Raw genomic sequence first — 72,089 nt, forward strand, 5'->3', positions numbered from 1 at the left:
TTGTAATGATTGTCATCTATATGGCCATACTACACAAGTGTACATATCTCATTTTAATGAAAGAAGGATAGATGGACATTGTTACTACTATAACAAGTATAGGCATAAGGTAGAAGAGTTTTTATCAAGAGAAAAATCTAACTACTCTCCCAAGTCAATGAATCAAATTGGAAGGAACAAGTTCACCACACCAATTTTCTCTTTGTGTGAGAATGGTGGTCATCCTACAAAAGATTGTGAATAAGAAGAATAACACTAGACCTTGGAAGGTACTAGAGTGACATGCTTCAAGTGTCACAATATATTGGCATCTCATGAGATATTTTATACATAGAGAAGACCAAACAATTAGTCACTTGGTGGAAAAAGAAAGAATAAAATTATTGACACAGAGAAAGTCAAGAAGGACTTTGCCAAGTTCTGGGCTATGAATAGAGAGCAAAAAGAGAAAGTCAAGCATACAGAGGTTGAAGTATCATTGGTAAGTGGTGAGGCCTCAAAGATAAACTAAGCTAAGCCTTTTTTTAAGGGGTTATATAAGATAAGGTAAATCTTACACCGGTCCCCTAGACTAAATTAGTAAGTCGTGAGATATGATGCCAAAGACCACTAAGTGATTGGGCACACTAGTGAATGCATACCACTTGTAGATCATAGGTAGAAAGTTGAAAAGTGATAATTTATCAATGGATTGTAAGCATTAAATAGCTTAATTCAAGTGGTAGGTTAATATTTTTCTTATCATTGCAACCCTAAAATCACAATTCTAGGATATATATTGATTTACCACAAGTCATTTATCAATTTGCATGATTAAAATATCTTGAGCTTATAAAATTATAAAACCCTTGTCTTCCAAGTGATTAGTGTCAATATTTGAGTATTGTGTTGATAAAATAGTGAAGTACAAATAGTGGATCATTACACAAGAGATAGTGGCAAATTGAGTGAAGTACCACCATTCAAAGGAATAGATCAAATGGTTGAAGAAGTAAAAAAAGTCAACAGGAGAAGCACCAAACATCTTGAATATGAGGGCATACTATTTAAGGGAAAAGATATAGAAGTGAAAGGAGAACTACCATCACTATACACTAACATTCTACTTACTGAGGATGTAAGTGAGTATCTAGATGTAGAGATACAATAATTGGGTGACAAGATGATTCATGAGTTGTATGAAATCTTTTAGGCAAAAGGGGTTTTAAGAGAACACAAGTACTTGGAGAAGTATTTGTATTGAGTAGGATTCATGACCATTACATGTAGTTAGATAAATCATATAAAATCACTAAGGTAATAATACAAAAGATAACTAGATTCAATGCTATGGGAGTGAATCTAACCTCAAATACTATAATGGAAAAGATGACTACAAGCCTCACAAGTAGATAACACGATGAAAGGTCATTCACAATTACTGACATCATGAATCATGAAGTAAGATTCATGATTATGGTAATAGGTTATAGAATATATCATTCAAGAAGGGAAAACAATATCTCCAATGGAGCAACATACAGAGCCCATCAAATTATACACATATAAGCTACACTTAATATTAGTGGATGGATTCATGAAAAAATGATGGAGAATTTGGGAAGATCAAAATATACTACAATAATCAAATTATTAAGCTTGGTTCAATTCTAGTATACATATTCCTCTACTTTAGAGGAGATTTCCAAATGTTTTTAACCTTGAAATGGTCAAAGGAGAAATTAATAATTGTACAAATTAGTAGAATATAAGGAAATGTGAGGGAAGGGTAATGCTACTCTATGGGAGTATTTTACAAGCTTTTAGCAAGAAATGCATAAGAAGGAAAGGATTCCTACCAATTTGGTGGAGAAATACAAAAGTGACATATGCTTTATCAAAAATATAGATAAGGACATTGTCCAAGAAGTACAACCAAGGACTCACTGGTTGACACTATTTTAGTAATAAGTGAGTGAAGAAGTGGCTAGGACACACATTAAGTGGTTACTAACTATACCAAGAAGTCTTAATCTACCAAGGTTTGGCACCTATGTTGAGATATGAAATAGAATTCTCAAGCAAAAGAAGGTAGAGGAAAGTATTCAAAAGAAAATAACATGAAGTCAAGAAACAAGGTAATCCAAAGTAATAGAGGTTGAAGAGTGAATGATGAAGAAATAGAAGCTGAACTCATAGGTGGATCCCCACCAAAGATGGGAGAAAAATAATCCTCATTGGAATCATGGGAGAAAAGGATCATCGGAGATGAAGACTCGTACTAAGGTAAAGAAAATAGCAAAGAAAGGTAAGAGGAAGTCAAAATCACTCTCATTAGATGGAATTCTAGATGATATAAGAAAGATCAATAATTATACTATACTTAAAAATAGTTTCTCTAAGTTTAATAAAGAGAAAAAGGACAAGATTATAAAACCAATGTTGACAAGTAAGAGAACAACTAATAAAAGACCATCAAAGATTATAAGCTTTCTACCTGGATAACTAGGCAACATAATATATGAGAAATGGAGTATAGCTCTATAAAGATTTGAAAAACTATACTATGATACTCTACCCAAAATAAGACATAAGATAGACAAAAATGACAAAAGAACACTAATAGAAGTATACAAGCACAAGTTTAGTATGCAAGAAAGTATAACCTATATACTAACAAGTCAACTAAATATATGTTTATGAAGTGTAGTCAAACACTAGAAGGGTGTAGCCAATTAGATATATGAGTTCCTCATAAAGAACAAAAAAGAAATCAACAAGAGACTACATGAACCAAAAGGAAAAAGTATAACTAAAGAGTCCAATAAGGATAAAAGAAAGGGAGAAGAAACTAGTAGAGTAGGAAAATTTGAAGTCACAAAAATACTTGAAAGAGAACAAGTGCCAAAGGAAGTGGACATTACATAGAAATGAGAAGCAATTACTAAGGAGAAGTCTCTTAAGCCAAAAGAGAAGCAAAGTGCACCAAAGATTCAAACTCTAGATTCTAAACAAGGAAGTGGCATACCACCAATCACACATGCCACAATGCCAGTGCTTGATTTTTCAAGGAGGTCAGTAAGTGAAGAGAAAGTTAAGTCACATGTTTGCATGACTCAACTAGAGATAGAAGAGATAATCAGTTAGGTTATGCAAGAGGTTGAGTTCTCTCCTGAAAATGCTCAAGAACTAGAAAAGGAGAAGACACCTAAGCCAACACAAGTCTTGTTCAAGGAAGGGGCACCAATAAAGGAAACAACTCTCAAGAAGGAGAAAACATTGGAACAAAAGGAGTCACTAGCTAAAGAAAAGTCTAACTTAGTAGTAAATAAAGTGCATTTTGAAGCTGCAGAGACACCTATGTGAGAAGTGATACCATCACACTCTAAGGTGTCTGAAAGAAAAATGATTGGATAAAAAAATAAGAGGAGTACAAGAATTAAGTCAAGGATTGAAGGAGGTGAACTCAACAAGTAGAAAAGATGAAAGGATCTATGATTATCATCATTGTTGTCATCAACCAATTATGAAGATGAAGGAGAACTCTTCAAATTAGATACAAAAATAGAAGCAAAGAAGGAATCTCTTGACAAAATCATTGTAGAAATGAAACCTAGAGTAAATAAAATAAGTATCAAAGAACTTAAGGAATAATCAAAGATTCTAAAGAAATGAGACAAACTAAAAGTAATAAGTAAATGATAACAAATGGATAATACATTAGTCAAGACTAGAGATACAATTGTTGAGCCAACTTTTGAGGTCATCTATGATCCCAACGTGGATCTAATTAGTTAGATTACTCATTTAGTTGACAATATAGAAGAACAACTCCGAGATATTGAAAATATAGTAGTGAAGAAAGTTGAAGAAAAGAAAATTGAGCAGCTCATAAACCTTATCAAGCTTGGAAAGGTGATACTAAAAGAGGTAAAGGATGAAATGGTTAAGGCACTAGATGCTATAATATATGCACTAAAAAAGGTGTTTGATCCAAGTTCATTCACAAGTGACTTAGAGAAAATTATCCAGCAAGCTTAACAAGAGCTTCAACAGATGAAAAGGATATTCAATGCAATAAAAGATTTAACAAGAGATTATATAGAAAAGACTCAAGAAACCCTTCATATAATTCAAAGGGTAAAGGTAGAACAAGAAACATGAACTATAAGGATTTTGGAACTTCAAAGTATACTATCACCCTTGGTAGGTATTATCCAGGTGCAGATGAACTAATTTCCAAAACACTAGTTAGTACATTGGAAGGAATTGAAGATCACATGGTTAATATCAAGAGTGAGACCGTTGCTCTCACCAATATAAAGGCATCACAAGAAACACATATTGATAGTGTATAAGGTCAATAGAAGGACATATTTGATAGAATATAATGCTTTGTCATTGATGACAAAAAGGGGGCGAATGAAAAAGAATAAATATGAACAAAGAAAAGGGAGAGAATAAAGAGAAGATGACAATAAGGAAGGAATAAAAAGATGAATAATATAACTAAAGGAGAAAATGAGAGAGAAAACAAAGAACCAAGGAGAACTAAAAACATAGGAAGAGCATAAGAGAAAGGTTAGACATGAAGAGGTAGAATAGAAGGAAAGAGACAACGCAAAAGAGATTGTATTGAGGGAGAGTTTTAATGTTTTTTTACTAGGTCCACACTAGTGTAAGAGTTTTCTACCAATATAATAAAAAAGATTAAGGATAATAAAGGAGAAATAGAGTGAAGCCAAATGTCCTGACATAACAATGCAAATATGGTTAAAGTTTTTTCCATCAATGGCAAAGGGGGCATGTTGACTAATAAATGGTGATGTGAGCATTATCTTCAATTGGAAACTGGCTGATGAAGATGGAGAAGTTGCAAGAAATTACTAGTAGAAGAGTACATAGGTTAGCATATGTAAGGTGACCTAATCATAAGTCATGATAGGAAAATAGGTGAAGTGTGTAATGAATCAATGATTAAGCAAGATGGTCATTGATGATGTAACAAAATAAAAGGACAATTAGAAAGAGTAATATAGAAGGCATGTAGGTTAAAACAATTGAAGGATGTAATGACAAAGGTTACTTATATACTCATAAAAAGATAGGTAGGGCTACATGAATATGCACCTATGTTGTAGAGTGTATAAATACACTCAAACTTCATCTTTGTAGATGTTGTCCAAGTTATACGTGTTTAGGGAAAAAATGGAAGCACTTTAATGGTATGTAGGCCTCTACTTTTCACTCTAAAGCATTAAATATGATATATGTGTGGGGATAAAGGGAATTTCCAAGTATGATTCCTTTTTGGATCTAAATTAGATGAGAAATACCCAAATAAAGGAAGGGATGTCAATAATCAATTCAAACCATGGAAAGTAATGGAATACAAGGAAATAAAATTTGTCCCATGTGCAATAATGTGGATGCAAAATTGAACTAATTGACTAAATAAGGTAGATCTAGATATGAAGTGTATATAATCAGCCCAATTAGGATACCAAACTATGTTAAAAGTATGAAATGAAATAAAAGATAAAGGATTCACCTTGGAATGTGTAGAGGAAAATGACTTTTTGCTTCAATTAGTTTTGATCTAGAATGAATTATGAAATTTCATTTGCGTAATTCTTAATAAAATAAAAAATGCAAAAAAAACCTAGGAATAGATTTTCTACCAAGGTGAAAGGAAAAATTTGACTTGGTGGTAATTGTTCTAGATTGGTTCCCATGATGTCACTGTGTTCCCAAGGAATTGTAACTAGGTTGACCCAGATTTTTTGAAAAGCTTTTGGAGAGTTATTTCTATATTTGTAGTCACATTTTCACAATCTTATTTATGTGCACATAAAACATAGGTTTTTGTTGGTCAAGCCCTAGATTGAGGAATCAAACTTGAAATTGAAATGTAAATGTATGTAAAGAAAACAAGATAAATGTAAGCACACTTGGCTTCCAAAAATCCTTGTCAGTAAGGATCTTGTTGTGTTGTATGTTGTAGATATTGAATTTGTTATGAAGGATGTAGAATATCTCCAGAATTGCAATGGATCTAGCATAGGAAAATCATGGATCCATGGATGTAAATGTGCATTAATGAAGAATATGATGGATTCCATATAATGTAGATATCCTCCCTTGATTTCCAACAACAATGTTAGATTTTGAAGAGGAAATTCTCACAAAGGATCCTTAAAGACTTGGAGACTTGAAGAAAAATTGTTTGCTTGAATGATTTAATTCCTTGAGCTATAGAATTCCATGAGTTCTTGATGATTTTTGTTCATGCATGATGTGAAAATGAAGCCCAAGCCTCCCTTTATACTAGTTTTTGGGCAAGAAAATAATACAAACTGATTGGGTAGTAGAGAGTTAATATTTGGAACTCCAAGACATTTTGGGCCTTGAGCTCCTCAATTACTAGGGAAGAGGTAAACCTGGGTCAACCTCTTATGGACTAGCTTGACCTATGGAAGAGAAGGACCTCCAAAAGTTCAAAGGAAATCCAGATGGATTCAAGAAAGAGAGGAAGAATATAAGAGAAAGAGGGCATCAAGCACACAACTATCCATAGTCAAAGAAGACACTATGAAATGGGTTCTAAAAGGTCTTAAAAGGAAAGTGCATCCATTTTAAGATGGTACATTTATCCTCTACTTTAGTTTCCTCAAACTCACAACCTAATGTAGATCAAAAGGAAAGTTGATCTTATCATGACTTAGGAAACAAAGAAATCATAAAGCAAGAAATAATGCATAGATTTGAGGATAACCTAAAAATCATACTAAGCCATCAAGGCTAAAGTACTCTAAGAGACTTAAGTCTTCATCGTATACAAAAATTGCAATAAAAGAGATGCCACTGATAAGAAAGGGAGAGATATAAGGGGGGTGTGATCAATTTTCCCAAGAAATTTTGTGTTCCTTATTGTGAACCACATCAAAGGGGGTAGGATAAAATGGTCTAACAAGTTTGTGTTCCCGATAGTCTATCCCACAAAGAAAACAAAGGGGGAGGATTGAATGGTCTAGCAGGTTTGTATTCCTAATAGTCAATCCCATAAATTTTGCACCTTGCAATAGTTTATACCCCCATCATATAGTACCCCCATATCACAAGAATGGTTTGAGCATGCACTAGGATAGGTCAAATGGTCTAGCAAGTGTGTGTACCATGCTAGTAAACCAACCCAAGACCTGTGAAAAGAAAGAGTAGCTAGCCCCTTGAAAAAATAAAAAGCATATGAAAATAAGGGGACCATGTATGCACCCCCACCCCCCAAGATGGAAAAATAATTTCTTATTTTAATATCTTAAGTAAGTGATGAAGAATGATACATAAATTTCAACATCAAGATAGTATCCACACACAACACCCAGTCCAAACCAAAGAGGTCATAACTCCTATGAGGTCATGCAAGGGTATAATTCAATGAGACACCATGTAAGAAGTAAAAAATAAAATCCTTGAAAAGGATAATACACTATTATGAGGGTCCAAGGTAAGTGATCTATCTAGCATGAAAACCCAATTACAAATGATGTAATATTGAATGTCACATGATAAACAAATAACACACAACCAAAGGAAATAGTGGATCCATAAGAGTTATGGATAAGATTCCCTTGCCCCCCAAGTTTAGGACCAAGAGACAATAGGACCTGTTATGCTACTCACAAACCATATATGACAATGATCCCCAAAGAGGAAGGCTAATAGTGTTACATGGTGTGGAGAAACATAATAAATACTTAGATTTTATTTGAAGAAATAAGGATTAAAAATAACACTTATCATAAGGAGATATGTGAATAACCCTATTAGTAATGAGTTGTTGAATCTTATAATTTAAATCTTTGCATTCATTATTACAGTGGTCATGGTAACGATGATACATTCAAAATGTAAGATTCATAATTCAATTATTTCTTTCTACATTTATGCCTAGTAATCACCTTAATTTGAATAATTTTAGGTAAGATTATTTCTTGATTAATAGGAGAGGATGTAAATAAATAATGAGACACAATACTTTGTGGCATTTATCCTAAATTATGATTTATAATGGTGTGGAAAGAGTACCTATTCCCCCCATTGCCTAAGGGAATATGATTTTTGTGTTGTTGTTTACCAAATCCATTCTCAATAAATTTGTGATAACCAGGATGAAAACCAGAATACATAGCACTAGGTTTGAGAGATTCAATGTGAGGGTAAGTAGTAACAAAGTGATTAGAAAGAGGAGTTGATTTAGATTTTGTGAATGAAAGATCCTTAACTCTATATTCTCCAATAAAAGTGTGATTGAAATATAATGTACCCTAATCTTCTTCTAAAAGGATACTTATAGAAGGAGGATAATTATCATATTCCTGAGCTTGTATTTCCTCAACATTTAGACAACTATTTGGGTTATTATCCACATGAAGAATGTGCATCACGTTATTGTAGATAAACTTGAATTTTTATGGAAGAGTTTAAGGAATAGCATATATAGAATGTAACCAAGGTATACCCAAAAGAAGGTTGTAATTAAGAGATCTAAACATAACATGGAGAGAAGTATTTAAAATATTTGGACCTACTTTGATAGGTAAAGTGATTGTGTCTAAATTTTTCTTAGAAACATCATCCAAATAGGAACATTGTCAGGTATGATTTTTGAAAGATTGACTTTAGTTTTTTAAAGCATATCCATACTACAAATAATAAGCCCATACCCATTATCTATTAAGGCTCTTTAAATGAGGTTACCATTGATAAAGACAACTACCATAAGAGCATCGAATCAATCTTGAATCTCTTTAGGAGGAAAATTGTCACGAGTAAACACAATTTGAGGTGGAACTAGGGTAGCATTAATGCATAATAAAAAGGTATTTATTTTATCTTTATTAGGAGGTGGAATTAGAAGAGTTTCTAAATATTTTTTCAAGGCTTTTGATATGTAGGAGATGTTTGCATAAGTTCCCAAAGAGAAATCTTGGTAGAAGTATTACGTAATTACAATACCAAATCATACCTCATTCCAAGATTTTGGGAAAGATGAGGTGGAGGAGGAAGAATGGGTTAAGATGGTGGAAGAGAAGTAGTAGGTTGAGGATTATTCCTTGTAAAATAGGTGCGAGACACCATATGATAATCCTTAGAATTTCCAGATTCCCCTTTAAGAGTTATGGAAGGACAACCTTCAAGGGTAACAAGAGGCTTATTCAATGAAGGGTAACTCTTAAGAGTGAGAATAGATTGAGGTAGATTAACTTGATTAAGATCTTTCCTCTCCATACAATCGTAACTATAAGAAAAAGCATTAAGGATATTTCCATTATCTTCTTTTCCCAAGGAATCCTTAGAATAGGGATTATGAATTTCCATTAATGGTTCATCACTACTAGGAACATAAAATGAAGGCAAGGTCACATCGATGAAAGTATTTATAATGTCTTCCTCTTTCTCTAAAATATTGCCAAGTGGGGATATGTATTAGGAGAAGAATGAACACCAACATTGTCATGTTGAAAAGAAAAGGTATCAATCATCATGTTATATTTTTCATGAGGGAGAGAATCAACTTTATTTTCTAGAGTTTCATCCCACAGAGTGACATTAAAAATGAAAGAAATGTCTCTATCAACAATTAATACCATAGAGGAATGATCATGAATTAAAGTGGGGTCCATAAAGGGATAATGGCTAAACTAAGATATAGAACCATCCTCAATCAATACATTTCCATAGTCAAGGCCTATATTAGGAGAATGACCAATAGCAATCTGCTACTCATCTCCATAAGGAGGTAAATCATATGGTAAATCTAATTTGATAAGAGGATGTCAAATATAAGAGAATGATGTTTGCAAAATTATTTAAAAAATTTATACATGAGAAAAAGGATAAGTAAATATAGAGTAGATCCAACTAATCATGTTGTTATTAAAATTTATGCAAGATCCAATAAACATTTGAATAATATAACATGAAAAGGACATACTCAATGTTGAAAAATCCATGAAAAAAGAGAGATCTAACTAAATATTATTAATGCAAAGAAGACAAGATCTAGATGCATAAAGGAGAGATATTAAGAAATCTAATGCAAAGAGGGAAATAAGGGAGATCAAAGGATCTAACTCCAAAATCCACAAGAAGAGGGAAAGATGTTTAGTTCACCAAAAGAGGGTAAACACCTAATGTAAACAATCCAACTCCAAAAATAAAGAGGAGTATGAGGTCGGGTTCACCAAAATGTTAAGGTGAAACCTACACAAAATTAGAGAGATGTTCAAGAGAGATATATCTAACTCCAAGAAGGAGGGTAAGATGTTGGTTCATTGAAATGTTTAGGGGGAAAATGAAAGGACTTTAATGGGATGTATGCCTCCACTTTTTATGCTAAAACATTAAATATGATGTGTGTGGAGATAAAGGAAATTTCCAAGTATGATTCCTTTTTGGATCTAAATTAGATTAGCAAAACCCAAATGAAGGAAGGGATGCCAATACTTAGTTTGAATCATATAAAATAAAGAAATACAAGGAAATAAACTTTGTCCCATGTGTGATAATGTGGATGCAAAATTGAGCTAGTTGTTAGCCCCAACTGATAATACTATTAATGAATGTAAAACAATCAAATTAGTTTCTTGTTGTCATCAATGTCAAGCCTTAGATGGTTATAGATCATGCTAATTCAATAGAGTGTCATATCATTTGATTGATGAAAATGATTTGAAGAACATATAATGATGATGTAAGTGTTGATAAGTGTATATGGTATTCAAGGGACACTTGAATGAGTTAGACACTAATTGTATAATGGTTGTTTGCTTTTTTTACATGTTTTGATTAAGTGTTGAGATCACGTATATTCAAGAGAGTTTGGTTGGTGAATGAAGAACCATGATATTAATTAATCTACTATAGTTGTCACCAAGAACCACATGAAGAAATGAATAATGTATAGTGTTAGCTGGGAAATTTTAGTGTTGACTCGGAAAGATACAATGTTAATTGAGCATAAAAATAAAGAAAAATTTAAGAAAATATTCAATACAAGGCCAACATTTGATGAAAATAAAGTTTGTTCAAGAAGGTTTAAAGATATGAATGAAGTTCGTTATAAGATCAACAGTTGGAGAAATTCAATGAAGATCTGATGAAGGAGATTTGATAATTTGAAGTGGGGCACAAAGTTCAAGGTGGAAGTACATTTCATGAGCATCTAGATTCAATCAACGTGAACTTGAAGAAGATTGGATGATTGTGATTAAGCAATAGAAAATAGAAGATTTTAGAGGAATGGAAAAAATTTTCTATATAAAGGATGAACACAATGTTTATTGTTGTTGATATTCTTGATTATTGTTGATGTTGAAAAAGTTGAAGAAGTGATAAAAAAGGAGAATCAATCATAACTGCATTGTGAAGATCAAGCAAGGGAAGTGCTAAGTTGATGTGTGGAGTGAGTGAATTAGCCAGAAAGGGATCAAAAATTGAAAGAGGAATGAGATTGAGAGACATTGTGATCTAAATAAGCAAGGTAGTGTTGAAACCTAACAAATCATTCATTTTTACTCTCTAATCATTGTAGCTAAAAAAACTCTTAACTAAGTAGACCTAATAGTCTTTTGAAACCCTATATGGTGACATTATGTTGAATATTTTTTAAGTCCTTTAGAGCAAGCCACTCTTAAGAAGTTTTAAGAAGTGAACAAGGTTTATATTATCTTTGGTGAAAATAATCCAACAAGGGCACACTAAAAATGTGTATGTAACCTTTAACAAGGTTGGCTCCTAAAAGAGTTTACTTCCTAAGAGTAAAATTTTTGTGTTGTTGATATCCAGGTGGTTTTTCCCTTTACAAGGGTTTCATGTTAAATACTTGTATCAAAATTGTGTGAATGCTTATTATGTTGCAAGTTTATTTCATTTTTATTATTTATTATTACAACTCAGTACAAGTTGGAAGATTACTCTAATACTTGGTATATTAAGTTGACAATTTAATGCAAAGTATATATTAGTTTATATTTTGATGTTAGATCTGGTTACTGAGCTTATGATCTAAAAGATTAAGTTATTTGAGTTGGTGAAAAGTATTTTTAAGGCATGTAGGATAATTGATCCACCCTACACCCCCATCCCCACCCCCTTTTAGTTATCTAATAATTGGTATCAAAGATGAGTTATTGATCAAAAAGTTTGAAGATAATTAAGATAAAGATCCAAAGATTTATAAGAGAGAGGTATCAAAGCTAAACATGGAGAACTTGTCTTCATGGAAAAGAAGGATAAGGTTGCATCTATCTAGGATTGGATACAATGCAGTATATTATCTGGATAACTAGTACACCCCTCCTAAACCTCCTATGATAGTTGAGGGGATGAACTAGAAGAAATAACACAATAGCCTAATGATTGAGATTTCTTTTGCACTAAGTGATGTTGAGTTTGATGATGTCAAGGATGATGCTACTACTAAAGAGATGTTAGACAAGATGATACATGTGCATGGTCGAGATCATAATGTACTTAGAGCCAAAGCATAAAGTCTAAGAGGTAATTATGATGAAAGAAGGAGAAACAACTATTCAATATGTTAACCAAATCAAAGAAGTTGTGAGTATCATCAGTAAGAGGTAAATATGATGAAAGAAGGAGAAAACACTATTCAATATGTTAACCAAATCAAAGAAGTTGTGAGTATCATCAGAGCTGCTAGAGGAGTCATGAATAATGAAGAAGTTGTAAGTAAAATTATTAGAACCTTATCACCTATTTATTCTATAAGAGTATCTACTATTCAGGAATGTTGAGCTATGCCTAGTAATGATCTTACTCTTGATGGTTTGGTCAGTAGATTGATCACTTTTGAGTTAAGTAACTTTGATAATAGTGTGCCTAAGATTGAGAATGCTTTTAAGACATCACTAACCATTGGAAATTCAAAGAAAGAATAGAGTAGCAAGGATGAGAGTGATTTAGATTCAAATAATAAATAGATGGATGAGATTGAAGCATTATTGGCAAGGAGGCTACCGAGAGGTAAATGAGGATTCAAAGGTAAATTGCTTCTAATGCGTTTTAAATGCAATGAAGTTAGTCATATTGCTACTACATATCCTAACAAGAACATGAGTGAAAAGAATGATAAAAGGAGAAACAAATATAGAAAGAGTGAGGATTACAAGAAATACAAGGACAAAGAAAATAATTCATACTATATTGCTAAGGAGGAGCACACTGAGTTAGATTCTAATGATGAGAATGAAGGTAAGGAAGTGGTATATGTTGTTGTTAAAGAAGATCTAGATGAGGAAAGGTATGAGGAAGGAAAATGTCTTATTTATCATGTTAGTGAATAGAAAGAAATGGAAACCCTCTTAACAACCCTAATTCTCAAAAGGAATGATCCAAATTGATTAAACACAAGGTGTTCAATGCAAAAATGGATAAAGTGATGAAAAATAGGGGAAAGAGGGGGGTTATGAGTGATCTTTCTATTATGGGAGAGTGTGTGCCAAAAACCTAAAATAGATAAAGGACAAATACTCACCTTGAATTTGGAATTTTTTTTTTTCTAATGTTTGTATGAAGTTTCTAGAAAACCTACAATCGATTCTAGACTGGAAATCTTGAGACAAAGAGAACCCAAAAATATTTTATCTTTTTGAAGGGAGGTCGACCTTAACCCTATTGGCGGGGCACAATATTACCTCAAAGCACAATTGTACCCTAAAAGTCAACCTTGACCTACATTGCTCTAACAAAATTTATGTTCTCACATCTCACAAGTTTAATGAAGAGTGTATCTAAATATGCTCTCTGGTTTGTTGTTCCACACCTAGATTCTACAAGAAAAATGGTTTGTTTTTTGATTGGGGGGTTTGCCTCAGTTAAACCTTAGTTTGAAATTAACCTTGAAATATAATTGAAATAATATATATGCATAAACAAAGTAAATGAAACAATTCATCTTGCTTATGTGGAAATCCTTATGGAGGAATCAAATCCCCGAATCCACAAGTATGGATGCTCCAAATGTATGTAGGATGTATGTAGAATGTCTCAAATCAATTTCATTAGATTTTCAACACCAATATTGAATGTATCTTTGCATAGAAGAAGGCTTGGATGGATGTGAATGAAATCTTCAACAAGAGGGCTCCATAGAGATTGAATCCTTCAATGGCTAACTATGGATCTCCTTGATGAATTGGATGCTTGAACACTTGAATGCTTGACAAAAATTCACTTCATAAATTGATCATAGGTAGATTTTAGATAGTGGATGCACTTGTGTAGTTATGGATGGAAAGAAGATGTCAAAATGAGGGAAGAAGGCTTCCTTATATAGAGATCAAGGGCACTAACTCCTAGAGAAGGCCGACATAGGAGCATTAAATCCCATTTAACCTTAACCCCTAGGAATAGACCTAGATCAAATGTAATTTAAGAGTCTACCATTTTGAAACCCAAAATAGCCAACCCAAAAGCAGGAAAAGAAACTTTCTAAAGCATGAGATCCTAAAACTCTAAGAAATTGAAAATAGGACTTGGGGTCAGGGATGAAGTCGACCCTGCCCTAGGTCAAGGTCAAGGTCATCCTTGACCTAGGTTAGGGTCAAGGTCGACCTTGACCTAGAGGCCAAAGTCCTTAGTTTCATAGAACAGTTTGTTAGAAATAGGCTGGAAATAAAGAGAGAAAAAGCAGAACATGGGGAAAACTACCAGATTCATGCAAAGACTCATTCAAGGTGCTTGAATTGACCCCATACCACTTACTTAGAGGGCTAAATGCTCTTAACATGGAAGTGCTTCCATTTTAAGATGCTACAATTAGTAAAAGTGATACATGGATTATTGATAGTGGATGTTCACATCAAATGACTGGTGATAATAGTAAGTTTGATAAGCTAGAAGAATATGATGGTGAAAATGTTAAACTTTAAAATGGTGTTACATATCTTGTGAAAGGTAGAGGATCATTTATGCTAAATGATAAAATTAGATGTGATGATGCTTACTAGGTTCAAGGAATAAAGTATAATTTGTTGAGTGTTGTATAATTGAATAATACAAGTCACAAATTTGAATTTCATAATAGAAAGGTAAAGATCTATGATGATATGGAAAATTGATTGGTACTAGAGAGAAGACAAGAGGTAATTTATTTTACCTAAATTCCACTATTTATACACACTTATTTTCTAGAATTGAAGATGTATGGTTATAATATAAGAAACTATGTTATGTAAACTTTGAGAATATGGTCAACATGGGTAGAAAGAAGAAAGTAAGAGGCTTACTAAATCTGCATAAACTTGATAATAATATTTGTAAGCAATGTCAGCTCAGTAGGATGACTAAGTCTAGTTTTTCAGTAAGTCGCATTCATCTAATGATATTTTGGAGTTGGTGCATACTACTTTGTGTGGTCCTATGAAAGTTGAGAGCTACTATGGTGATAGATATTTCATATTGTTTGTTGATGATTATTCTAGAATGATAATAGTTGTGTCTATGAAGTTGAAATCTAATGCTTTTCAAATTTTCAAGTGGTATAAGACTAGAGTTGAGAAAGACACTAGTAAACAAATGAAATGTTTAAGATTTGATAGAGGTGGTGAGTCTATGTTTGATAAATTCACTAACTTCTATGTTGAGCATGGAATTAAGAGACAACTATCTACACCAAGGACACCACAACAAAATGGAATTTTAAAGAGAAGAAACAAATCCATTATTGATTATGCTAGAAAATTAGTCATTAAAAATGGAGTTGCACAAGTTTTCTAGAGAGAGGCTATAAGCACTATTGTTTACACCCCCAATCGAGTTCGGTTGAAGAAAGGATCAAACAAGACACCATATGAACTCTCATATGATCATACACCAAGTGTAAGTTATTTCAAAATATTTTGAAGTAGGTGTTATATTCATAAAGATGCAAGGAATGAAAAGTTCTATTCAAAAGGTGATGAAGGTATATTCCTCAGTTACTCTATTAGGAGAAAGGGTTACTAATGTTTAAATAAAGTGACTCACACAATGATTAAAAGTGAAAATGTTAGAATTGATGAGTTTGTAGATAATAATGATGAGGAGAGGACACAATAACTTAAGGATTATAGTAAGTTTGCGTATGTCTATGATGACACACCTGCTACTAAACCCAAGCACCAAACTAAGTCATTACAATGGTACACTAGACAACAATAGAAAACCATCAAACAACATCTTGCATTATCGGAGCCACAGACAAAACAACTCGAGCCCCCAATTGAGTGAAGATAATCCTAGAGATCACAAAGTCGAGCCTATTTTAGAAAAGTGTGTGAGAAGGAACCATTCACAAGATAAAATAATTGGAGACAACAGTGTTGGAATCATGACAAGAAGGAAGGTGAAGTATAATACATGTTTGATTGTTGAATTTTATCCAAGAAATCTGAAAGATTCACTTGATAATAATGACTAGATCAATGTTATGAATGAGGAAATAGACCAAATTGAGAAAAAAGATACGTGGAAATTGGTATTGAGATCCAAAGACAAAATGTGTTTGGAACCAAGTGGATTTTCATAAACAAATTTAATGAGAAAGGAGAAGTTGTGAAGAACAAAGCCAAACTTGTTTATAAAGGTTATGCCCAAGAAGAAGGAATAAATTATGGAGAGACCTTTACACCTGTAGCAAGATTAGAAGGAGTCATAAATCTTTTGGCTTATGCAACTTACAAGAGATTTAAAGTCTATCAAATGGATGTTAAGTCTATATTTCTAAATGAGATTTTGGAAGAAGAGGTCTACATTGAACAACCTAAAGGATTCATGGAGCCAAATTAGAAGCATTTGGTATGTAAAATAAAAAAATCACTATACAAATTAAAGAAAGCATAGAGAGGATGGTTTCAAAGGATGCATTCATATTTGATCAAGATTGGGTTTGTTAAAACAAGTGATGACAATAACATGTAATTGAAGAGTGCAACTAAAGATAAGGTCCTAATAGCTGAAATATTTGTTGATGATATAATATTTGGTGGTAATGATTTTTTGTGCAAAAAATTTGTTGATTAGATGGGAAAAGAATTTGATATGTTTATGTTTGGTGAGATTTAATTTTTTATTGGTTTACAAGTTCATCAAACAAAAGGTGGTATATATGTGACCTAATCTAAGTACATAAATGGCATATTAAATAAATCTTGTATGGATGAGTCAAGGCTAGTTGGAATCCCTATGCTCAATGGATGAAAATTATCCAAGGAAGAAAACACTGCTGAAGTGAATGAGACACAATTGATATCACTGATTGAAAAGTTGTAATATATTTTACACAATAGACCTGATATTGCACATATAATTGGTATAGTTGCAAGATCTTCATCTAATCCCAAGGAGACACATATGACTACAATTAAGAGGATCTCAGATACCTAAAAGGAACATAATACGATGGAATATGGTACAAGTAAGAAGGTGATTTTGATCTTATAGTTTATCCTAATGTTGATTGGGAAGAATAGGTTGATTACATGGTTGAGCAAGAAACAAAGTTGTAGATCACAATCTATTGTTTAAGCTGAAAATTTTTTTGTTGCTATTAATTGTTCAAATATTTAATGAATTAAGAAACTATTGGAAGGTATGCAAGAGGAAGTCACCAAACCTATTACTATCTATTATGACAATATAAGTGCAATTACCATATAAAAGAATTTTGTAATGCATGCAAAAACCAAGCACATGTCTATCAAGTATCACTACTTGAGGGAGCAAGTTCAAGAGAAATATGATTAGAGTATATGAAGTCTAAGGAGAAAATTTGAGTATGTAAAGGTAAGTTAGGGGTCCTTCCTTTATCCAAGATTCACTAGGAGAAGATGCATGTTGCATCAATTCATGGATTATTAGAATATCTTTGTAGAGTTGATGCAAGAGTTCACTTTTTAGGGAATTTTTTTCGAAGTTGTGAAAGTGATTATAATGAAGAAAATATAATAAGTAAAAGTAAGCTACATGGTAATCTACAAGGTTTTAAGGTTTCTCATTAAAACTTATAGTTACCTTTGGCATTTCTATCAAAGGGGGAGATAATTAGTATGGGAGATAATCTGTGAAAGGGAGAAGTAGATTTAGGAAGGGAATCTATATGAAGGTATGCAATGATAAAGTGTTGCATAGTAAAAGGGGCAGTTCTACAATTTGTTGATACAAATAAGTATACACAAAGGGGGAGTGATTGTCAAAGTGGACCGAGCTAGAGCTGAAGAACCTAATGCAGAGATCATAAATGTTGCAGAGAAATTGAATGAAGTCAAAGAGTTGAAGATGCATTGGCATTTGATGTTTATTATTTCATAATGTAATGTAATGTCTTATATGTTACCATAAATTCCAAAAGGGGATATTGTTATCCCCAACTAATAATATTGTCAATGTATGTGAAAGAGTCATATCAGTTGTTATGTTGTCATTGATGTCAAGCCCTAGTTAGTTAGACATTATGCTAATTTAGTAGAGTGCCATATTATTTTATTGATGAAGAGGATTAAAATAAAGTATAATGATCATGTAATATTGATAAGTGTATGGTATTCAATGGGCACTTGAGTGAGTTAGACTCTAATAGTATAATGTTGCTTTCATTGTTTTATATGATTTGATTAAGTGCTAAGATCATGTATAAACAAGGCAATTTGTTTGGTGAATCAAGAAACACAACATTAATCCAAATAATATAGTTGTCACAAAATACCTAATGAAGAAATGAAGAATGTATAGTTTCAGCTAAGAAATTTTAGTATTAACTGAGTCTAGTGTTGATCAATCAAGATGTTGTTAAGAAGGTTAGCAATTAAGAGTATTGAAACATCTTCCTTAATTAGTTATACATACAGACATACATATATATACATACATACATACATACATATATATACATATATACATATGCATATATACATACATATATATGTGTATGTATGTATATATGTATGTATGTATATGTATATGTATATGTATGTGTATGTATATGTATATATATGTATATGTATATGTATGTATATGTATATGTGTATATATATATATACATACATACATACATACACATATACATATATATATACATATACATACATATAAATATATATATATACATACATACACATATACATATATACACATATATACATACATACACATATATATGTATGTATATATGTATATATATGTATGTAGATATGTATATATATATATGTATATGTATATATATATGTGTGTATGTATGTATGTATATATATATACATACATACATACATACATATATATATATATATATGTATATATATATACATACATATATATACATACATACATAGATATATGTATGTATACACACATACATACATACACATACATACATATACATATATATATATATATACATACATACATACATAAATATATATACATATACATATATACATATATATATACATACATACATACATACATACATACATACATATATATATGTATGTATATATGTATATGTATATATATGTATGTATGTAGTGCAATGTTTTCGATAATATTTTATCTGCATAATCTTATACATTCGGATGTTTAAATATGAATTATATCTGACAAGTGATTCTCTATTGATAATCATTATAATGACATACTATAATCCAATGCTATTAAATTTTTTATTGAAATGCTATCTCCTTCACTTTGATTATATTATCAGGTGACTCCCTCTGCATTGTATTAAATTTGTCATAGTTATCGGGTCTAACTTATACGTGTGGCTTATATTAATACTATTAATGTTTAACTAAAATGATTGTGAACCAGTGCTAGTGTATGTACAAGTCAAGGCATGACCACGTAGGGTCACGCACCTATTATGTTATGTTTCAACATGTATATATATTAGTTTCAATCTGAGTCTACAAATCATATCAATAACTTGGCATACTAATCTTAGATAAGGATAATATATTATCATAGCAAGAACATAGAAAGTTTGACATTAAAAAAAACACCGGTCTACTACAATCTAGAATACATATCAAATCACTTTGATAAGCCTACACCAACCACGATCTACTAAAACTTACATGGTATCAAAGCCTACTTGGTAGAGAGAGTATCAAAAGTGTTACAAACATGTCAAATAACGTAAGAGTAGAAGACAGACTTGAAGGTGATGTAAAGAAATTTCATGGAAAATTCGAATTACCACAATCCTTGAAGAACTAGAACTAGAATCCTTCATTGAATTTGATAATCCAATTCCTGAAGATGAAACCGAAAAAATCACTTGGAAAGGAAAAATAATAAAGCCAAGAAAATCATAATAGACTCCATAAAGGATCACATACTTCCTTCCATTTCAAATCTAAAGAAAGCATTTGAAGTATTCACAACAATAAAAAATGCATTTGAAATAAACAACTCAAGCAGATTGATTACTCTGAAGAATCAACTAATGAATACTAAAATGAATAAGGGAGAAATAATCTCATCTTATTTTTGGAAGGATATTTGAAATTAAGAATCACCTAAATTCTATTAGAAACAAAGTAGAAGATCAATAACTCTCTATATTAGAACTCTCTAGATCTAGTTTTCTACTATGCTTTATCAAGTGAGATCAACTCTAATGAAAGCATGTGGATAATAGATAGTGGTGCTTCCTGACATATAATAAGATTCAGGGAAAAATTTGAAACACTTGAAAATTACAGATCTGAAGGAGTTAGTATTGGAGACAACTCCACTCATCTAGTAAAATGTATTGGGACCTGCTCTATTTAATTAAGGACTGGAGTTACATTAAAGTTGAAAGATGTTCTATTTGTACCTAGAATAAAAAGAAATCTAATCTAAATCTCTAGATTAACAGATGAAGGATTTCAAGTTACATTCAACGAAGACAAAGTCTTGTACTGGCCTAAAAACACAAGTCTAAAAAATGCTATCATTATAGGGACTAGAGATGAGACCTTATATAAACTATGTAACATTCAAAACCAAGCTCTTAATCATGAAATAACAAATTATAATGAAATTTGGCATAGAAGACTTGGGCATATTGGTTTCAGTTCACTACCAAAGATAGGTAAAATCACCTCTAGAATTTCAAACCTAAGTTCTAAACATACAAGTATATGTAAAGGTTGTGCTCTAGGAAAGAACATTAAAAAACCTTTTTCTCTTAGTGAACACGCGTTTAAATCAATCCTGGAATTAATTCACTCTTATCTATGTGGGCCTATGCCAACTCTCTCCCTAGGAGGTTACTCCTATTACATAACCTTCATCTATGATTACTCTAGGAAGACTTGGATTTTCTTTCTAAATGTTAAAGAATCAAATGAAGTGTTATCAAAACTCAAAGAATTCAAAGAACTGATGGAAAATCAAGTGTCAAAGAAAATTAAAAATCTAACATCTGACAATGAGGGAGAATATACCTCTAAGAATTTCAAAGCCTTTTTTACATCTACTAAGATTAAGAGGGAGTATACAATACCTTAAACTCCTCAATAGAATGGGGTAGCAGAAAGAAAAAATATAACTATTGTTGAGGTAGCAAAAGTTATGCTTCATGATCAAAACCTACACTTTTCACTCTGGTTAAAAGCCACTAATATTGTTATACATATACAAAATAGATGTCCACACTCCATTCTTTAAAATATAACACCTAAAGAAGTCCTTATAGGAAATAAACCTGACTTAAGTCATCTGAGGATCTTTGGTTGCCCTATGTATATACATATAACTAAAGAAAGAAGAACTAAGTTAGAACCACTAGGAAAGAAAGGAATATTTGTTGGGTATAGGGTATGTGCAGGATCATGGTGTACCAAACTATGGCCTTAAGTGGCAGTGAAAAATCAGCAAATCAGGTTTATGTCAACTTGACACATAATTTTGAAGTGGTTATGGACTTTATATCAAAAAGTTGTAAGAAAATAATCTGTAAGAAATTGAATATAGTTTCTAAACTACTAGGCTTTATCAGAAGAAAAAAAAATTAATTAGTGAAAAGTTTGAATTTTAATGCAGTACTAAGAAAATTTTAGGGCAAAAATAAAAAGTAGGTGTATGTCTGACCACCTTAATCAAAATCAAATCATAATATTTTTTTAATATAATTATAGATATGAAAAGTAGACTCATGCCCGAATGTGACGCATATTTTTTGATATTTTTATTCCAAATAAATAATTAAATATGAATTTTCTACCAAAAATTTTTTGGAAAAAAAAAAGTCTCGTGTCTGACCACCCTAACTAATGGAAAATTTTACCAAATTTTATTTATTTATTTTTTCTTATACTAGGCGAAGTATAGAATGTGATGCAACTTTTAGATTTAAAAAATGTTACTCTGTTTGAAAGTTATAGCTATTTTTCAATCAGTATGTCAATCAACACTTTACAATAATCTTCATTGATAATTAACTAATAAATACTTATCAAACTCAGAATTTGACAGAAATTATATTGATGGAATCTAGAGAGCGATATTAAAAAACTCTTTTCGTTTCATTCAATTTCGATCAAAATAACATTGTCAGACAACTACCCGAAGTCTGAGTATCACTAAAACCCCCTTTAAACACGTCTTTTGGGTTGACCGGGTAGGCTTGGTAAATACCAAGCCTAATCGGATATCCGATCTCAAATCGGATATCCGATATGCTCCGGTTGGAAAATTTCAAATCCCAACCCATTTTGGACAGAAAATTAAGTTTAAACGTTATAGCTTATGATTTATAAATTATTTCACTTATATTACTATGTAAAGACGTATTTTAATATATTATATATATATATAATAACGTAATGTAAAGATATAAGATATAATCTAGTAATATATAATAATATATTATGTTAATCTTATTACAATCTATAAATATAATTTATATTATTATTATTTCTACTAAATACAATAACGTAATTATATATATATAAAATACTTATTATATATTATTATATTAATATGTATGTTATTAATATATATAATAACGTAATATATTAAATATAAATATATAATATGTATTATATATATTATTATATTAATATGTATGATATATATATATATATATATATTTATATATATATAATAACGTAATATTTTTATTAAATATAATAACGTAATATATATATATATAATTATATTAATATGTATGTTATTAATATATATGTATAGTATTAATATATATGAGTCAAAGGGGGTCATAGGTCAACTATTGACCTCCTTTGACATATTAAACAACGACATATGTCCCTAGGGGTCCTAGGACCCCTAGGGACATTTTACAATAGTTAATATGGGTCAAAGGGGGTCATAGGTCATATGGGTCAAAGGGGGTCATAGGTTTGACCCATTAAATGAGAACATATGTCCCTACGGGTCCTAAGACCGCAAGGGACATATTTGAATCGTTCATATGGGTCAAAGGGGGTCATAGGGTGACCTATGACCTCCTTTGACCCATTAAATGACGACATATGTCTCTAGGGGTCCTAGGACCCCTAAGGACATATTCGAATGAGTAATATGGGTCAAAGGGGGTCATAGGTCCCTTTGACCCATTAAATGATGACATATGTCCCTAGGGGTCATAGGACCCCTAGGGACATATTCGAATGGGTACTATGGGTCAAAGGGGGTCATAGGGTGACCTATCACCCTCTTTGACCCATTAAACGACATGTCTCTAGGAGTTCTAGAACTTCTAAGGACATATTCGAATGGGTAATATGGGTCAAATGGGGTCATAGGGTGACCTATGACCCCCTTTGACCCATTAAACAATGACATATGTCCCTAGGACCCTAAGGACATATTCGAATCGTTCATATGGGTCAAAGGAGGCCATAGGGTGACCTATGACCCCCTTTGACCCATTAAAGGATGACATATGTCCCTAGGGGTCCTAAGACCCCTAGGGACATATTCGAATTGTTCATATGGGTCAAAGGGGGTCATAGGTCACCCTATGACCCTTTTTGACCCATTAAATGATGACATATGTCCCTAAGGGTCCTCGGACCCCTACATACATATTCAAATGGGTAATATGGGTCAAAGGGGGTCATAGGGTGACCTATGACCCTCTTTGACCCATTAAATGACGACATATGTCCCTAGGGGTCCTAGGACCCCTACGGACATATTCGAATGGGTCATATGGGTCATATGGGTCATATGTCTTTAGGGGTCTTAGGACCCCTAAGGACATATTCGGATTGTTCATATGACATATGTTGTCGTTTAATGGGTCAAAGGGGGTCATAGGTGACCTATGACCCCCTTTGACCCATTAAACGATGACATATGTCGCTAGGGGTCCTAGAATCCCTAAGGACATATTTGAATCGTTTGTATGGGTCAAAAATCTTTGACCCATTAAACGACATATGTCTCTAGGGGTCCTAGGACCCCTAGAGACATATTCAAATCATTCATATGGGTCAAAGGGGGTCGTAGGGTGACCTATCACCCTCTTTGACCCATTAAACGATGGCATATGTCTTTAGAGGTCCTCAGACCCCTAGGGACATATTCGAATAGGTAATATGGGTCAAAGGGGGTCACAGGTCCCTTTGACCCATTAAATGACGACATATGTCCCTAGGGGTCCTACAACCCCTAAGGACATATTCGAATGGGTACTATGGGTCAAAGGGAGTCATAGGGTGACCTATCACCCTCTTTGACCCATTAAACGATGACATATGTCTCTAGGGGTCCTAGAACCCCTAAAACATATTCGAATAGGTAATATGAGTCAAAGGGGGTCATAGGGTGACCTATGATGTTCTTTAACCCATTAAATGATGACATATGTCCCTAGGAGTCCTAAGACCCCTAGGGACATATTCGAATGGGTCATATGGGTCAAAGGGGGTCATAGGGTGATCTATGACCCCCTTTGACCCATTAAACGATGACATATGTCTCTAGGGGTCCTAGGACCCCTAGAGACATATTCAAATCATTCATATGGGTCAAAGGGGGTCATAGGTGACCTATGACCCCCTTTGACCCATTAAATGATGACATATGTTGTTAGGGGTCCTAGAACCCCTAAGAACATATTCGAATCGTTCATATGGGTCAAAGGGGGTCATAGGGTGACCTATGACCCCCTTTGACCTATTAAACGATGACATATGTCTATAGGGGTCCTAGGACCCCTAGAGACATATTCAAATCATTCATATGGGTCAAAGGAGGTCATAGGGTGACCTATGACCCTCTTTGACCCATTAAATGATGACATATGTCTCTAGGGGTCCTCAGACCCCTAGGGACATATTCGAATGGGTAATATGAGTCAAAAGCCCTATGACCCCCTTTGACCCATTAAACGATGACATATGTCCCTAGGTGTCCTAGGGCCCCTAGGGACATATTCGAATGGGTAATATGGGTCAAGGGGGTCACAGGGCCCTTGACCCCTTTTGACCCATTAAACGATGACATATGTCTTTAGGGGTCCTAGAACCCCTAAGGACATATTAAGATCGTTCATATGGGTCAAAGGGGGTCATAGGGTGACCTATGACCCCCTTTGACCTATTAAACGATGACATATGTCTCTAGGGGTCCTAGGACCCCTAGGGACATATTCAAATCGGTCATATGGGTCAAAGGGGGTCATAAGGTGACCTATGACCTTCTTTGACCCATTAAATGATGACATATGTCTCTAGGGGTCCTCGGACCCGTAGGGACAAATTTGAATGGCTAATATGGATCAAAGGGGGTCATAGGGTGACTTATGACCCCCTTTGACCCATTAAACGATGACATATGTTCTTAGGACCCCTAGGGACATATTCAAATGGGCAATATGGGTCAAAGGGGGTCACACAGTGACCTATGACCCCCTTTGACACATTAAATGATGACATATGTCCCTAGGGGTCCTAGGACCCCTAGGGACATATTCAGATCGTTCATATGGGTCAAAGGGGGTCATAGGGTGACCTATGACCCTTTTTGATCCATATGAATGATTCATATGGGTCAAAGGGGGTCATAGGGTGACTTATGACCCCCTTTGACCCATTAAATGAGGACATATGTCACTTGGGATCCTAGGACCCCTAGGGACATATTCGAATCGTTCATATGGTCAAAGGGGGTCATAGGGTGACCTATGATCGCCTTTGACCCATTAAACGATGACATATGTTCCTAGGGGTCCTAGGACCCCTAGGGACATATTCAAATCGTTCATATGGCTCAAAGGGGGTCATTGGGTGACCTATGACACCCTTTGACCCATTAAATGATGACATATGTCTCTAGGAGTCTTAGGACCCCTAGGGACATATTTGAATAGGTAATATGGGTCAAAGGTGGTCATAGGTCACCCTATGACTCCCTTTGTCCCATTAAACGATGACATATGTCCCTAGGGGTCCTAGGACCCTTAGGAACATATTCGAATCATTCAGATGGGTCAAAGGGGGTCATAGGGTGACCTATGACCTCCTTTGACCCATTAAATGAGGACATATGTCCCTATGGGTCTTAGGACCCCTAGGGACATATTCGAATGGGTCATATGGGTCAAAGGGGGTCATAGGGTGACCTACGACCCCCTTTGACCCATTTAATGATGACATGTCTCTAAGGGTCCTAGGACCCCTAAGGACATATTCAAATCATTCATATGGCTCAAAGGGGGTCATAGGGTGACCTATGACACCCTTTGACTCATTAAATGACGACATATGTTTCTAGGGGTTCTAAGACCCCTAGGGACATATTCGAATGGGTAATATGGGTCAAAGGGGGTCATAGGTCACCTTATGACCCACTTTGACCCATTAAATGATGACATATGTCCCTAAGGGTCCTAGGACCCATAGGGACATATTCGAATGGGTCATATAGGTCAAAGCGGGTCATAGGGTGACTTATGACCCCCTTTGACCCATTAAACGATGACATACCCCTAGGGACATATTTGAATCATTCATATGGTTCAAAGGGGGTCATAGGTGACCTATGACCCCCTTTGACCCATTAAATGATGACATATGTCTCTAGGGGTTCTAGGACCCCTAGGGACATATTCGAATCATTCATATGGGTCAAAGGGGGTCATAGGTGACCCATTAAACGATGACATATGTCGGTAGGGGTCCTAAAACCCCTAGGGACATATTCGAATCATTCATATGGGTCAAAAGAGGTCATAGGGTGAACTATGACCCCATTTGACCCATTAAACGATGACATATGTCTCTAGGGGTCCTAGGACCGTTAGGGACATATTCAAATTGTTCATATGGGTCAAAGGGGGTCATAGGGTGACCTATGACCCTCTTTGACCCATTAAACGATGACATATGCCTCTAAGGGTCCTCGGACCCCTAGGGACATATTCGAATGAGTAATATGGGGCAAAGGGGGTCATAGGGTGACCTATGACCCCTTTTGACCCATTAAACGATGACATATGTCCCTAGGGGTCCTAGGACCCCTAGGGACATATTCGAATGAGTAATATGGGTCAAAGGGGGTCACAGGGTGACCTATGACCCCCTTTGACCCATTAAACAATGACATATGTCTCTAGGGGTCCTAGAACCCCTAGGGACATTCGAATCGTTCATATGGGTCAAAGGGGGTCATAGGGTGACCTATGACCCTGTTTGACCCATTAAATGACATATGTCTTTAGGGGTCCTAGGACCCCTAGGGACATATTCAAATCATTCATATGGATCAAAGGGGGTCATAGGGTGACCTATGACCCTCTTTGACCCATTAAACGATGACATATGTCTCTAGGGGTCCTCAGACCCCTAGGGACAAATTCGAATGGCTAATATGGGTCAAAGAGGGTCATAGGATGACCTATGACTCCCTTTGACCCATTAAATGACGACATATGTCCCTAGGGGTCCTAGGACCCCTAGGGACATATTCAAATGGGTAGTATGGGTCAAAGGGGGTCACAGAGTGACCCATGACCCCATTTGACCCATTAAACGATGACACATGTCCCTAAGGGTCCTAGGACCCCTAGGGACATATTCGAATCGTTCATATGGGTCAAAGGGGTTCATAGGGTGACCTATGACCCCCTTTGACCCATTAAAGGATGACATATGTCCCTAGGGGTCCTATTACCCCTAGGGACATATTTGAATCATTCATATGGGTCAAAGGGGGTCATAGGGTTACCTATGACCCCCTTTGACCCATTAAACGATGACATATTTCCGAATGGGTAATATTGGTCAAAAGTCACCCTATGACCCCCTTTGACCCATTAAGCGATGACATATGTCCCTAGGAGTCCTAGGACCCCTAAGGACATATTCGAATTGTTCATATGGGTTAAAGGGGGCCATAGGGTGACCTATGACCCCCTTTGACCCATTAAAGGATGACATATGTCCCTAGGGGTCCTAGGACCCCTAGGGACATGTTCGAATCGTTCATATAGGTCAAAGTGACCTATAACCCCCTTTGACCCATTAAATGACGACATATGTCTGTAGGGGTCCTAGGACCCCTACAGACATATTCAAATGGGTAATATGGGTCAAAGCCCATTAAATGACGACATATGTCAAAGGGGGTCATAGGGTGACCTATGACACTCTTTGACCCATTAAATGACGACATATGTCTCTAGGGGTCTTAGGACCCCTAGGGACATATTTGAATGGGTAATACGGGTCAAAGGATCTATGACCCCCTTTGACCCATTAAACGACGACATATGTTTCTAGGGGTCATAGGACCCTTAGGAACATATTTGAATCGTTCATATGGGTCAAAGGGGGTCATAGGGTGACCTATGACCCCCTTTGATCCATTAAAAGACAACATATGTCCCTAGGGGTCCTAGGACCCCTAGGGACATATTCGAATCGTTAAGATTATATATTAGTAACATATATTAATAATAGAGCTCATAATAATAATAATATATATTACGTTATTACATTTAATAAAAATATAGGAAAAATAATAATAATATAAATTATATTTATAGATTATAATAAGAATAACATAATTTATTATTATATATTAATAGATAATATGTTATATCTTTACCTTTAAACATCATTATATATATATGTTATATCCTATTATATATCGCTATATACTAAGAAATATACTATTAACATAGTATATATATAATACGTTATGTATATATATAATATATACTATGTATATATATAATATATACTATGTATATAAAGCAATTATATACTATATAAATATAAGAACAAATAAATTACCCACTTATATATATATATATATATATATATATATGATGCACAAAAACATCCTATAATATACTACTATATACTAAAGCAAAAAGAGCATATAAAAATTATAAACAATGTCAAAAGTGTGCATATATATATATATATATATATATATATATATATATATATATATATATATATACCCACAAATATATAAATATAAAAAATAAATATATAAATATATATTCATATATTTCTTAATATAAATATAAATTTAAAAATAAATACATATATGTATTTATATAAAGCAAATATAAATACATAAACATATGTATTTATATTAATAAATACATATATACAAATATTTAATTACCATCACAAACTGTTTTTCCCTCCAAAATTTTGTGGGGGACATATCAGATATCTGATTTTGGATCAGAAATTCAATTTTACTGGCATCAAATTTCAACTTATTTGCTGTCCCTGCAGACCCAACAACATCACTTTTTGACTTTTTTTCACGGGTTTTATAAAAAGTCGCGTTTTGGGGCCCAACCAATAAAAAAAAATTCAAAAATACAACCTTAGGTGTCCGATATTGTCATCTGAATGGAGAGCAACAGTCGTCGAAAGGCTAAATGCAAAAGGAAGTTATCCAATGAAGACATTGCATCATATAGGAAAAGCGACAAAATGAGACACCAAAGGAAAAGACAAGGTATGATAAATATTAGTCAAGTTGACGATGAATTAGTTGAAGGTGAAATCATAGAGTCAGATAATGAATATGTACAGTTGGAGAATGAAAATGTACCTATTGAAAACAATAATGCCAAAATTGACAATTTAGAGAATGAAAATTTTGAGGATGAAATGCTATCAAGTCATAATCCAAATTGCATAATTGACCATGTCGAATATGACAATGCATAGGAATCTAATGCACAAGAACCTTACATATTTTCTAATTATAATCGAAATGAAGGTTCTAGACCAAAATGGATAGTTGAAATTGATGAAACGATTATTACCAATTTGGAAGGGAAAAAATCAGAAAGAACCATTTGGTTATGGGCTACAAGACTATATGACATGTTCTTCGGCAACAAGACAGTGGTGGAGCAATGTCAGCTTTTCATGCACTTATTAAAGATGAAAAAGATGAGACCTATGCTCTCCAAATTGAAGATTCGTATCAATAAAAAGTTGGAAAGAAATGCCATTATTGTGAAGAATCTTTTTAGTGCTCTCAATAGCATTGGAAAAAATAGCAGGAAGAAGGATAATAGAGCTGCTCGAAGGGTTATTACAACCTCTTTGGTAAGTCATCATTTGAGAAATGGTAGATATATTAGACAAACTTGTATTGATTTGAATCTAAATCATACTACTTTGAGAAGAGCACTTAATCGACAAGAGAAAATTGATGATCCTCTTCAAAATGAAACATGGGCATTTGGTGGAAGACTTCCACATATTGATAAGAAGCTATCCGATAATGTAAAGGAAGAAATTACACAGTTTTGGCACTCTAACTCATGGGTATCACCCAATGCTAAAGACGTGTTAAAGTTGAGAATTGGCATCAGAGACCGCACACCACATCCTAAATAGTATTTGGAGGTAAGTCAAACTATGTTGTTAAAAAAATTTAGAGAGAGTCATCCAAATATTCATATATCACAAAGGGCTTTTGAATCTTTGAAGCCATTTTATTGTGTGCCACTCAAAATTCAAAATACATGTTGTTGCAAATATCATGTTGAGTTTTCTATGCACCACGAACTATTATGCTCCATCTGTTCTACTTTGTATACTAAAAAAATGTTGGAGGATTGTGGGGCTAGTGGGCTTCCAAAATCATCAAGAGACTTGCTAGATCAACTTTTATGTTGTAGAGTTGATGGTTGTTTCTTTTATAGAAATATTTGCTTAAATGAGAAGTGTTCAGAATGTGGTGGTTTATCCAAGTTTGACACATGTTTCCATGACGGGTGCGAACAAGATCTTGGAAAGACAATAGTGAAAAAAAAAGGTACATGAAACAGTGAAATACACATTGAAGAGTGGAGGTGAGAGCTCTAGATGTGAATTGGTTGGAAAAGATATCAGTGTGGCTAGTTTTATTTCAGATTTCAAAGAAAATTCTTTCTGCAAGTATGCAAGACACAGTCACAGGTCTCAGTGGTTGGATCAACAATTTAGAATGTGTAAGGATACTTTTCCCATTGGCACTATTGTATCAGTTGTTGATTTTGCTAAGAACTACACATTGCAACCTCAAAATGAGACACAATCTCAGTATTACGACTCCATTCAGATTCCTATTTTGTTCACATAACATATAAACATGCCCTTGATAGTGCAAAAGATAATCAGAAGATTATTAGAGAGTATCATTTTTATATGAGTGATGATAGATCTCACTCTCACGAGTTTGTGCAACATTTTTTGAGAATTATTTTGATTTCTTACATGAGCATGCAATTGCTATGGATAGACATATCATTTGGTCAGATAACTGTACAGGTCAATTCAAGAATGCTCGCATGTTTTATTAGTTGTGTAGGATGCACGTAGAGAGAGGGGTGCCTCATATTTGGAGTTTTTTTGAGTCTAGCCATGGAAAAGGTGAACATGATGGAGCAGGGGCATGTGTGAAGAGAGCTCTAGTTAAGGAGCAATTGAAGGTTTCAGCAGCAGAGCTTCTTGATGCTCGTAGCATTGTTGATTGGTGTAGTTTAGCATTATCACAGGGGGGGACTCTTGATTCAGTGGTACGCAGGTTCTTTTGGTTGGTTGAGGAAGGGTCCATAGCTAATAGATCAGATTGTGCTACAGTGAGAGACTCATCAAATATGCATTCATTCCGGAGCTCTGATTCTAGTTCATGGACCATTTGGACATGATAGCTAGCTTGCTTTTGTCCTAGTTGTTTTTAGTGTGATTGGGATCACTGTGAGTCAAGTGAGTGGATGGACACATGGGATCCACATTATCTTACTCCATTGTCTATCATACCCTCTATCAGAAATGATGACATGGAAAGTTCACTTGAGCATAACGATCTATTAGATCTACTTCAGCCAAGACATGTCTTTGCATTGGTTGCACCATAGGGGAATGATGAGAAATCTGATTATTGGTTAGTACGTTGTGTAAGAGGTAAACAAAAACTTGCACAACCAATCACAGATGATGATGGATTCACATATCCTACTGGTTCAGTGGTTGTCACTCGTACATGGTTACAGACATACATGCTTAGAAAGAACGAAATTCTTGCATTTGAAGACTATCAGAAGCACAAAATAATTCTCATATATTCGCATCTTATTATAGAAACAAATGTAAAGTTGTTGAAGCATCAAGGAAGACCAAAAGTAAAAGAACTTTTTACTATTGCTAATGCTGATCATGAAGCTCTGTTAGAGACCCTAAAATAGAGAGAGGACCCTACTGGTACACTCGACTAGGTATATTTACTTCTTATGTTATTTTCTTCATAATGATTCAATGAACTGATGATTATCTTGTTTAATACAATAAGTTACTAATTTTTTTATGATATTGGATGTAGGTACATCATGAAGAGTTGGGGAGGGGGGGAGGTGGTGTTTGGGAGAATTCATAAGATTTATGATGTATTATGATGTAAAATGTGAACTTTTTTTGTATATGATTTTTGTAATAACGAAAAAGATAGGTTAAATTAGTTGCACATTGTAATTTGTATTTTGGTAGGTTCTTTGTAAGGAATTATAAGAGGAATATATTGAACAAGTTCTTGCAAATCATATTTTCATGTGATACAAGTCTATAAGGACAATTTTAAGAGCATTTATAACTATATGAAAGATAATTGCTTGCGGATATCTTATTACAAGTTTGGCTTTTTTCCTATTTGACATAGAGGTGACATTATGATTATTAAAACTATTTTTATCAAACTAATCAAATAAGAAAAATCTAGGAAATGGATGAACAATTAGAATACTTGATTTCTTAAAAATAATTTGGGGAATGTATCAATAAATTTGAATACTCATTCGTAATGAGGCATTGAAAGAAAAAGTGATTTTATGATTACAAGTACATGTAAGCCTTTTACTACAAGTCTTATCAATGCATTTCATTATTTTTTATGGTGTGAGGTTTCCATTGTATATTTTACTTATTATTTTTACTTTTGTAATGGATATAAGACCCCATGGTGCAACTATAAGCCTATTTTTTAGGCGGTCTAGGTGTTTATAACAATAGTAGGGTCCCTAGGCATTTGTGGAATCCATTTACAAACAAATTTGCAATAAAAATTGTAACTCCTAACAAAAAAATCCTCATTATGCCCATTTTGAGGGAGGTTGTCATATTTGCATTGAATTAGGTGCATGTGGTTTTGGGTCGTACTTGTGGAAGGTAAGTTTAGAAACCTTTTGTAGTGTTTTGGGTCCTATGAGAATGCAATTTGAGCTTTGACTCTATCTTGAATTGGAAATTATGTTCTAACGGGAGTTATATACTCATCTTATAAGTAAATTATGTGGAATTTATTTTGTGAAAATGAACTATGGGTCATGTGTTGATGAAACATGAAAGTTTGTGAAGGTATTTAATCCAAATGTTATTAGACAGTGATACTCAATAGTCACTTACATGTACATGTAAGTTCAGGTGGGAGTTCCTTAGAAAGGTATTAATTTATTCTATTGGGTGAGTTATGAATTGATAAAATAGAGGTGGTGAGAAAATGCTAAGATCTGCTAGTTGATGTTTACCATCATATATATACATGCTATATGCATATGGTTTCTAGGACATGAAAGAAGCATTAATAAAATAGTAGATGCAAATTGTATTAGGTCAAGAAGTGGATCCATGGTTGAAATTATGTATGATTTTTAATTTTTCAAGTGAACCATTATGTTAGCCGTGATATGATAAAATTAGTTTTTGATTGTTAAATTACAATGTTTTACTATTTTATGAATTCGACTATCTTGACAAAGATGCATTGCAAAGGATATGAGGATTTTACTGGATAATTGACTTTTATAAGTTTATGTTCACCTTACTTTGTATCCAACCTAAATAGTTACTGGATACTAAAATCCATTGGGCTCATGATTAGCACCGAAAAAGAGGCATATCATATTCTATACTAAAATTCAAAGGAATAAAAAATCTTGAAATCATAAAGTAGGGTATCTAGATGGAGAAAAAGAAAAGGAGAAAAAACCCAAATGAAAGAGTGACCAAAATTTTCACTCCTACTAGAAAAAACTTATCAAAATTCTCACCCAAAAACCATATTCATGTCCTTCATAAATAGGGAAATCTTGAAATTGTTTACATGCTACACACACTCCCTAAATCCTCTCCTTGAGTTCTTAAAATTGTCATCTATTTATTCACATGACTCTCCCATTTTGGTATGAGAACGGTAAGGGTCAATTTTAACAACAGGACAACCCTTAGTTGACTTGAGAGGCCTTCCTAAAGTTGGTTTTCCAAGATGGACGAAAATCAACTTTTGGAAGCATGACCTTGGTTAGACAACCTTTCATTTTTGTGCAAAGACTTTTTTCCTTTATAAAGCCATTTTTATAGTTTCTAAACTTAGAATTTGTAAGGGTTTGGGAAGAGTGAGCAATGAGATCTCACACTTTCACCAAGAGGATTATAGGAAATGTGTGGATCTCTTTTAGGGGTTTTCTCCATGGTTGGAAAAATCATTGCCCACTCTCCAACTTTGGGAGACAAGCTTAGGAGTTAAAGACTTTTGGAGAATTGGAAGGGAGCTCTTCATCAACCATCTTTCCATAACTTGGACCAAGGTTGGTTCTCTTCTCATGTTGTGTAACTGATGTTCTTACTGCAAAATTGGTATTGTAAATGTTGTTTCTTTCCTATAATGGGTAGTTTGGATGACATTTTTTTGTCATTATTTTTCCTTATGTGTTGTTGTGGTTTTTCTTTTCTTGTCGATTGTTATGGGTGTTGTTTTCTTCTTTGTGTGTTTTTATAGGTGTTCAAGGCATCACTCATCCTTGGGAGGGAAGTAGTGGCCTTATGAGTGAAGGGGCTAGTTGGGCCATCCCATAAGTGTAGATTCTCTTCCCTTGGAGGGAAGAGGGAAAAAGAACAAAGTATGGTCTCCATGTGCCACAACTTATTTTACACTTGGGGTGATAAGGGGAGAATTTGTGAAAAGAATTATATGTGCATCTTGAAGCCTTGTGAAGGCATGGTATTGTTTTTTTGGAATTTGAAGCCTTGTGAAGGCATGATACTTGGTGATTTGTTGGCTTCTCCACTTGGGTTTGGCACACCTTCACTCTATTTATTGGACCCTTAGAGTGGTCTATTGTGCAAGCTTGATAAAATTGTGTTTATTGTTGTTTTGTTGAAGCAATCCATTATTGACAATTGTAGGTCATTGTGAGGCTTGGGAATGAAAATGACATTTCTTGGTTTGTGTATATTCTTGTGTGTATCTTATTTGGTTTTGTGTGTGGTGTGTGTGTACCCTAGTTTGGTATCTAGTTCTCCTATCTCCTTGAAGGTTGTGTAGGAGTTGGCTTGATCCTTTCTTCCATTGTGCTATCTTTTCATCATCCATGGTCAAGGAGTGTGATGCAAAGCCAAGGAGGTAACAACAATAACTTCACAAAGTTGAATGATTTCACAAGGTTTTCTAGGCTTCTTCAAGGCACCTAATGGCTTCACATGCACACTTTTGGAATATACCTCCAGAGGTGTTGAAACTTGAAGATGATGTTTGAAACATGTTAGATAGGCTAGAACAAACCTATTAAAATGTAAAAATACCCTACAGTTGACTGTTTGTGGGATTTTCCTATCAGGACCTAAAAGGGTCACTAGGAACACAACCACAGTCTTGCTCATTTTGGGTGGTTACTTGAGTCCATCACCCTATCCTCTACACCAGAAAGCTTGTTAATCGATCACATACTGACCACATCTCATCAAAAATAAATAAATCAAGTAACGCATACATGAGGTATGCACAATCACTAACCATTCTATGCACTTTTTTATTACATCAATACATGGAACACTAGTTCTAGCCACGAAGACCATCCATCGTCCGTGGACACCTCGTACCGAGGAGTCTCCAAGGTGCTCTAAGTGCATTTCAAGGTTAATCTTTCGAGGGTCATAACTCGAAGCTCATGAGGGCTATTAATGAACTGTTGAATGTTACAGGACGGTGATGCTGATGCCTAAAATAACCTATCTCATTTTTGAGAGATCACATTCCATTTGGATTCGGCACAACGATCTCGCTCGATGCCAAAACTCGCAGTGTGCCTCAGTTCATAGGTGCACCACAACGTAACTTTGAAACTGCCGATCTTGCCATCAAATCGTCAGCACCATTAGCTTCGGGTGGGCGGGTGAACCTTTGTGACACCCTTATTTCGGCCATGGAGACCATCCATCATCCGCGGGCACCCCTTACCGAGGAGTCTCCAAGGTGCTCTAAGTGCGTTTCAAGGTTGATCTTCCAAGGGTCATAACTCGGAGCTCGTGAGGGCTATCAATGAACTATCAAATGTTACAGGACGGTGATGTTGAGGCCTAAAATAACCTATCTCATTTTCAAGAGATCACATTCCATTTGGATTCGGCACAATGATCTCGCTCGATGCCAAAACTCATAGTGTGCCTCAATTCATAGGTGCACCACAGCATAACTTTGAAACCACTGATCTTGGTCAACACCATTAGCTCTAGGTGGGCGGGTGAACCCTAGTGACACCCTTGTTTTGGCCACGAACACCATCCATCATCCGTGGGCACCCCGTACTGAGGAGTCTCCAAAGTGCTCTAAGTGCGTTTCGAGGTCGATCTTCCAAGGGTCATAACTCGAAGCTCATGAGGGTTATCAATGAACTGTCAAATGCTATAGGATGGTGATGTTGAGGCCTAAAATAACCTATCTAATTTTCAAGAGATCACATTCTGTTTGGATTTGGCACAGTGATTTTGCTCGATGCCAAAACTCACAGTGTGCCTCAGTTGATAGGTGCACCATAGTGTAACTTTGAAACTGTTGATCTTGGCATCGAATCGTCAGTGCCATTAGCTTCGAGTGGGCGAGTGAACCCTTGTGACACCCTTGTTTTGCCACGGAGACCATCCATCATCCGTGGGCACCCTGTACCGAGGAGTCTCCAAGGTGCTCTAAGTGCATTTCGAGGTTGATCTTCTGAGGGTCATAACTTGAAGCTCGTGAGGGCTATTGATGAACCATTGAATGCTACAGGATGGTGATGTTGAGGCCTAAAATAATTCAGAGCTTGTGAGGGCTATCAATGAACTATCCAATCAAGTCTCTTAAGTTGATATATTTTGAGGTTTTGTTGAAATTGAAAAGTTGTGGTATGAGGATAGTAACAAAGTGAAGTGCTAGTTATCAAAGATTATGAATCTATGAATGACTTGGTGGTTGAGAATAGAATCCATGGTTGAGGAGTGGAGTCATTAACTGTGTTGAGATTAGATTTGAAGCCAAGAGTTAGTTTCAAGGTTGAAGGTGGAGTTTAAAATCAGATTTGGGGTTATCTGAACCTTGTGTAGGATGTTAACAAGTGTGTTTATGTTATGATAACACTTCAAATTATACATTGCATCCAAATTTGATAATAAAGGTTGTTAAAATGCTATTAAAAAATTATTGCATTTGAATCAAATATAACAAACATAATCAAAATTAATGATATTCCATAAACATGAACAATACACATGATCCACGATAAATTGAACATTACTAGATACTAAATTAATATGTATATCATTGTGCACACAAATGAAAAAAATATATATCAAAATACATGTATCCATAGACAAAATTTTACACAAATATATATCAAAGATCATGTATCCATAGACAAAGTACTCAAATATATATCAAAATACATAAATCCATATACAAAATGTGGCTGATCATGTCATCAGAATGTGTATAATATCAATGTTTCTGTATACAATGTGGCATATGCCATCTCAAAATGTCTCATGATGCATCTTCCGAAAACTATACTATCCTAGGGTGCCAGTGGATGATCAAAATGCAGCCTCTTCACTGCACTAGGTGGATCGGATGCCTCCTACATAAACAAAAAAGGAAAACCAAAAGTTAGACTACTAAATTTATATGATTCTTTATATCTAACATTGAATTACTCAAATGCATAATGATCATTTTTGTAATGCAGATTTATACTATCAAAATTTTATAATAAATACCTCTCTTGTCAACCTCCTACGCTGGTCAGGAGTCCTCTTGTATGCCATCGACAATGATGGTACCTCGTTGATTGTGGGCTGTATATGTTCAAATACGTTTGTCAAATCGATCTAAAATTTAAACTATAACATTATAACTCATCAATGCTAAATTTATAACATATTTAATCATGAGTTCAAACTAAAACTTACTATTGTAAGATCCACCTAAGGAGAGAGTGGCCGCATCATCAAATCTACATAACTCTCCCGTCGGACCTCATGTGCACTAGGAGTCTCCTATGAGATACAAAATAGTAGTTGATAATATCATGGAAATTAGTTTTGAATTTATTTATGAAGATAAGTGATGCAGGAGCATCCCATGCTCATCAGGGGAACATTGAAGATCCAAGGCATTATAGAGGTCATGGAGCATCTCTTGAAGTCAATTGGGCAATCCTTGCACCAATTATGGCTCACGGAAGCATAAAAAGTTATAATGTTGGACTCATATGTGGAAAAAAGTTGTAATTGGGCATGAGATAGGATTTTAGGATTTCATATGGTAGATGAGTCATTTTATAGGTTCACGTAGGCTGTCATGATCATATCTTGTCATTAGACAAGTCAAAACATTCAATAAGCCCATTAAAAGCATAGTTTAATAGTTAGAAATTTGAATAGTAACAGTTATGTGTTTTTTGGAGGGAAACTCCATAATTTAAATTTTATAAAGAGTTAACAAATGAAACTGATTGGAGGTGGTTGAGGGGGTTACTAACCATCCCTTGAAACTTATAAATTGTGATTGTACGGCCTGGAGGGTCAGATTTGTACGGACTGTCTCAGAAAATTGAATGAAAGTGCTTGGTTTTCAAGAGCAACTTGAAGAATCCTTTGTTTTGTAAGTGCTTTCTGATATTGGAATGAGTGGTAATATCATATTAGATATGTAAATGCATGGCGAATGCTGAAGGAGAAGTTCTAGAATTGAGTTTTGGGGTTTGAACAATCAAGCCCTGGTTTTTAAGCCATTTTAAGGAGGGTTTTGAAGTTTGGGTGTTTAGGAGTGTGACCAAGACCTATAATCTTGAAAATCCTTTGATTTAGATCATTAATAGAGACTATGAAAAAGGATTAAGTCAGATTACAAGTTTGAAGGGTACTTGCTTTGTAAAAGTGGTCTAATTAGGCCTAATTCTGAGACAAACTGCCCTGTTCCGTACAATCTTTCCAAAGGAGTGATATCTGATTTTTGGATATGTTATAAAAATAAAAAAAGGGTATCTGAAAAGCTAGTTTATTTTTTTTTTTTTTTGGAAAGTTTGGGATAAAAATCAATAAAATAGGGTTTGCTGATCCAAAGAAGAGAATAGCCTAGTAAAGGGCAAAACTGGTCTCTTTTGTATCTACTGAAGATTTGTGGGTTTGGAAACCTTAGAAACATGTTGGTTGAAGTTTTTAAAGGTGTGTAGAGGTGGAGGGAACAATTGGTGAATGTAAATCCAAGTTTGGAGTCTTTGGTGGCATTGTGTGCATTTGGGAACAACATTGAAACATAGGGGTTGGGTCCATATTGTGCTTGAATTTGCAAGTTTGTGGTTAGATCCTCCATCCTCTGCATCAAATGGTATTATATCATCAACAAGGTTTTTTGGGAGTAGATAAGTTGTAGGTTTCATCATCATAAGAGTCTTTGTCATCCTTAGTGTGTTGGTCCCTTTGTTGAAGCCTTGGAGTGTCTAATTCCTCCTTGTGTGTCCCAGAGTTGAAAGGTACATAAGTGGTGTCCAGATATTTATTGGTGAGGAAAGACAAAGAATCAATGAGTTGGCCCTTGGGAAGGAAGGAAACTTGTTGTGAAAATGCCTCCTAAAAATCAAATGGCTAGAGAACTTGAAGAATTGAGAGAAGAGTTGGAAAAACAGAAAAGAGAGAGGAGAGAACTTGAAGCATCTAGAGTGAGGGAAGAAAGACAGATGAGAAGAGAGAGGCTGTAGCTTATTTCAAGGATATAATCTTTAGAAAAGGAAAGGCAAGAACCTAGAGGAAAAGAGGTTAGAGGAAGAAATCATGGAGAGAACCATGAAGAAGAAGAGGTTGGTAATGCAAGGCAAGAGCATGAGACAACAGATGATCCTGAAGAAAGGAGATTTATGAGAATCATTAAGGAAGTACAAGGTAATGGTGGGAAGAACCATATTGATTTGCCAATATACCAGGGTAAAATGGATAGTGAAGAAGTGCTAGGGTGGATAGAAGCCCTTGAGAACTACTTTGATCTTGAAGACATAGAGGCAGATAAGAAGGTAAAAGTAGCAAAAGAAAGACTGAGAGGAACAACACTCACTTGGTGGATTAGTGTTCAGAATGAGAGAGAGGAAAGGTGGTGCAGGGCACCTAACCTATGTGGCAGGGGGGACAAGTATCTATGTTGCCGGGCACCTTGCCACTCCATGAAAGCAAGGATTCAAGTAGATTAGGAAGTTGGAATGAAGGTTTGGTCCATATTTTACAAGTTGGTCTATGTTTTGTAATAAAGGCACATGTAAGGCCCACGAGCATTTTGGTGTGGTTATAAACAAAGTGACTCCATGGGACCAAAAGGCCTTAGAATAGGGTATTTAGAGTCTAAATAGTATTAGCAAAAAGTGGTTGTTTGTTTGTTTTATGGTTGGGAATGCCTATATGGTTTTTCCAACGGTCATGTAGACCTTTATATATGTCATATGTGATCTCAGTTGAAAGGGGGAGATCAGAGTGTACGGTGGTTTGGAGAAAAAATAATAAAAACTTCAATTTTCTAAAAATTTACTTGTAATCACTCAGCTGTTATGCTGGTATGGATCTGTACGGAACTTTTATGATTGCTAAGTGTATGAAATAGTTCCAGGGGTGAGTTAGGAAACTTTTGGTTTTCTTTTGACTCAAAAAGGAGTTGGGGTTTAAAAGTTATTTGTATTTTAGTAGAAGGTGGTCTGAAAAGTCTTGTTTCCTAGACCCTTCCACAAATGCATCCCTAACTTGCATTCCCACCAGTGGCACACTCTAAAACTGATGGATATGCAAGTTAGGAGACTAGGAAACATAATGCTAGATGTTGGAGGCTTGGAGAGAAGGGCAACTATTTTTCCAAGTCGGCCCTAGGTCAAGCAAGCCCATGTGCTTGACCGGTTTTTGCAAGGTAATTGGTGATAGTCATGGTTGCAGGCACTTTTGATCAGTTTGAGTGCTAGAGTTGGATGCATTGAGTGTGTTGGAGATTTCCTTAAGTGTTTTGGGTCTTGGGAACCCACCTTGCCCATTCTTCCTTGAAGCGCTAGCCTAACTTGATCAACTAGGCCTTGGTACCAAGAAGCAGTTTGGAGGGTGCTGGAGCAAGATCAGCCCAAAAGCTTTTGGATTCTTAGTATGTGCCAAGAAGGGTGTTTGGACCTATGGAGAAGTCCCTATGCTGTTGAGGGATACTGGGAGAAAAGTGCAAAGAAGCTAATTGGAAGGCTACAAGGTTTGTAGGCCTAGAAGTGCAAAGGTGTGTTGAGAGTTTGGTGGAACCAAACAAATTGATGATTTTGGGTTGGAATAGTATGTCCATGATTGTCTCCATTTCTGGTGATAGTTGGTGAGGCTTTTGAAGTGGGATTGCCTTGTTTGACTTGGACGTTGAGTATACTCGGAGTGGGTAAGAGGACTTGTGAGAAGTCTTAGAATCCTAAGTTGGATTGTGACAACCATTTATTGGCTTGTGGAAGGTAGTTGCTATAGACTCTGCATCAAAAGGGGATTGAATAAGATTTCAGATTGGGAGAGAATGAAGACCATGGTGAGAAATCAATTCTTGCCATCTGATTTAGCAATCCAAATAAAGATCAGAAGGAACAATTTGAAACAGAGGGATATGGATGTCATGTCCTATACTGAGCAATTCCATACCCTGAGTATTAGAGGAGGATTGGAAGATGAAGATGAGAAGGTGGCTAGATACATTAATGGCCTCAAGTAAAATATTCAAGATGAAATAGGATTGAATGTACCAAGGACACTTGGAGAATGTTTTCAGTTGGCAATCCGGGCAGAGGAGAAGTTGAAAAGAAAGAATGAGAGGAAAGCAAATCAGAGAGGAGGTGGGACAATGAGAGCAAGAGGTGTAAGAAGTCAGTTTGACACTTCAAACAGTCAAGACAAAGATAAAGGAAAAGAGATTACATCTGAGACAAGAGGAAGTTTCAGGGGAGTAAGATTTGGAAGTGGAAGAGGTAATAGTGTTTTCACAGTTAAATGCTTCACATGTGGAGGAGTAGGCAATAAATGCTACAAGTGCCCTAAGAAAGGTGTGGATTTTAGGAAGGAGGAGAGGAGAGTCACCTTGACCCAAGGAGAAGAGGAAGAAAATAAGTACGATAATGCAGACCCTAAACTTGAAGGAGAATCTTTGATGGTGAGAAGAGGATCACAAATGCAGGAGCAAAATGAGACCAGACCATCCATTTTCAGGACAAATTGCATGAGTCATGGTAAGATTTGTAAGATGATAATAGACTCTGGTTCCTTTGATAATTTAGTGTGTTATGAAATGGTAAATAAACTAGGATTGAAGAAGTATCCTATTGATAGACCATATAGGGCATCTTGGGTCAGTGATGCACAAAATATTGTTGTAAGGGAGCAAGCAATAGTGGATTTCTCTATAGGAGAATATAAAGATCAAGTTATATGTGATGTCATTCTAATGACATGTTGCCATGTAATCCTTGGAAGGCCTTGGCAAGCCTCAAGGAACACTATTCATTTTGGCTCATCAAATGTTTATATAGTACACAAAGATGGTGTGAAGTTTAAGCTAAATCCTTGGACTGGTCATGATGAGGAAAGAGTTATTTGTTTTGGCAAGAAAGAGTTTGTGGACTTTTAGGAGCATAGGGAGAGTAAACATGATATGATAGATCTGCCACTGAAGCCATCTCTTTTGGTTATGAAGGATGAGATTGTTCAAGACAAAACTCAGAATTTTGCTTACAAGTAGATAGTGACAACAAAAGGAGTGATGATAGGAATAGTATGGTGTCCTTTGGTGACGAGAGTGAACCAAGAAGTGAACATATCCATGGAGGATAAGAGACAGGGTCAGCATGACCTCAAACAACAAGTTATTCAACCTTTTTCAAGGATAAAACATGACTGTTCACAATCAACAGGTAGTAAGGTTACCATGACTGGTAACAAGGATCCAATACTTTTTGTTTCTAATGATTTGTAGACACCTAAAAACCTTTAGAAAATAAAGTATTTTTATTTTCTGAAAAAGTCCTGATGACATCATCATTAATTAATTAATTAATTAATTTTTATGCCATTAAATCCCTTTATCTTAATTAAAAATATTTAATTAAGGAATCCCTCCCAAAAATGTTTAAATTTTATTTAAACATTATTTCCTTATTTATTAATTATTTAATTAATAAATTGACCAAAAATCCTAAAATAAATAAAAATTTTATTTTTTGCCCAAAAGTTGGCCAATATCCTTAAGACCACTAACCTCTTCCAAAATCTTCTAATCCTTCTTTAATTTTAATTAAAGGCTAATCCCATCATTTCCTACCCCTAATCCCAACTCAAAATATTTAATTAAGATTAAATATTAATCCTCATGTTTATTAAACAAGTTTTAATAAATATCTCCTCAACCCAAACCCTTGAAATAAATAAAACTTTATTTATTTCCTAAAAATCTAATTTATCCTCATCCTAAGAAGTTCTAGACTCTTCTAGAAAGTCTTCATTCTCATCCTAGGAAATTCTAGACTATTCTAGAAAGTCTTTATCCTCATCCAAAGTCTAGACTCTTCTAGAAGATTTCTTTAAACCTAATCCTAATCCCCTCCTAACCTTGTCACATTCTCTAAACATGGGTTAAGACTTATTAACCCAAGCCAAAGTTAACAAATATCTCCTCCTTCACTCACCCTCATTAAATGCCATCCACTTGCCTATCCTTAAGCTAATCCTAAACCATCCTAATCCATCCTCTAATCATTTGCACAAGCCTAAGAAAGCTTAAAACCCTCCTAATCAAGCCCAAGTCGAAATTGCTCTCATCTCCCTCAAAATATCTCAACCATAAAACTTTATGAAGTCCACTAGGTCATAAATGACTCTTACAAGTCCTTTTATGGCTCTTACAAGTCATTATGAGGGTCTTTATGAAGATTTTATCCCTTGAGCCTCCTTTGTTGACTCATCCTTCCCCTTTCCTCCATCCTCTCACCATGTGACATGCGTCACTCCTTGATTGGCTATAAAGAAGCACAATCCATGTGCTTTCTTCTCATGCAATCTGAGCCCTCCATGAGCTTTTTCCCATCCTTGCATCTTAGCCCTCAATCCCTCAAGCCTCTTGCCTATAAATTGGATCCTTCCACTTTGCAAAATAACACAATCCATGAAGTAAAGTCATAATGCCATTTTAAGAAGCCATTTTACATCAAAACCATACACTCACACCCAAATTCCAACTCCATTTGAAGCCCTTTTTGAAGCATAAGCTTGAGCATACATCCTATCTATTTAGACAAAGCCACTCAACAAGAGAGCTTCTCATTGAGAGAGTCCATTAATGGCTCATATTCTCAATTGAGAGCTCATCTTAGTCTATCTTGAAGTTTATGAATTTTTTTAAGTTTGTAGAAGCTTTATTTAAATTTGGTTTCTATTAGCATACTAACATTGCTCATATACAGTAAGGTTACCATGATTGGTAACAAGGATCCAATACTTTTTGTTTCTAATGATTTGTATGCAGGTGTGCAGGGTCATACATTGCAGGTGCAAAGTTGCAAACATCCCTCTAGAAGGATGGGAGGAAAGAAGATAGTACCCCTTAACTCTTGGGACAAGAGTTTCTTTGAAGGTGGGGTGTTTGGTGCAGGGGCACCTATTAAATCATCTAAGAGAGCCTTGGTACTAGATGAAGATAGAGGATCAAAGACATCATTAATTGTTAATTGGGATATATTAAAACCAATAATGGAATTATGTAATAAACAATGTACTTTGAAAGACAACAGTCATAAAAGTCCTAGTAAGGACCTAAGGGCAACATGATGTAAAATGGCCAAAAGAGCCATATGGGGTAGTCTTAGGATAGTTTCATACTTAGTTGCATTTAATAAATCCATATGACCAATTTTGAGTCAATGGAATAGTTTAGAAAGTTAGGGAATGCATAAAAACTATAGTTTGAAATTTGAATTTCAAATTCAAACGGTCATATTAGTTTTGGAGGGAAAGTAGTATTTTGGTATTTGTTTGATTAAATAAACCTTTGTAACCAACTTGGTCGGTTGGGCAGGTGCATATAAGCCTATTTAAGTTGTAATGAACATATGCAAGACATGAATCATTATTGGTACAGAAAAAATCACAGAAATTGTATGGAACAACAATCATACTTTCCTCTGCATCAATAAGAAAAATTAAAAATAAATGATACTTATACATACAATGGGGCTCTTTGTGCGAACGGAAATCCCTGATGATCTAGGATGTCGAATTTGTACAGGCTCATCGCCAGTAGCCATACCCTATATACAATAAATAATGTAATTAAATGGGATTACCACAAAAATTTTACAAGAATGCATCGATATTTAATCAAATAGAAAACATCTAATTACCTTTCCTTTGTCAGTGCATGTTGGCTCACCCCCGACACTTTTCCCCCCTAGGGCAGGTGGTATCTGCAAGATAAAAGAAAGATTAGCAATCATATATGCTACAATATCAAATAGAAAAAAAAAATGCGAACACAACATAATGTACCGTATATGTCTCAAGGCCAAATGAAATGGCCGAGAGTGTAGCATCATCTATCTGTTTGAGCTCCTCCTCGGTCATCAACTAAACATGAATGAAGATCACATACATGTAAAAGTCAGTATGGCTTAAAAATTAAAATTACTCTATTATAAAAATTAACTTTAAATCACCTATGTCATAACAAAAAAATGTATACACATACCGACACCGAAGGAGTCCATGCCTCTGCATTCCCCTCCTCTCTTACATCAGGGTCTGTAGCCTCTGCACGTGTGTCTGGTGTATCCTCATATAATACAAAATGATACTCAGGAAGATCACCTATGGGAGCCAGAAAAATATTCTTGCATGTAATGCAAGTGTGAGGCACACAAATGTGTGATGAGCTAGCCGATGATGAACTGGCACCAACATCATCAACACGAGGAGGCAGGATTGACCTAGCCTGAGATATCATTAGGCTACTCAGCCTATGAATGGCTCTAATGGTCTAAGAGCTAGCCTTTGTAATAATATCTAGGTGCTGCACTCGAGGAGGGGGGGAGATATCAGTGGGGGGGACAAAAGTGCCAAGTTTCTTCCACTAGGAAGAGGGTCTATCCTGAGGAGCTCCTAGTCGTAAGCCCATGTTGGGCTTCATGCTCCAATAGTTCACTTTAAGTTTCGACACAAATTCTGCAAATAATTTTCTAAGGAAATAAAATGGTATGTCTAAATTGCCATGTGGAGGGATATCAAAGATCATCCACCAACGATCCCAAAAATTTGCATGTATGGCTTCATTTGTGCACCATTTAATCGATAGTTTGGTTTTTTTGGGTCAACTGGTATACCCGTTTTCGGGTTAGCAAAAAGGCTAGCCAAATCATCTTTGGTTATGTTGAGGGCTGCAACCTCATCATAATCCAAACCATCACCAAACATCTGGTGCATTTCATCATGCCAACGAAAAGTGACATTTTGTTGGTTCATAAGGGTTTCAATGTTATCCACTACGATGTTTAATGTGGATAACATAGGAGCTAGTGCAGGTACATTATTATATGTTCTATGCAAACCTCTCAACTCGGTGAGATTTTCATTTATCAAATCCTCGATTTGAGGAGGGTTTTGAGGAGGTAGAGGATCATTTGGTGGACGATTTTGTGGGGATACTGGATCATTTGGTGGTGGGTTACGAGGAATATTATTCCCTGCCTCAGTGTCATCATTCTGATTAGCCATTCCTATTGAATTGTAAAATGTAATATATATTAAAAAAAATCTAAAATTTAACCATTTTTTTCAAAAAAACCCTGGATTCAACTAAAACAAACAAAATCATCCTAAAATTTATTAAATTTAGGTTAGAAACGAGTTGAGGAAAAAAAAACATACCTAAATATCTGATATCCGATCTCGTATCTGATATCCGATGGATAATGGTAATACTGGCCCCAAATTTGCGTGAAATGAGGGCCCGCAGGTCTGTGATTTTATTTATCCTATGCGCAGGTATCAGATATCTGATATAACATCAGATATCCGATATGACCGCAATAACATATAATGAATATAATATATATAATATAACATATAATATATATAATATAACATATAATATATAACATATAATATATAATATATATTACATTATATTACATTTTATATATTTTTATATTATATTTTATATATATTATATTAATTTACTATATATTATAATATAAAATATTATATTATATAATAATAATAATATTATTGTGTATTATATTATATTATTATAATTTATAATATATTATACTTTTTTATTATATATTATATTATAAGATATTACTTATTATTATTATATTATATCTTATATATATATTATATTACATTACTATATATTATAATATAATACATTATAATATTATTTTTATAGTATAATATTATACGATTATAATATAATAATAATATTATTATTTAATATTATTATTATAATATAATAGTATGATATATTATTTAATATAATAATAATAATAATATTAAATAATATATCATACTATTATATTATAATAATAATAATTATTATAATACTATTAAATAATAATAATAATAATAGCGGTATAATATTATTAATCTAATTATCAGATATCCGGTCACATGTCGGATATCCGATTTTAAATCGGATATTTGATATGATATCAGATATCTGATGTCAAATCAGATATCTGATAAGGCTCGGCCTTACCTTCCAGGTTTGGTTCCTGGATAGGTGAAAAAAAGTCAGAATAGATTTTGAAGCGCTTTTAAGCGTCTTCAAACTCTTTTTTTTTCACATCGCCACTTTTTCGCACACCATGATCCTGCACATACCCTATAGTGAAAACTCAAAAGGATATAGAGTCTATGTTCTTGGACAAAGATCAATAGAAGTAAGTAGAGATGTCATATTTGAGGAAAACATTACCTTAAAAACTATCTATAAGCACAAATGATGAGCCTTCAACAAATTTAGATGAAAATCCACAACCTGAAATTTAGAGGGAGAATATATCAAAATAAATGAGTTCAATACTAGATACAAAAATTAGAAACATCTCAAATATCAAAAAGAGACCATTGTGGGCAAGAAAAATGATTGAAGAAAATGATATTGAACCAAATGAAATTACTAAGGAAGTCAAGAAAACTAGAAAAAAATCACGTTATACTACACTAGTAACTGAGTTCACTAAATTTGAACCTACATCTGTTGAAGAAGCTTTAACTTGTCAAGCATGGAAAGTATAGTTGAAGAATATCAATCAATACTACAAAATGATGTCTGAGACATTGTACCTAGACCTAAAGTCAAATTTGTTGTGTCTTCTAAATGGCTATATAAAATAAAATATGTAGTAGATGGGAGCATTGAGAAACATAAAGCAAGGTTTGTTGCTCGAGGTTATTCATAGAAGGTGGGTATTGATTATAAATAAAATTTCCCCCCATTGCTCATTTCACTTCAGTTAAGACAATTCTTGCATTAGCAGTAGTGAAAGGATGGAAGGTGCATCAAATGGATGTGAAAACTGCATTCTTAAATGGAGTCATAAATGAAGAAGTTTATATTGAACAACTTGAAGGTTTCATGATAAAAAATGAAAATCTTTATGTATGTAAACTAAAGAAAGCATTGTATGGCCTGAAACAAGCACCTCGAGCTTGGTATGAAAGAATTGATAGCTATCTCATCAAATTAGGGTACTCTAAAAATGAAGTTGATCCTAATATCTATTTCAAAATATTTAATTGAGATATGATCATATTGGTTCTTTATGTTGATTATCTCTTGATAACAGGTGAAGACCATCTAATTGTTAAATGAAAACAAGACCTTGCTACTAAATTTGACATGAAAGACCTAGGTTTGCTACATTATTTTTTGGGCCTAGAAGTATGTCAAAAGGAAGATTGCATATTCTTAAATCAATGAAAATTTACATAGGATATTTTGAATAGATTTGGGATGATGGATAGCAAGCCACTTGCAATTCCAATGGAAACTAATCTACACAAGCTAAAAGAGTAAGTAGCACATTCAGAATCTATTGATCCTACCCTCTACAAAAAAATTATTGGACCTCTCATGTTTTTGGTGAACACTAGACTTGATATTTGTTATTCCATGAATGTACTAAGTCACTTTATGTGTGACCCTAAGAAAATACCCCCGATGGCGGCTAAACATGTTTTGAGATATCTATGTGGCACTATTGGTCTTGGACTAAAGTACATAAATGTTGAAATAAAACTTGAAGGCTATACTGGTTTTAATTGGGCTGGTTGTTCCATAAATTGAAAGAGTACCATCGGATGTTTCTTTAATCTTAGATCAGCAATGGTATCATGGTTTAGTATAAAACAACCTATAGTTTCTTTGAGTTCTACTGAAGCAAAATATATGGCAACCTCCATGGGAGCACATGAAGTAGTTTGGTTAAGGAAACTATTCTTTGGATTATTTGGAAAGAAGTTAGATTCCACTGTGATCCATTGTAACAATCAAAGTTGCATCAAACTTTTAGCAAATCCAGTGTTCCATAATCGGTCAAAGCACATTGAGACTTCTTACAACTATATCAGAGGCATGGTTGACAAAAATGTGATCAAGCTGATCTATTTTAACACAAATGATCAAAATGCTAACATTTTCACTAAACCTCTTTCAAGAGTGAAAATAGAGTATTTTAGATCTAAACTTGGTATGACAAATATGTAATTACATTTTTTGTAAATTTATTCAAGAATATTATATTAAATTATTTTTTGTAAACTTGTTAAATGGAAGGTGATGATCTTTCATATTTTGTTAAAAGTCTCTATTATAAGGTGACGATCTTATCAATAGATGACTAACCTTTAAATACCAAAAGTATTGAAGGTTATTGGTGTCATTGTTATAGGTCAGATTCTGCTAGACACATTGATATCCATCATGATTATAGGTTAGATCTTGTCAGACATCATGAAAATTATTGTTGTCATTGTTATATGTCAGATTCTATTGGACACATTGATATCCATCATGGTTATAGGCCAAATTTTGTTGGACACCATGAAAATTAGCTATTATAGTTATTTAGATTGGATTTCGCCGGATACCATATTTCATCAAATATAATTGAGTCATACTTAATTGTATAAAGAAGTTTCAATCCCTCATTACTAAAGAGGGAGTGTTAAGAAGGTTAGTAGTTAAGAGTATTGAAACATCTACCTTAATTAGTATATATATATATATATATATATATATATATATATATATATATATATATATATATATATATATATATATATATATATATATATATATATATATATATATATATATATATATATATATATATATATATACTATCAATTTAATAGTGCAGTGTTTTTGATAATGTTTTATCTACATAACCTTATACATTCAGATGTTTAAATATGAATTATATCTAATAAATGATTCTCTGTCTATAATCATTATAACAACAGACTATAATTTGATGCTATTAAAATTGTTATTGAAATGCTATCTCCTTCACTCTGATTATATTATTGAGTGGCTGCCTTTGCATTGTATTAAGTTTGTCATAGTTATCGAGTCTAATTTATACACGTGGCTTATATTAATACTATTAATGTCTAACTAAAATGATTTTGAATCGGTGCTAGTGTATGTACATGTTGAGGCATGACCACGTAGGGTGATGCCCTATTAAGTTATGTTTCAACATGTATATATATTAGTTTCAATCTAAGTCTGCAGATCATATCAATAACTTGGCATACTGATCTCAGATAAGGATAATATATTATCACAACAAGAACATAGAAAGACTGATATTAAAGAAGACACCAGTCTGCTACAATCTAGAATACATATCAAAACACTTTGATAAGTCTACACCAACCACGATCTACTAAAACTTACAGATGTAATGTTAGCCAAACATAAAAATGAAGAACAATTTAAGGAAATATTTAATTTGAGGCTGACATTTGATGAAAATAAAGTTTGATCAAGAAGGTTCGAAGATAAGGATGAATTATGTTATGAGATCAATGACTAGAGAAATTAAAAGAACATCTAATGAAGGAGATTTGACAATTTAAAGTGAAGCACAAAGTTTCAGGTGGAAGTATACTTCCCAAGCATCTAGATTCAATGAATATGAACTTGAAGAAGATCTAATGATTGTTATTAAGTGACAAAACCTGGAAGATTCTAGAGGAACAACAAAAAAAATCTATTTAAAGGATGAACACGATGTTTATTGTTGTCAATATCATTAATTGTTGTTGATGATCTTGATGTTGAAGAAGTGATAAATAGAAGGAGAACTGAGCATAACTACATTGGGAAGATCAAGAAAGAGGAGTGCTAAGTTAATGTGTGGAGTGACCGAACCAACTAGAAAGGGAATGGATGTCGAAAGAGGAAAGAGATTGAGTGACATAGTGATCTAAACAAGCAAGGTAGTGATGAAATCCAATAGATCATTTCATTGTTACTCTCTAATCATTATAGGAGAAAAATATCTTAACTGAGCCGACCTAATAGTCTTTTGAAATCCTATATGGTGACATTCTATCGAATGTTTTGTAAGTCCTTTCAAGAAGGACACTATTTAGAAGTTTCAAGAAGTGAAAAATTTCTAGATGATCTTTGGTGAAAATCCTCTAACAAGGTCACAATAACAATGTGAATGTAACCTTTAACAAGGTTAGCTCCTAACAGAGCTCACTTTAAAAGAGTAAATTTTTTGGGTTGTTTGTTCCTAGGTGAATTTTCTTTTTATAGGGTTTCCACATTAAATACTTGTGTCAAATTTGTGTGGATTCTTATTATTTATAAGTTTATTTCGTATTTACTATTTATTTCTGCAACTCGATATAAGTTGGAAGATTACTTTGATACTTAGTATATTAAGTTAACAATTTAATGCAAAGTACATATTAGTTTATATTTAGATGTTAGATATGGTTACAGAATTTATGATCTGAAAGACTAAATTGTTTGAGCTGTTGAAAAGTGTTTTTAAGGTATGTAGGATAACTAGTTATAACTGATTCACCCCTCCCACCCCCTCTCAGTTATCTAACACTAATTGAATAAATAAGATAATATAGATATAAAGTGTATACAATCAGCCCAATTAAGATACCAAACTATGCTAAACGTATGAAATGAAATGAAAGATAAAGGAATCACCTTGAGATGTGTAGAGGAAGATGACTTTTTGCTCCAAAAACTATGGATCTAGGCTGAATTATGAAATTTCATTTGCGACATTGAATAGAATGAAAAACTCATAAATGGATTTTTCTACCAAGGTGAAAGGCATAGGTTGACTTGATGGTAATTATTCTAGAATGATGCCCACAATATCATTGTGTTGTTGGGGTATTGTAACCAAGTCAATCCATATTCATTGAAAAGATTTTGGAGATTTATTTCCAAATATGTAATCACACTCATGTGCATATAAAACAAAGGTTTGGTAGTTGGGTGAGGGAGAGATTGCCTTGGTCAACCCTATATTGAGGAATAAACCTTGAAATTGAAATGTAAATGTATGTAAAGGAAACAAGATAAATGTAAGTATTCACCTTGCTTATAAAAACCATTATCAATAAGGATTTGGTTGTGTTTTATGTTGTAGATGTTGAATTTAGAATGAAGGATGTAGAATATGTCCACAATTCCAATGGATCTACCCTAACCACATCATAGAGTGATGGATGTAAATGCCCATCAATGAGGTAGGTGATGAATTCCACAATGTAGATCTCCTCCCTTGATGGTCAACAACAATGTTTGATTTTGAAGAGGAAATGTTGACAAAGGATCTTTGAAGACTTGGAGACCAGAAGAAAAATTTCTTGCTTGCTTTCTTGAAAAATTGAACACCTTTATCTCTAGAATCTATTGAGTGCTTGATGATTTGTGAATGTTTGATGGGAAAATGAATCCCCCAAGCCTACTTTTATACTAGTTTTTGTGTGGGAAAATAATATAGACCAAATGGGGAGTGAAGAGTTAATATTTGGAACCCCAAGACTTTTTGGGGTTCGAGCTCCATAATCACTAGGGAAGATGTCTGGGTCGACCTCTTCTAGACTAGGTTGACCAGGGGTCAATATTTTCCTAGGGAAGGGAAGAGAAGGGCCTTTGAAAGATGAGAGGAAATACAAATGGATTTAGGAAAGAGTGGAAGAAAACAAGAGGAATAGGGCATCAAGCACAAATCCATCCATGTCCAAGAAGTCACTATGAAACATATGTTAAAATGTCTTAAAAGGAAAGTGCATTAATTTTAAGATGGTGCAATGCATACAAGCTAGTGAAGGAGACCATAGTTACACAGAAAAAAGATGAACACTAGACTGATTATTAAGGACAACTAGGTAGTAGTGAGCCAGTATAGCTCGAAGGGAAAGTAATAGAAAGGAAAAAGATCAGAGAAACTTCAAGGAGTTATCATAGAGATAAAAAATGCAAGATAGTGCTCTTATTAGATCATTCTCTTAGATTTATTTCTTACCATTGCATCTATTTGTAAGCTTGTAACTAGGCACGCTTCAACAGTATGCTTTATAAATCCTCTCATAAAGTACCTCCTATAAGAAGTCTTTGTAAATCCTCTAACCAAGTAGCTTTCATAAGCTTTTGTAATCCTCATTGGTTATGATCACTCCTAATAGAATGTGTTCTCAGAAGGACTAGTTTTAGCCTTTAATAGGGAAACCCTTTACATGCATTATAAGGGGTAGTGGGTATATTAATCCCACTTTGGTTTTCATCCTTTCATCAAGGGTTTCCACATACAAATCCTCATGTCATTGATGTATGTGTTTTAATAGTGTGAGTTCACTTACTTTTACAATGTTGCATTCATTATTTTACTGCTATTCAGAACACTTGCAGTAAAGTTTATTCAACTAGGAACAAAGTAAATATAGAAGAAAGTTTGTACTGATCCCCCCCCCCACCCCAGTACCAGTTAGGGCCAACAGTTTTTGGGTACAAATATTAGAGACTTTTTTTCAAAATCTTTGATTTAGAGTTGTGCTTTTCACTTTGTTTATTATTTCTATTCACTTTTGATTACATACAAGGTTTGGAAAACCCATGTTGATATTTTCATTAAAAAATATTGTCTACCTTATTTTTGGAATTGGTTATTTACAATTTCATCATATTATTGGTAGCTTTGGTTTTCTCAAAACATTAGCAAACAAAACCTTACCAGAAAATCTTAATGGGGAAAGAAAAATTTATCTTGTAATTAAAAAAAAAAAAATGTTGGTATACATTTAGGAAATTTAATATTTCTCTTTGCCCTTTTTTAAAAAGATTATTATTTATTTGGTTTCAGATTTATTATATGGGAGGTAACTTGTGAGCCTCTTTCATGGGAGGTCTAGGATTCAAATCTACTCGAACTTAATACATAATAATAATTAATTACAACAAACAATTAATCTAGAGTTCAACCCATTATCAATCATTCACACACACACACACACACACACACACACACACACATATCATTTATTTAACTCTAGATTTTAAAATAAATAAAGTATTTATTTATTTTCAGATTTAAAATATATATAAGTAAAGTTTGTTTTTAGATAAACTAAAAATTTAATTAAGTTAATTTATTTTATAATTTTTAAATTAAGTCTAATAAATATTTAAATTAAGATATTTATTAATCTAAAGAAACTTAAAGTTCTTATATATATATATATATATAAAGAGGCCAAAGCCAAGATTAATTATTATGTATTATTATTAATTATTATTTTATTAAGCATGGGTAGATTCAAACCCAAGACCTCTTCAATAAGAGGCTCACAATCTACTGTTGTGTTGTAGGCTCTTGCCTTTAAAGTTCTTTTATATTAATATTGAATTTAAACAAATAATTAATTTAGATTAAGATTTATGTAAATGAAATGTAGATGGAGTTTTCAAACAAAACAAAAAATGATTAAGTTAAGGAATTATCAATAAGAGAACTAATACTATCTATTATTAAATCTTATTATACAATGAGAATTTAGTGAAACTCCATATTAGTACACACTTAGAATGGTTATAAAAAATTTAAATGATATATTTTACAACCAATCTAAACCCTTAGAAAACAAGTGCCACATAGTGGCATGTACTTGCCATTAATTATAATTATAGTAAAAAAAAAATTAAAATAATAAGTTATAATCTAATTTTGGTTTTGTTTTATAATACTACTTTAATTAAAATAATAATATAATAATATAGATAAATGAGTCATAGACAAAATGACGTTTTGCATTTGATTTGCTTATTTGAATATTTTGAATTTTTAAATCTAATTAGGGTTTCTATTTAGAATTTATAATAGTACAAATATAATTAGAATGACTGTGTTAAATAAAGTGTAGTGTAGTGTTAGTATTTAGTAAAAAATATTGAATAGAGGTTAAATGTGGAGAAAAACTAGTAATTATATTAATTTAATATACTATTTGATTTTGTGCAAAATAACTTCACAAACAACTTCACAATTTATATTAACCATGTTCTCTATCATAAATTTTGGCCAAAAATATTGCAATATGGAGAACCTTCGAAAAAGGGCTCCTATAACACAAAATCTATTCAACCAATCATTATTTTTTTATAACATATAAAATATAGAAATTAATAGCAAAGCTTTAGAAATATTTTAATAATTAAAAAATCATTGTTTGTGATTGGTGGGTTGATGTTAAACTAATTGAGTAATCTTGCAAACTGATTGCAATAGTACTAGCCTACGGCAAGTACAATAAGAGACACAATGCGTGAAAGTTCCTGTAGGAATAAATAAAAATTAAAATAAAAAATAAGAAGAGGAGTAAAAATATAATTGAGTTACTTTCAAATTTGAATGTATAATATTTTTTGTATGAAGATTTCACATAATTATCATCAAAATATTATGAAATATAATGACAAATAATCAAATATTATTAAATACTATAATCAAGTATATAAAATAATTAAAATTAAAATTTTGCTTTGACTAAGTATAAGAACTCTTAGCTTTTACTTTAGAATAAAAGTTAAGAATTTATAAAAGTTTAAGAAGTTTTAAAAACTAAATTCTTTAACTTTTAAAATAAAATAATTTCATCATTGTATGTAAAAAGAATTCATTTAATAAATCAGACAAGCTCATTGAAGTTAGACTATTTTACAAAATTAGATATTTAAATCAATATATAATTGAAAAATATACTTTGAATTATGATGTTTCCTTTTACAATTATACATACATATGATAATTAAGTATATTTAAATATATTGTATAGATTTAATATATTTATAGATTGAATTTATATTATATATAATTATTTATACTTCTATTTTATAATTAAGAAAAAATAATAGGCCTTCAATCAAATTTCTATCCAAGAATTAACAAGATCAGTAAGTCTAGTCTTAACATAAAAGTAAAAATGCTTAGAATAAAAAAAGAAAAAGAAAAAAATAGTATAGATATAAAATTTACCATTAAAATCAAACTCTAATTTTTAATATTATTGACATATGCAGACAATTAAAAGTTCATAATACTATGCACATAATATTATTTTAAAACCAGTTTAAATTAATATGTTAGATAATCAATTTACATTTTTTCAAAGTTACCATTTGTAAATAATTATGATTTACTTTTAATTTATGTATTTATTAATTGAAAGAGATGTATGATAAGGCTCATAAATTTTGATTAGACTAAAGTTAAAAATCTATATTTTTTGTTGATGAAAGTTAATTCTACTCCCTACTAAAATTAGTATAGCCCAATAGAATTCTAGAAAAAATGAGATTTATATTATCATATAAAATAAAAATTAAATGTAAACATTAGAAATTTGTTTAATTCTTAAATGTTTGAAAATTTCCCCAAGGCCCAATTAGTTGGTCAATTTAATTGAAAAAACAAATTCAATAAATGCATACTTTGGGAGGAACTAATAAGTTGACTTTTATTCATTAAGAGCTTTTTATGTGAAGTGTATGTATGTTTATTGTCTTTATGGTTGTTAGGTATTGTGGGATTTATGTTGGATATAAGGTTGTACACAAAGGCTTCGAAAGTATCTAATTTTTATGATTGCTGTTATGTGAAGCAATTTAGATGATATTTCAGTCACGGTTATTCTTTCCCAACAATGTTCTAAGCTCATTATTTTGTACTCTTTGAGAGTGTTTTATGCGACAATTTAAGGACTAATCTTTTATTTGAATATGTGGTTTGAGGACTCAAGTGTACTTATGAGAAGTATGACATGAGGACAAATGTGTGTGTGTGTGTATTCCAATAACCTTATTTATGGAACCATGCTTGATTTATTACTTTGATTTGATTTATGAGATTATATATGACCTATGAGCTTAGTGTAGGTTATCTCAGTGTATATATGGGAGTGACTTACAATAAGCATCAGGTCCCACAAGTGGCTACAAGGATTACTTATTGTAAGTCATTTAAAAAAGTGACAACTTAATAAAATTTATTAGGAGAGAAACATTAATAAGGTTTATGTGTTCCTTGCTCATGCCTTGAGCACTAGTACAGACTAGGATGAGAGTAGGAGAAGATGCTTGCCAGCTGAGTAGATTGGATATTGTTAGAGTAAATAATTATTTGTTAATTATTTATTCTATTTACTTAAGCTTACTTAGGTAAATGCAATTATTTAATACTTTTATATTTAATGCATGTAGTGGTTGGTTGTTGACAACACGGGAGTTTGTTCCCTTCTTGTTGTCAAGCTTATCTTCTACCACCTTCCAGCTTGTTCTACAAGCTTCCATGAGCTCTTTATAAGCGGGCTCCCTCTTTGTATTAACATCACATAACATATCACTTCTCATTGTAAATACATTTTCTTTTTGTGTTTGCATATTTGGCTCTCATGTTCGTTTAGGGTTTTTCCCTTGCTCCATGCTCTTCCCCTTCTTGGCTTCTCTTTGACAGGTTCTCGCATGTAGGTGATGTTGGGCATCTTCAGAGTTGTCTTTCCTCAACTCCAACATGGTATCAGAGCCTTCCTATTGCAGCTTTGTTGAAGAAATTTTGAAGTCGTGATTTGGAGTCACAAACCCTAGTTTGTTTGTGCAATTTTTCTTCAAATTGGGGGATCAACAAATTTTTGGAGCACTTTCAGCCCAAACGGACATCACCATTGGATCTGGAAGGCCGTTTGTAGTTAGGATTCATATAAAACTTTTCGATTTTGGACACAAGGCATTTTTGGAGATTTTTTAAGCCTCTAGGGTCGCTGCCGTACGGATCATACGGACGCAGGGACGAAAAAAATATAAATCGGTGCTCCGCTAGGTAGCCACCCAACGGCCACTACCGCGCCACCACCATGCGGCCTGCTCACCTCCACCGCCGGTGGCAGCATCGAAGAACCGTCGCGGCAATAGCTCTGCCTCCGTCGGTAGCCCCGCCACCCCTGCGGCCACCTCCGCCCATCGACCTCCGCCTCTAGCTCCGCTCCACTACATTTACAATGAGCGCTTGTGTGGAGGATTGGCCTCGTCAGCGCTATTCTGAGCATGACACGTGGCAGGCTGCCACATGGCACATTGCCATGTGGCCCCTGCCACGTCATCAGCCGTCTGCCACGTGGCTCCTTTTTACAGTGATGGCCTCCAAGCTGTCAAATTTAATCACCAATTTTGGTGACATCAGCATGATGTCATCATTGTGTCATCATCCTTGCTTGCACTCTCCTTCAAGTTCTCTTTTAGACCTACTTGTGGTTTTTTGGCCATAACTTTTGCATACGAAGGTATTTTTCCGATCCAAAAGAAGTGTCAGAAAGATGGTTCCGAGACAAAGAAATTGGTGTAGGTATTTTTTGATTTTGATGCATTTTTATTGCCTATTTTTTCTATTGAATTTTGAAGTCCTATTTTTGACTTCGGCATGCATATCTTTTGCATCCCATTCCTATTTTTTGAAAACTTTATATTTTTGGAAAGTTGGTCTTCTCATCTTTTCAGAAATGTAGTCCTTGTCCTTAGTTTTTGGCCTTTTCTCTTTCTATCATAGTTTTGGCATTTTTACTATATGGTCGATATCTTGAGTGTTTTAGGCCCGAGGATTGTTTTCCTGGCATGGTTTGCTTTGTTTTTTGCTGTACTTTCCTTTGTTGCAGCTCATTTTTAGTTTTGATCATTGTAGCTATCATTTTGAAGCACTTTTTTGTATCACACTGAGATAAAGTGCCACTTTTGCATTTTGGGAGTCATGAACGTTGTTTTGAGTCAGTTGTACATGCATTATTTCATAAAGCACCATGGGGGGGATTATTTGTTTGCTATTTTAGGCATTCTCCCTTTGTCAAGTGAGTGTCCCTTCCACGACATTAGCCCCATGCAGAGTCAGTTAGACCGTGTCTTTATAGGTGTTTGTACCTCTTTCCCTCTCTCCTCGTTCTTGGTTCATTTGTAGGAGATTTCGGCCCAATTTCTTAGTTGCCTGTCATCACACCCCGTCTGCATTAAGGGGGGGTTATGCTGTTGTTCTAATGCATCCATGGTTCGATGGTTTGATAGTGTGAACTATGTATTTAGTGGTTGATCCTATATACAAGGCGATTGCAGTGGCTGGCTACCTATGCATTTCGGTGAGATGGATCATCTACCATATAGACATGCTCGGTTCGTGCCTTCTTCTTCCATGGAGGTTCTTCAAATCAGCAGTTTGGTAGAATTGCGGCTTCTTCATGCTTCAGTGATGCTGCTTCTTCATGATCACTTCTTGTTCCTGTTTTAGGGGACATTTTCCCTAGTTGGAGACTTCTTCAGTTCTTCACTAGGTTCTTACCTCTTTTTGGGGGAGGGTTTTTCCCATGTGGTTTTTCCTCTTTCACCGTTTACAGAGGTTGCATCTCTTTCATTGTACTTGGGTACCTAACATGGCCTCGTTGCCGGGACCCATTCTGCATTTCATCTTAGTTTTGTGAGCTTAAGGCATTTCCCTAAGTTGCACTTAAGGGGGGGTGTTAGAGTAAATAATTATTTGTTAATTATTTATTCTATTTACTTAAGCTTACTTAGGTAAATGAAATTATTTAATACTTTTATATTTAATGCATGTAGTGGTTAGTTGTTGACAACATGGGAGTTTGTTCCCTTCTTGTTGTCAAGCTTATCTTCTACCACCTTCCAACTTGTTCTACAAGCTTCCATGAGGTCTTTATAAGTGGTCTCCCTCTTTGTATTAACATCACATAACATATCACTTCTCGTTGTAAATACATTTTCTTTTTGTGTTTGCATATTTGGCTCTCATGTCCGTTTAGGGTTTTTCCCTTGCTCCATGCTCTTCCCCTTCTTGGCTTCTCTTTGACAGGTTCTCGCATGCAGGTGATGTTGGTCGTCTTCGAAGTTGGCTTTCCTCAACTCCAACAGATATAGCATGATATTTGCTACCTCAATGGACTGGATATAACATAGATAATAAACTTTTCTATATGAAAGGTTATTGATTCGCATAGAGTCACTAAGGCATTAGGGTCCAAAGAGACTCTCAGGATAATCTTAGAGTTGACCCATGTGATGACACTTCCCTATATCCATCTTGGTTTTCTTAAATGTGCTTTTCTCTCTAAATTAGCATGTATTGTTGAGCTGTCATTTTGCACGATGCTTTGTTAGAAACAATAGTCCACCAAGATAACTTAGAGGAAGGGGGGTTTCTATTTACTATTATGTTCTTCTTTCTTTTGTTCTGTCAACCAAACCAATCATTGTCAAGGCTTGTAGACTAGGTCACAAACCTTGGATCCATATATCAAACCTCATATCACTCAAAAAAACCTTAGCAATGAAGTTCCCTTCGCTTCCATACTGCTTTTCTCAACTTCACATTTTGCTCTTACTGATGATAGTAATCAAAACCATGCTTATGATAAAGGAAAATGTCCTTCCTTTATACCGATTCCATAAAAAAATTCCTTATGTTGGTTGTTGGACCTTCTCAATTAATCATTATAAGACCACATTAAGAACACGTTACATCTTGCAACTTGAATATCTTCTTGTACACATAATATTATGACGGGCAATCTTAGCCATGTCATCACCAATATGTCTTCTTCATATCCTAAACCTAAATTCTCATAATCACAAATCTACTAAGAGATATAACAAGTTTACCAAAGCATGCCTCTATAAACTCTATCTTAGAATAGACATCACCAAAACTTACATAACTTCGTCTAGACTTATCATTTCTTCTTCTGACATTAACTACATATACTAGATACTCATAAGTATATCCCATAACCTCAGATAGTTAGAATACTCAACTAGTTGTCTATACCAACTTGATCTTTCCATTGTTCTTCTATCAAATACCACAAAAAACTGCTATGTTGACATCAATGACAAACTCAGTGATGAATGTAACATACCATCATAGTAACATATCTACAATAATACCTCATAGGAATATCATTAGCATTCATACTTCCAACAACCTTGCAAAAATCCCCCTCTTTGGCATTGATGACAACATAGATGAAAAACATCTAGTTCCAAGAATACAAGGACTATTCAACATACTTTTCAAATCCTCTTCATTAATCATTCTCCCCCATTGATATACCTCAATGTGATTTTTGTTAAACTGTCATTCCATGTTGTGCTTCTTTCGAACATACTATACTCATGCCAAAATTCTCCAACTATCATGTTGTACATGTTGTTTGTCCATGCTATTTTTCATGTCGAACATCTCCCCCATTGACATTAATGTCAAAGGTTTCAGCAGCCAACTTTATTGCATCAAATTCTACAACAAATGATTCTTACTTAGATCAAGTGTCAAAAGACATTGTTCAAAAAAATATAAAACAATCTGAGTCCTAGATGACTCTATCCATCAGAGATACTCCCCCATATAGGAAGCATCAGCATTCGGTCCAGACAACAATGGTGCTTTGTTACACTGGACTGATGCACTTTTGGATCTTCTACTTTGATGTAGGAAGGGGCATAACTCCAAGAATACCTCGCAAATACTCAACATTTTCTTTGGGAAGAGGCTTAGTGAATATATTTGCAATCTGCACTTTAGTGCTCACATACTACAATCAAATTTCTTTTTCTGCAACTTTCTCTCTCAACATGTGATACTTGATAGAAATGTGCTTAGTCATTGAATGCAACATTGGATTCTTAGACATAATTACCATGCTTGTGTTGTCACAATGTATGACAATAGGTTCATTGATTTCTATCCTTATATCCTTCAACATATGCTTCATCCAAACAACTTAATTACAATTTTTTGCTGCTGTAACATATTTTTCTTTTGTTGTACTTTGTGATGTGCAATCTTGCTTCTTGTTTAACCAAGAAACTAATCTTCCTCCAAGAAAGAAGGCTCTACCACTCATGCTCTTTCTATCATCCATACTGCCTGCCTAATCAACATCAGTATAAGCACTTAGATTAAAATCATTAGATTTGTCATACCACAATCTGAACTTAGGTGTTCCCTTCAAATATCTAAATATCCTTTTAACTGTTACATAATGTGCTTCTTTGGGATCAGCTTGGAATCTTACAACAATTCCAACTACATTTACTATATCTGACCTTGTGTGAGTCAGATATTGCAATCCTCTAATCATAGATCTGTACTTCTTCTACTCAACTGTAAGTGTCTCATCTTTTGTAGATAACTTGTGTCCAGTTACCATAGGTGTTCCAATAGGTTTGCATATTCCAAACTAAACCTTTTCAATAAATCCTTCAAGTACTTAGTCTGAGAAATAATGATTCCTTCTTTATTTTGTACAATTTGTAATCCTAAAAAATATTTCATCTCTCCTATCATACTCATTTCAAATGCTTTCTTCATCTCTTCTGCAAACTTCTTACTTTCCTCATCATTTCCTCCAAATATGATATCATCAAAAAATATTACCAAAATCATCAAACCATCATCAATTTCTTTCCAATAGAGATTACTATCTACCATACCTTTGCTATATCCAAGCTTTGTCAAATGCTTATCCAACTTTGCATACTAGGTTCTAGGTGCTTGCTTCAAGCCATACAATGCGTTCCTCAATTTTCATACTATGTCCTTATCATTTGTCAAAGGATAACCTTCAGGCTACTCAATGTACACTTCTTCTTCAAGTTCTCCATTCAGAAATGTTGATTTGACATCTATTTGATACACTTTGAATTTCTTATGTGCTGCATAGGCTAAAAATAATCTTGTTGCTTCTATTCTAGCCACTGGAGCATAGGTCTTCTCATAGTCTATTCCTTCTTATTGTGAGTAACCTTTACATACCAATCTTGCTTTTTTCCTTACAACTTCACCTTGTTCATTCATCTTGTTTTTGAATACCCATTTAGTTTCTATCACATTCTTGTCTGCTAGTTTGGGGGCTGATTCCCATGTCTCATTCTTTACTATCTGATCCAATTCCTCTTTCATAACTTGTTTCCAATAATCATCTTTACATGCTTCATCTTCATTCTTAGGTTCAACTTGAGATATCAAACATAGTTCTTCATTGACTCTACTTCTTGTCATCACACCTTTATGTTTGCTTCTGATGATCTACTCAGATGGGTGATTCTTTATCATGTTCTTTCCTAGAGTAGGAGTTGCTACCTCAACTCTTGGTTCTACTAAAATTTTTGAGCTTTGTTCCTACCTTGGCTCTCCTTCATTATTCAAATCATTGTTAGAATCAAGAAATATCTCATCATTCCTTGGCTTAGTAACAACATCATCATCTGAATTGTAATAAACTATTCTCTCTTATATCTTGAATTTCTCATCAATTCTCACATTTGGACTTTCCAAAGTTGTTTCTTCTGATACTTGTTCTTCATTAATCAATCTAGACTCATTGACATTATCTTTCAAGGATCTTTCCATACTTTCTCTAAATTCTTCAACTTTATTACAAAGTAGATTATTTCTAGCTTTTCTTAATTTCTTAGGACATCTGCTTGAAAAATGACCAAATTCTTTACATGTCCAACAAACAAAAATTTTCATACCTTCTAGTTCTATCTTTGTAAGTAGTCAATACCTTCCTCTATTTTTATGTCTTCTTCTAATTTGGATCTATCTTTTCTTGTGCTATTGTTCTTTTGTATGCAACAGAAGGATTCTAGATCTAAAAACTCAATATTCTACTCTTTACACAAATCTAATAGCTCACCAAGAATTTCCATCATTCGGGTGTCAAAATTTCTTCTATCAAATGTAGGACTATCTTTCCTAAACATGCTTGCCATGGATCTCCCAAAGTTGTTAAACTTTATCTTTAAGGACCTGAAGCTCTAATACCAATTGTTACAAATAATAGTCCACCAAGATAACTGAGAGGGGGTGGGCAAGAGGGGGGGGGGGGGGTGTTAATAAGTTATCCAAAAATTAATACATTTATCTTCTTTAAACAAACTTAACCATTCAATCAAAGTAAACAAAAACCATAATAAGATGCACACAGAGAATTACACCAGATATGTTGACTAGAGAAACCCTTGGTCAGAGGGAAAACCCTAGTGGGAATGATGCCCACAAGATGATGTACTAATATAAATATTCCTTGTTAGATGGTGGACCATGTTAGGAGTCGATTACAACATTTATTACATGGAGTTTCTATTAGGAGACTTTGAATACCTATTAGGAGATTTCAACCCTGTTAGAAGTTGTGGTACAACGTATGCAAGATGAGGCCACTACCCAAACATGCAATTTCAACTACAAGAAGAGCTCATTGCTCAAATAAGTAATTTGCTATTATGTTCTTCTTTCCTTTGTTCTATCAACTGAACCAATTACTGTCAGACCTTGTAGACTAGGTCATGAACCTCAAATCCATATATCAAACCTTAGATCACTCAACAAAACCTTAGCAATGAAGTTTCCTTCACTTCTACACTACTCTGCTCAACTTCACATTTTGCTCTTACTATTACTTATCATCAATCAAAACCATGCTTATGATAAATTAAAATGTCTTTCCTTTATATTGAGTCCATAAAACAATTCCTTGAGTTGGCTATTAGACCTTTTCAATTAATCATTATAAAACCACATTAAGAACACATTATGCATTGCAACTTGGATATCTTTCCATAAACACAATATTATGATGAATGATCTTAGCCATGTCATCACCAATATGTATTCTTCATATCCTCAACCTTGATTCTCATAATAATAACTCTATTAAGAGATATAACAATTTTACCAGAACATGCCTCTGTAAACTCTATCTCAAAACAAACATCACCAAAACATACATAACTTCTTCCTGTAGACACTTAAAATTGTCCTAAACACTATATCAATTTATTTAATATTTCTTTTGACATTATAATTAATTATTTACTAATTAATTATATTTTTATATTCTTCTACTTATTTAATTAAATAGGTTTACTCTCCTAATGTATTTAAATTTAATTTAAATACTTTCATCCCTAATGTATTAAATTTATTTAATGCATGATCTCCATAAATCTCCTTTTAAATAAATCTCATTTATTTAATTCCCTCCATATACATTAAATTTTTTAAACCTATGATTAAATTAAATCATATTTAATTGTCTTAAACCTATCCTAAAACCTACTCTACACTCATCACTTTCATCCTTCTAAGCCTACCCACTACTTAATCCCACTTTTTTTTTTAAACCCCTTTTTAGTTCCTAAGTGTGTGCTCACACATGTGTGAGAAACCCTCACACTTCTCACACCACTCACACCTTCCACACTTCTTACACCTTTGTCCCCCACTCCTTCCTTCAAGTTTACTCACACGTGTGTGAGCAAACTTTGAATGTTGACCTTTGCATGACTTATCTCCATGTCTCCCTTGTGGCACCTATGTGGATGCCACATAGATGCCACCTCACCAAGGCATCTCTCAAGTCTATAAATAGAGCCCTTGTCTCAAGCATTATACATCTCCCTCATTTGCATTGTTATCATGCTAGTTTGTTGTTAGAGCTCTTTAGTGACTTTTATAGTTACATTGTTACTAACCTTTGGTTTTTTCTAAATTTCTATTTCATGTGCATTGTTAGCTTAGATTTTTTCTTGCATCCACACGCATATCCTTAAAATGCTCTCAAGCATGGTTGCTTCCATAGCCATTTTTTGAAGCATTCTCCACTCATTTAGCATAGTATCATTCTCATATTGCATTTCTTATCAAGGTATTTAAATAGTTGTGTTTTGGGAGAGCACATCGCATCCCTTCAATCTAAATAACACCAATAGAGCCTCTTGTGGGTGCTTTTTTTGAGATACTTTGAGGTTGCATGAGGACTTGTCTCTTCGGTTGCATTGCATTGCAAAACTCAAGCATGATGTTAGTTATATTTTATTTTGTTTTGAATATTTGATATATGCATATAACTAATGTTTTCTTTTTTACACGTGTTCTCGACATATTAGGTTTTTGTGTATATATTTTAGCACACTCGGTGGGACCCATGTCCCTATTTTCCCTTAAAAAATTGTCAAAAAATTGTAACTCGCTGTCAAAATCTACGCATTGTCATTTGCACTAAATGTAGTGTTGTTTGCGAACTATTGTTTATGCAGATTAGCGTCTACATAGATTGGAGTCTCCACTCTTGCTGTTTTGAGATCACCTTTTTTTAGCATTAAACATGATTTTTAGCATCTACATCATTTCCTTTGTCATTTACATTATGGGCAGATTTAAAACTTGCTGTAAAACCAAATTGTCGTCTGCAATTGAGAACTGTCATCTATGATCCTTGTTTTGTCGTCTATGTTGTGTGTTGAAGAATTTTATTGTATATGAGTTTTAACATCTATGAACCTATTCTATCATTTGTGTCTGAAAAAGTTGCCACTAGCCTACAAACTGCACACCCTTGTATTTTGTCATCTACAAATTTCAGCGTCTGTGATTTCTATCGTCTGCGAATTTCAGTATCTGCATTTTTTGTTGTTTGCGTCTATCATCTGTCATTTTCGATTTTTGGTAGATTAATTAAACTTTAAACACATTATTGGCTAACTAGTTTCTTTGCAAGGATTTATAACAAGTGTGTATTACAGGAAACAAACCTTAGAGGATTTAAAAACTTATAGTGATTTAATCACTTGGGAAATTTGTAGTGATTTTTATCACTTGGGAAATTTGTAGTGATTTTTATCACTTATACGACTAGATGGTTAATGAACTTGTATAAAATAACCATTTTTCTTTGGAACTGCATGTTGCAAATTAATATCTAAAATCCAAACACACTCTTGAATGCTTTAAGGTGAAAACATTACATCCAATCTTGAGTGCCTTAAAGGAAATTTACACACATTTCATTGAAATGCATGATGCTCAAAAAACACTCTTGAATGTCATTAAAAAATGAAAAAGTTTCTCATTGGAATGCATGATTAGGATAGTCAAACACAATCTTGAATGCCTTAAGGAAATTGTCATGCTTTCATTGGAATGAATGTTTAGATAGCAAACACAATCTTGAATACTTTAAGGTGAAAACATTACATCCAATCTTGAATGCCATTAAAGAATAAACAAGTTTCTCATTGGAATGCATGATTAGGATAGTCAAACACAATCTTGAATGCCTTAAGGAAATTGACATGCTTTCATTGGAATGAATGTCTAGATAGCAAACACACTCTTGAATGCGTAAGGTTAATAAAGCTTGCTATGAAATATTTGAATTTGGTGCTTAAAATGAACTCACCCAATCTTGAATGACTTAAGGGAATTGGTTTCATTTTCATCAATTTTCTTATGTTCACGATCAATTTACTTTTGTTGACGAATCCTCACTTTTTATTATGTTGATGACATTGTCAAGTTGGAAAGAACAAGTATGCTTAAACATGAGTGTCTTAAAGATTAGATTACAAAACTTAAAGCTTCATTGGGAAAGAACAAGTGTCTTTTAATCCCAAGGCCACTTATGTATTCTCTCCTCTTGTGCCTTTGGGTGATCTTGAGTGCACAAGAAATAAGTGGTCTTATTTTTATTTTTATTTTTTTAGGAGGTCTGCTTGGGAATTTCATCACCCCTTGGGATGATCTCAACTCCAGTGTTCTGGTAGAGTATAAGAATTGAGAGGTGAATCAAAATACACCTCTCTTGAAAGTAAAATCTTTTCACTCTTGGCTAAGCCCCAAAGAATTTTATACCTTTGGGAAGTGAAGGCGAAGATTTGGGTTACCGTCTCCCCTCGGCTGTGTAACATTATTTTCTTTCATCTATAGATTTGGGCCTCATGTACCTTGTGTATATCGAGGACACCCTCTAGATAATCCTTGTACATCCTAGTGAAGCCTTATTAGGATTTTTGATGTGTTCTATGTGCTTGATTTTTTAAACATTCAAAACCAAAATCAAACATCAAACAAGTTCCAAAAATGAGTGAAATTGTGAGCTCAACATTCAGTGAGTGAAATAGTGGTAAGTGGGTCCTGTTGACTCATGGTTATTTTTAGGATTCTCTATATTTTTTGGTCTAGCATTTGAAATTGGTTGTCTTCTAGTTACAATTTGTTGTGAATTTCTCATGCTTGAAACTGGGTTTTGTTTTGTTCCTACCATGACTGAAAAAGTCAAACTTAAGAAGGTGAAATTATACAAACCATTTGCCTACAAGGAAAGGAAAAACCTAGCACACGGTGATAAAGAATTCTAATATGCTATCAAAGACATCCAAAAAGAAGAAGCTAAACAAGACCATTACGATAGAATTGAGTACAATGCTAAACTTCAAAATTGGTATGTCTTCCCTAGAGTGAACCCAAGATTTTTGTTCCTAGTGAGAGAGGATTGAGTTAATCGCATAAGTGACCACCACACCTTCATTTTCCACATTTCTAGTTTTCTATTTGCAAAATTTCCTCCAGAGATCTTGATCATTTGAACCTGCAAACTTTGGCATAAGAATATCTTTTGAGATCACAACACTAGACCTTTATCCATAAGCAAACATCTATCATAGTTACACTCACTCATTTGGGATCATAAGTCCATCTCCAAATAGTGGGAATCCTATAATCATACTTCATTTGCTAAATCAAGGTCTTTTGTTGACCCCTTTTATCACATAAGGGTCAGTGGCTCTCTCACACATTCTTCTCTTTGTTCCATAGTCTTCCACCCATTGATTTGGTCACTATTGTATGGTACATACATGATCTGACAGATTCACATTTAATACCATGTCTCGTTTGATGGAATCATCAAGGCAACAAGAAATGGAGAATCCTTTTCCTCCACGAACAACCTCATTGGGGAGTACATTTCCCTCCAGTTTGAACTTTGGCATGCCTAGTTTAACATCCACACAAGAACCAGAGGATCCCTTCCACAACACAAATTTGGAAAGTAATTTACATGATGATGAAGAAGTATACCAAGAGGGAGACCCTATTGAACACAACAATATCCCTAGTGATGTTCAAACTTTCCTTGTGGATCCATACAATTTGGAAATGATGGAAAAATCTATTAGGGCAAACAAGATTGAGATCTTCCTAAATTTGGTTAAAGATGGTGTTAATGTCCCTATGAGTTTTGATGAGAGCACCTTGTTTAGATAGATTACAAAAGGTGGTACTCTTGTATTACCAAACACAACCCAAGCATTTGGAAAAGGAAAAGAACCCATAGTGACAACTATTGCCATACCTACATCAAGTGTCTCCACATAACTGACATTCCATTTAAGTGTGGAACATATCCAACAAATCATTAGTGCTATGCCCAACACTACTAATGCTAGTCTTTCGTAGTCGACCATGATAGGTCCAACTATAGGATGCTTAAGCATTGGACAAGTGTCTACTCAACAGATGGCAATTCCAACACAACCAATATATTCCTCTTATTTGCAAATGCCAACAAAAATGGTGAAAACATCTGTGCCAATTCCAATGACTGCATATCAATACATTGGCCAAAGTGGAGTACTTCCACCACCTCACAATATGTTTGGGACTCCTTACAACTTGGGAGGTGGGTTTATAAATTCCCAACAATCACAAATGCAACCAAACCAAGATCTAGAACAACAATTGCATGAACTTCAAAATTTGGTCCATACCATGAGCAACAATGGGGTGAAGGATTTCTCTTTTGAGAAAATTTGTCCCTTTCCATTTGACAGATCCATTAACATGATACCATTTCCACCAAACTTTGAGATTCCAAAATTCAAAAAATACAAGGGAGAAACATGTCTTGTCACACACCTCAAGGAATTCTTCATTTTGTGTAAAGAAGTAGCCTATAATGAGGATTATCTTAAGAGGCTCTTCACACGGAGTCTTGGAGGCCCCGCACTAGAATGGTTGATGAACCTACCCAAGGGTTCCATTAATTCCTTCAATGATTTAATGGGGAAGTTTGTAGAACAATACTCTTACAACATTGAACATCATGCCTCCTTAAGTGATTTGTGCAACACAAAAAAATAAAATGGTGAAACATTTGCCAACTTTCTACAATGGTGGATGCATCTTGCTAATCACATGCCATACAAAATTGAGGATTCCACCTTATAGATGTATTTATCAAAAAATTGATAACAGAGATGTCTTTCCACATGAAGATGGCTAGTCCTGAGGACTTTTCCACCTTAGTCAAGAGAGGCAAGAACATTGAATCTAGACTTTTAGACAAAGGTGCCATTAAACATTATAGTTCATCATCCTCAAAAAATGACATAAACAACAATAGCAAACCCAAATTCTGGTCCAAAAATAAAGGTGTCAACATGATGGTGTCACTGATGTTAAAAGTGTACAAAACCTTCAAGGAGGAAACAACAACAACAATTATCATAACCGAAACAACAACAATTCAAACCATGACAATTAGAATCAAAACAATCAGCAATCTCACAATCAAACACAATTTTCCCCTCGCAACAACAACAATACCAATAACAATTACAACCGTGACTATGGTTGCAATAGGAAGTTCACTAACTTTCACGAACCCTTGGAAGCCATATTCCAAAACCTAGTGGATCATAATTTGATGATGTTTCCCAACACACGGCCCTTTGATGAAAATTAACCCAAATCAAAATGGTATAAGGGAAAATGAAGATTGCAAATACCACCGCATCAAAGTATATGACACAAACAAGTGTATAAAACTCAAAATCTTCATTCAAAATCTTGTCGA

This window comes from Cupressus sempervirens, chromosome 5 (genome assembly GCF_028749045.1).
Source record: "Cupressus sempervirens isolate cs-2001-9-10 chromosome 5, ASM2874904v1, whole genome shotgun sequence".
Lineage (NCBI taxonomy): Eukaryota > Viridiplantae > Streptophyta > Pinopsida > Cupressales > Cupressaceae > Cupressus > Cupressus sempervirens.